The following is a 72089-nucleotide window of genomic DNA, read 5'->3' on the forward strand; positions in this document are numbered from 1 at the left end:
CCTAGATAACCATTATACATCCCAAACTGAATATGGCTAAAATGGAACTCATTGCTTTTTTTCAAACTTCTCTTTCTATCCATGGCACCAATCTCTTTCTGTGAACTTTGGTTCACAGCCTTAGAGTTATCCTTTAATAATCTCTTCTTTCTATTTACACAACTACCAACTCAATTCAGGCTCTCATCACCTCTCACCAAAATTACCACAGAGATATTCTATTTAATATCCCCACTGAGGTCTCTTCCTACTTCAATTCGTCTTCGATATGGCTGTCAAAGTGATTTTTCTTAACCATAGATCTGGCCACATAATATCTTTGTTCAACTCCAATGATTCCCAATTGTCCCTAAAATGAAATATCAATTCCTCTACTTCAATGTTAAAGGTCTTCACAAGTTGCCCCCCCCCAAATCTATCTTTTCAGGTTCATTAGACAACACCTCCCCTCACATACTCTTAAATCCAGTTAAACTGACCTTCCTTTGTTCTTCATAGACAATTCTTCATCTATGATAGCTATGACTTTGCAAAAGTTGACCCTGTTCCTGACATGTATTCCCTCCTCACCTCTACCCCATATAATTATTTCTTCCTTCAAGATACAGTTCACATAGCACCTTCAATATGAAGCCTTTACTGATCCACTTTATTACAAATATCTTCCATCTCAAATTACCTAATAATTAAACATTTTAATTTATTTTATTCCCTTTATTATACATATTATATAATAATTAAATGTTAGATTATATATTAGATAACAATTAGATAATATTCTATTCTTCATTATATACTTTATATATATTGAACATAAATATATATATATGTTTAAGTATATCCTTGTTGTATCCTTTATTAGAAAGTTAAGCTCTTTAAGAGTAAGAATTGCTTCTTTCACTGAATTTTATTCCTAGAACACAGCACAATACCCAGAACATATAGGTGTTTTGAAATACTTGATTGGCTCTTGATTCTTTATTCTCTCTCATCCCAATATTCTCTCAATTGCCAAGTTCTACCAACATTACCTCTATAATATCAATTGCAATTGTCCCTTTATCTCTCCATTCATACAACCACCACACCATCTCATGTTTTCATGACCTTTTGCCTATGTTATTGTAATGCACTCCTAATAGTCTCCCTAAATCCAGTTTCCCTCTTATACAGTCCTTACTCTACATACCACCAAACTGATATTCCTAAAGCCCAGCCCCAATCATATCCCTCTCTTCCCCCCGCCCCAATCCGAGGCTGGGGTTAAGTGACTTGCCCAGGGTCACACAGCTAGGAAGTGCTAAGTGTCTGAGACCAGATTTGAACTCTTGTCCTCCTGAATTCAGGGCTGGTGATCTATCCACTGCACCGCCTAGCTGCCCCTCATATCCCTCTCTTGGTCAAGAAGCTTCAATGAATTTCCTGTTGCTTTCAATATAAAACAAGCTCATCTGCCTGGCATTTAAAATCTCTCACAATTTTTATAGATTGATCACATTTCTTCTCTTTGTCTGCTCTGTGTTCCCACAATATTGGCCTTATTACTTCCAAATATGATATTCCATTTCATCACCAATCCATCTCCAATCTCTATGTTTTTGTATAGGTTATAACTATGAAAATTTCCTTCTGTGGTTGTCATGGAATCTTCACCATCCCCTAACCTTCCCAATTGTTAGGTCCACCTATCACTACTCTCCTCACCCTAATATGTATTCTGTTTATAGCATATATAGATACTTACATATATATATATATTCATGTGCATTGTATATTCCTCCAGTAGAAGGTGAGCTCCTTTAGAATAGGGAATGTTGCATTTTTGCCTTCATATATCTAGTGAACAACATAGTTATAGTTAACAAAATGGTATTTACACACATATATTGTATCTAGGTTATATTGTAACACATATAAAATGTATGGGATTGCCTGTCATCAAGGGGAGGGAGTAGAGGGAGGGAGGGGATAATTTTGAAAAATGAATACAAGGGATAATGTTATAAAAAAATTACTCATGTATATACACTGTCAAAAAATTATAAATAAAATTTTAAAAAAACATAGTTATAGTTATTGTTCAGTCTTTTTCAGTTATAATTGACTTTTTATGATCTCATTTGGGATTTCCTGGATAAAGATCCTGGAGTGGTTTGCCATTTCCTTCTCCAACTCATTTTAAAGATGAGAAAAGATGCAAACAGGGTGAAATTACTTGCACAGGGTCAAATATCTAGTAAGAGTCTGGGGCCAGATTTGTTTAAACTTAAGAAGATGAGTCTTTCTGACTTCAGGCCCAGCACTTTAACCCTTGTCCCACTTGGATGTTGAGGCATATGGTAGCATCTCGGCAAATGTTTGTTAAATTGAATTGAATAAAGCACAAATATTAAAATTCTCACAGGAAATGTATGGCATAAAAGAGAAATATCTTATTGTTAGTATTATCGTCCCAGTGGTCCTTGAGTTAATTTTCTAAAGAGACCACCTTTGGCTTAAGACAAAATATGTTTTCAATAATATCTGTCCAATGTTAAAAAGCCCCTGAACCTTTGATTGTCAAGGTCTATTGGTGAAAGATTATTTTATTGGACTTTTCAGAATTCATCAATGTAAACTTGATGACTTCCCATATTGATCCCAGATACTACAAAGGAAAAAATATGACTGAGTCAATAACCAATTTCCAAGAAACCAATGGTAAATGGACCAGTTCCAAAGCAACCAGGGAGGATTCTGAAACTAGTCATCTCTCAATTAATCAAAGTAAATAGGACCCTAAAATTCCACAACAGTCATACTCTGCTATAAGCAATTGGCTCACTTCCATCACAGAGATATTGTGTGCCAGGATATAATGTAGTGTTACCAATCCAATGTTCTTGATACTAGAAGCCAAGCCAGTATTCTTTCACCTTCGGCAATATTTTAAAGAGTTTGGAGAGCCTCCATTTTGGAGACATAGATTAGTATCTGAGATTTTCCTGCATAAAAAATCTGTAGGAAAGAGCTTCTGGTTTCCTCCTATGTTAAACATCATTTCTCCATCCTATTATGGTGTTCATTTCTAGGACTGCTGAGTTTATAGCCTATCCACCAAATGAAGAAAACTTATGAATACCATTTTATTTTGTTAGTATTGCTATTTTCTTGTTTGGGGGGTATTTTTTTTAAGTTTGGATTTGTTTTTCTATTGGTAATTTGGACTGAACCTGTGACTGTGTACATTGATTTAGGGAACTGAAAGGCACAGAAATTCTCTCTGCAAATCAGCAATTTTCTTCAATTTCTTCAATTTACAATCTTTGATAGTTGAATAGGGCACAGAGAGTTTAACAATTTACCCACAGTCACACAGACTGTCAGAAGCAGAAATCATTATAGATTAGAGAAATGCAAATTGAGACAACTCTGAGGTACCACCTCATACCTATCAGATTGGCTAAGATACAGGAGAAGATATGGTAAATGTTGGAGGAGATGTGGGAAAGCTGGAACACCAGTACATTGATAGTAGAGTTATGAAGTGATCCAACCATTCTGAAGAGCAATTTGAAAGTATGTCCAAAGGGCTATAAAACCCTTTGATCCATTTCGTTTGATCTATCAGTCTCATTCCTGGATCTGTAACCCAAAAAGATCATTAAAATGGAAAATAACACTTATGCACAAAAATGTTTGTGGCAGCTCTTTTTGTAGTGGCAAGGAACTGGAAATTGAGTGGATGCCCATCAGTTGGGAATGGATGAATAAATTATGGTATAGGAAGGAAATGGAATATTATTGTTCTACAAGAAATGCTGCAGGCTGATTTTAGAAAAACCTGCCCTACATGAATTGATGCTGAGTGAAGAAAGTAAAAACCAAGAGATCATTGTACACAGTGACAAGATTATTGTTGACAATCAACTGTGATGGACTTGGCTCTTCTCAATAATACAGTGATTCAAGGCAATTCCAATTTGGGATGGTAAATGCTAATCACATCTACAGAGAGAGCTATAGAGACTAAATGTGGATCAAAGCACAGTATTTTCACCTTTTTGTTTATTTGCTTGTTTTCTTTTTCTTAGGTTTTTCCCTTTGATCTGATTTTTTCTTGCCCAATATGACAACTATGGAAATATGTTTAAAAGGATAGCACATATTCAACCTATATCAGATTCTTTGTTGTCTTAGAGAGAGAGAAATAAGGGGTGAAGAGAAAAAATTAGAACACAAAGTTTTACAAAAAATAAATATTGAAAACTGTCTTTGCATGTATTCGTAAAAATAAAATATCATTTCAAAAATTGTCTGACACAGAACACTAACCCAGGACAAGCCAAAGTCTATTATGACTTTCAATCCATTAGTGATTCCATAATATTGAATATTTACTAAGGCATATAGTTCATAAATTTTATAAACACTGGTTAACTTTAAGTGGAATTTCATAAGATGTTATCATTGTATTCACTTTAAAAAAAACAATTTGAAGGTACTGTAATTAATGCCAATGACATATTTAAGTTTGGGGCAACCTGGTCTAACAGCCAATTGGTCAGCCATGCCATTAGGAAAGCAGATTCAAATTCTATATGTGAGAGCTGCTGACTATATGAATGTGAATAAGTCATTTAAACACTCACATTATAAAATCCTCAGATGATAAACCCCAGATGTCTTATTGAGTTGAATTGCTAGAATGAGTTCCCTACATTAATGAGCTATAGTGATGTGAGCTGCACATAATAATTTGATAAGATTTTATTTTGTGACAGTACCAGTTGTACTTGTGTGTTTTTATTGACACTATGCTGACCTGCACCAGATAAAATCAGATTTACTCCTCTGTCAACTGAGTATTGAGTTTTAGACCAAACACAAGGGTTTTATTGTTCTCCCTTGTTGTCTTTTTATTTCTAAGATTTTTAATGTATTACTCCAAGGAAACACGCCAAAGTTGTAGCTTTTAAAGAGTACTCTTCAATAACTGGTAGAGATATTACACCACTTGTTAGTGAGGGGAAGTCAAGCTTTTCAAAGATTATATAAGCCTAAAATTAAATGGGATCTGTAATACTGTCATTATAAAATAGAAGGGTGAAAAAAAAGGAAAACTTTCAGAGGGTCCTGGAATCTGGGAAGGATATTGCTGTTGTTCATTCCTATAAATACTTTTGTACATATAGATCATTTTTCTCCTTTTTTAAAATTTCTTTTGAGCATGAGCCTAGTAATACTTTAGTTAGCTTAAGGGCTAAGCACATTTTTGGTAACTTTATGGGGATGATTCCAGAATTGCTTTCCAAAATGGGTAGACCAGCCCTAATTCCACCAGAAGTGCATTAATCTACTTATTTTTCCATACCCATTGAACATTTGTCATTTTCTTCTTTTATCATCTTTGCCAGTCCAAGAAGTATCAGCTAGAACTTCAAAGTTGCCTTTATTTGCCTCTTTGTTAATGATTTAGAATATTCCATTATATAATTTATTGTTGATAGCTTAGATTTCTTTTGAAAGCTACCTATCCATATCTCTTGACCATTTACCAATTGAAAATGACTATTAATTTAAATTAATTCCTTATAAATCTGAAATGAAACTTTATCAGAAATTTGTTGCAAAGACTTCTTCCAGTTATCTGCTTTCCTTCTAATTTTAATACATTATTTTTTAAATTTAATTTTATACAAGCAAAAATCTCTGTGCTCCAATTTTCTAAATTCTGAAGCTTTGCCTCCTATGTCACTGAAAAAAATTGAGGTCACTCACCAAGAGTAGCTCCTTCTTCCTTCCTCCTGATTTATCCAGTTGCCTTCCATTCTATTTCCTCTTTCACCCTTGTCTCACATGAAGCCAGGCTCTCTAAATGTACAAATGATCCCACTCCATCACATCTTCTTCAGCATTTTTAATTGCTCCCTATCTCCTTGCTGCTTCTCTATTGACCACAAATATGACTATATATATATATATATATATATATATATATATATGCACACACATATGTTTACATAAAAACATATACACATATTTTATTACATGTATTAAATTTTTAATATTTTATATCTTTAAACACTTTTTCCAATAGGTTATTTATTATACATTATAATTCTTCATTTACTCTATAGTTCAACCCCACTCTATGGAGCTTTTTGTTATTCCTCACAAACAAAATTCCATGTCCCATTGCCATGCTTTTTCCCATGCTTAAAATTCATTCCCTCCATATCTCTATCTTTTGAAATCCCTAGTTTCTTCAAGACTCAGTTCAAAGTCACTTTTTACACAGTGCTCTCATTGATACCTCCCAGTTTCTGCAGTCCCACTCTAAAATTATTTCCTGATATCCCTCAATATCTCTCACATCCCTAAATTGATTTGTATATACTTTGTATATGTTCCATATCTATTTTGATATGCATATGTTATATCCTTAATGCAATATATGCTCTTTGAAGGCAGGGATTCTCATTATTAAATAGGATAACACATTATTGTTAAGGTCCTTGATTTTGTCTTCCAGAAAGAAGTGGAAAGAGAGGTTGAAGAAGAAAGGAATAGTTAATTCTTCATCATTCCCTTGTTGAGAGAAGTTTATAGAATTTCTTACAGATCCCATAAGTTTTGCTAACTTGGCCACAGAAAATCAATGCACCAATGACCAAAAATCCAGAGAAGAAAACATATTGTAGAGAATGAAACAGATGTGAAGCACTCTGATTTTATAATAGGATCCTTAAAGAGGAAGAGTTTGGAGAGACAAATTTAGAAGGAAAATGCAGTGAAACCCTGAGCTGTAACTTATAATTTTCTGAGTAGATATCTTGCCAAGAGTCAAGATCATTAATATATATTCAACCACTCCTTATTAGCATTTTGTAAATGGCCCAGAATAGATTCTTCCTTAGCCATTCCTTCATTTGGTGTCTCTTTCTTGTCCTTCCTTTCTCTATTGCTCATGATACTCTATGAATACAAACCATAGAAGAGAAAAGCTATAATGTTGAATTGAGAAGTATAAACAAGAGGTATGAAGTTCAGTGCAAACAGAAAGCAAAATAAACCAAACTGAATATCACAATCTCCATAGAGTGGGATTGAACCATAGAGTAAATGAAGAATAATAATGTATAATAAATAACCTATTAGAAAAAGTGTTTACAGATATAAAATATTAGAAAATATAATACATGTAATAATAATGGCATTCTGGGGCTTCTATGCAACCTTAATTTGTCAGCTTTTGAAGTGTAATCCAAAAACTAAACAATGTATAGTCATTTTCTCCATCTAAGGCATGGAGAGACCAAGAAAGTTAAGATGTAGCATATCAGAGTAGATCAGGTGCTGTAGTTGGAGTCAGGACAAACTAAGTTCAGATCTCACCTCAGAATGAGATTTATTTATATATGACCCTGGGTAAAGCAAGTAAACTTCATAAGCCTCAGTTTCCTCATCTGTAAAATAAGAAGGTTGAGCTCAATGGCCTTTAATTCCCTTTCTAGATCTAAATCTATGATCTTATGAATTCAGGGTGTTCCAAATACCCATCCATTGCAAAAACACCAGGTTCCTTCTAAAAGAAGTATGTGTGCCATTTGTTTAAACTAATTGCTTTGTGTCAGGGCTAAAGAGTCTTGTATATAATAAAGAAATTTGGTCAATACTTTCTCACATTTCAAAGTGTTTAATTTTTTAAAATAGGAAAGCCAAGTAAGCTACTTAAAAATTAAAAACACAGAACACAGAAATAAAGGACTAAAACATGTTTTTTAAAAATCTCAAGTAGGATAAAAAGCCATTGTTAAAGGACTTTATGGAGGCATAAAATTCACCTTATGGTATAATTTGTAAAGCTGCTTTATAGTGTGTGGTATTTGTTTGGTCATTACATTTAGTTCAGTAATAGCTTATTGAATACACAGTATGTGAGGGTGAAAAAATAATAAAACAAGTAGGGAAAGTTGTCAAGCATAGAATTGAAAGTGTATGCAGTTCCTCACTCTGAGGTTTTACAAACCCAGCTAATCATACAGTATTTTAAAGGGAGCTGTCCAGGTACAACTTTTTCATCCTATAGATGAGACCTAAAAAAACCTAAATAACCAGTTTCAATGTAAATGAATTGTAATTTTCTTATTATCTGGGAATTTCTGACTAAATATTACTGAAATTACTATTTCAAAGTATTTACTATCTCAATTTGGTACATTCCACAGTGACAAACTTTTCAATGTACCAAAAGTTACATCTTTCAACATTGTTTTTGAGTTATTTACTAATACTATTTCATCTGCCTTCTTGAAAAGGAGACAGAGCTGTGGAACACTGGAAATAGTCCTGGATTTGGAGTCAAAGAAGTTAGGGTAAAATCCTACCCATGATTTTCTTTGTAATATTGTACTGGTCACTTAACCATATTAAGCTTCAATTTTCCTCATTTGTAAAAATGGATAGGTGAAAGTAGATAGCCTTCAATTTCTCAATCTATGATCTTATGATATAAGAGAAATGATTCTTAAACAGTGTGGTCAGTTCTTTGAGGAAAAGTAAGACAATATTTAAAGTTGGATTACTGTAGTGGGTAGTCCCAGTTCTTCCTGGATTCAAATCCCAGATTTCACACTTATTAGCTAAACAACCTAGGGAAGGTTGCATAAGTCCTTTGAATATCAGTTTCTTCATCTGTTAAAAAAATTAATAATAATATTCATAGGATTAAAGTAACAATTTAAAATAATAACAATATTCATAAATTAAAGTAAGTATTTTATAAACCTTAAAGTACTATATAAATATAAACTTTTATTATTACCTTTCCAAGATTTATTTATTACCTAAATAAATAACATTTGTTATATTTATTTAATAATTATCAAAGTATTTATTTATTATTTATTAAATTAAATTATTTATTATTTGATTTATTGATATTTATTAATTATTATTTCTAATAATTCATAAATTATGTGTTTATTTGGATTATTAATTAATGTTAATTATTCTTCTGGTGATACCATATAGCCATGAAGCATAGAATAACCCACAGATTCTGAAGGATTTAATTTGGCAATCACCCAAAGAGCAAGGGAGAAATTCATAGTGAACACAAACTGCTATAATACTTTGCCAGGAAAGAATTATGAAGAAACAAAATATTAAGAGTATTATTTTTAAAAAAATGCATCATCTGAGAAGTTGGTGGGTCTGTCATACAACAAGAGGACAAAATGACCAGTGATCAGCCTAGATATTCCACTGAAATCTATGATAAGTCAAGAAAGCTAGAGAAAGATCCTTTACATGTAGGATGCATGACAGGTTGAGGATTTATTGGAAGATGAGGATGAGAGAGTCAAACAGGTTAAGAATGAAAAAGGTACGCCACAGCAGGGCATACCCACCTTAAGGAAGCTACAGAAATAGCTGAAGTATATCAGTGCTGTTATTACTTGTTACTGATCTATGGAATAACATGTAGATTTTGGGATAAGAACAGCCATAGTCCTAAAAATTGTGCACAAAGCCCCAGTGTCAAAGGATTTTGTAAGGAAGTTATCAAACCTTCTTTTAAGTTTACATATTCTCCTCATCAGTAGTGTCAAAAAAAAAAAAAAAAAAAACCAGGCCACCGGTTTATAAAGATCCCTGTAGGATGCATATTGATTGAGAAAACTACACATTAACAATGTGAGTTCTAGTCTATTTTTATTTATTTTCTTAAATATTTCCAATTCCATTTTAATCTTATTTGACCCCATTGAGGAATGTGGTTGGCTGCATGCTACACATGCAGTTTATGTTTAACACTTCTGCTCTAGAACAAATGTTCATAATCTAGGCTCCACAGAAGAATCCATGGATAGATTTCATGGGATTAATGAATTTTATTTTTTGATATTTTGATAACTATTTCAATATAATTGATTTCATTTATGATCTTGTATATTATATGAATTTAAAAACATTATCCTGAAAAGGGGTCCATAAATTTCACCAGAATTCTAGAGGGGTCCATAAAACCAAAAGGATTAAGAACCTTTGCTCTAAAGAGACTGTTCTATAAAGCCTTACCATGCTGTTAATCTTAGGAGGTATACTTTTTAAGTAGCACTTATATAAAGCATTTAGATTAATAAAAACAGTTTATATACATATAATCTTATTTAATCTCCAAAACAATCCTGTGAGGTAGATGGTTTTATAAACCTCATTTTTCAGATAAGGTAACAGAGGCAAATAAAGAGTGACTTACCCAGAGCCAGACAGCTAGTAAGTTCCTGAGACAGAATTTTAAACTCAATTCTTCCTGATTCCAAGTCCAATATTCTGTTCACTGTGCTGGATGTGAGGAAAATGTAACCACCTTGTAAGACCAGCATCTTTGGACAAAATGTTCAACAACTAAACTCCTTCAAATGAAATACAGCATTACTATCTTATATCAAAGCCTATTGCATAAAGAAGAATAATTACCATAATTTTACATTGTGCATTGTTTATGCTTCTAATAATAATAAAATTCTAAGATGATTTTTATAGCAATCAATGTCTCACAATGGGATTTCCAAGTTTGTTACCTCAATGATATTAAACCTTGCTACTCTTAACCTAAACTTAAACATTAAAAGGAAACCTCACAGTTTTAAAAACTTAAGTTTAAGGGGGAAAAAAATATAATTCCCATGAAGAAAATATAATCATAATGACTCTTCCAGGTGACATATATACAGGATATGGCTTACAGAATGCTTTATATATATATTATTGTTTTCAATACATATATTATTCTTTTTCATTATGAAAATAATTATGAAAATAACTATTCTTCAAAAGTCTGCTTTTGAGATCGAAGGGACATGAGGGATAATCTCATCCAAGCCCCAGATTTTACTGACAAGATAAATGAAGCCAAGTGTGGTTATGTCACATCAGTAGAAAGAAACAAAGCTTAAGTTTTAAGCCAGGTCATCAGACTCCTGACCTAGTAATCTTTTCATTCCACCAGACTGCCTCATAGAGATAAGGCTTACCAACAAGATCTTAAAAGAAGCATAAAGCAGATCAGCCAACAAGTCTTTTTTGAACACTCTGAAATTTGCCTAACCCTATGGCAGATACAAATAAATAAGACACATGCTTTTTAACCAAAAAGAACTTGATTCTCCAAATGGGAAAAAATACCTATACCAAATCATTCATAAGCAATGCAACATTACCTATATCAGAATATCGAACTGACATATTTTAAAATTTCATTGAAACTCTACTTCTATCAGTGTAAATAATTCTTCCACCATTGTAAATCACCAGTCCCATTCCTTCTCATCTTGTCTAATCTTTGTATCTTTTTGTAACTCTCCCATATAAGAAAGCATAATAGCTAATACTAATTTTTGTCTTAAGATTTACCAAGTGTTTTGCATACAATATATCAATTGATTTTCACTATCACCTGTACCACAGGTAATAATATTATTACCTTATTTTTGTTGTCAATATTATTGAAAACAGTTATTACTGTTATTATAAATGAGAAAACTGAATTCATAGTGTTTAAGTGACATATTACAAAAGTGGAAAATGAGACATAAACTGGTTAGGTGATGTTAATAGAACAGCAATTAAATAATGGAAAAATAGAAATCAGGTCTTAAATTCAGGAAGATCTGCCTTCGAATTCTACTTCAGACACTTACTTGGAAGAAAGGAAGAAAATAAGTGTTAACTACCTACTCTATGCTAGGGACCAGGCTAAACATTTTACAATTATTCTCTCAGTTGATCCTTACAATAAAACTAAAAGTGAGTTCCTATAATTATCTCATTTTATAGTGGAGAAGAACAAGGCAAATAGAGATTAAATGGCTTGGGTAAGGGTCCCACAGATGATATATGTTTGATGTTAAATTTGAATTTCAGCCTTCCTTACTTTATATCTAATACTCTATTCCATTTTATCACTCAGCTGTTTCTGAGTGATTCTGTGTGAATCTCGTCACTTAACCTCTCTATTTCAATTATTTCACCTATAAAATGAGGATAATTCTAGAACCTACCTCAGAGAATTGTTGCGGGGATTAAATTGTGAAATAATATTTGTGAAGGACTTTGCAAAATTAGGTGACAGTGTACAGAATGCAATGGCTTACAAAATGCTTTACACACACACATATGTATATGTATGTATATTTGTATATATGTACATTATATGTAAATGTTAGCTATTACTGTCATATCTTTTCTTAATCTTCTTTTAATACAGTGTTTTAAGGTATAACAATCTACTTGTCACCAGGGCTTGAAACTATATTCTCATCTTTGGCTTTTTCCTCTCCTTCTCCTTTAAAGAAGAATAGCCTACATTCTTTCAAGTAGCTCATAGATTTAATGAAATATTAGTTTTTGTAAAGCCATCAAAATAGAACTTTTAAAAATAGAACTAGATGAAATCATAATGAAAATACATATTAAAGAGGAAAGTTATCAAATATTAAATTTTTTTAAGCTGATGAAAGTGAATTTGGTCTTTGAAACATATTATTAAAGCAGTTATCATTAAAATAGTAGGTACTAGACAAAAAGTAAGAATGATAGAAATTTCAGAAATTAAACCAAAAGTATAAAAAGATTAGTTTTTCGTAAACAGATAATAAAAAGTTTTTCTACATTACATAATAAATTTGGGGAGTAAAAGCTGACTAGTTATACAATAAAAACTAAACTTAAATCCTTAATTAACCATTAAATCTTAAACCATAAAAATAATTAAAATCTTAACCATTATAGCCATAAAAATCTTAACCATTAAATTCTAATTATTTTTTTTTGTCATTCCCTTTTGTTTTGTGTTTTGTTTTTTTTTGTTTTTGTTTTGTGTATGTATGTGTGAGGCAATTGGGATTAAGTGACTTGCCCAGGATCACCCAGCTAGAGTTAAATATCTGAAGTTAAACTTGAACTCAGATCCTCTTATCTCCAGGACCAATTGTGCCATCTAGCTGCCCCTAATTATTTTATTTAAAAATAATAACAAGTAATAATCTATTTACCTAAACTTTGAAGAGTAAATATATTTTTAATTCTAAAATTTTATTGAATTTTTGTTTTCATATCACCTAGATTTTCCACATACCCTACTCTCTTCCCTCTCCCAGAGAACAATCCTTAGTGTAAAAAAAAAAAAAAAAATTAAGAGAAAAAGTAAAAGAAGATCAAAAATGAAGACACATTTTAAACAAATAAAGTTATGGTGGACATGTTCAATACAAAAAAAATCATAGGAAATAAAAATTAAATATTTTAGAGTTGGCTGGAGCACTGACAATGTCAAGTGACTTAGCCAGACAACTCTTTAAGACCATTGGTTTGACATCAATTACTAATATTTGAAGATAGAGAGAATTCTCCAATAAAAAAATAAATACAGTAAAAACTTAAAAGTAATTATAATTATATATAAAATTAAAAGCTCTCCACAAGAGTAACATTATAATAAATATAAAAAGGAAAATATTTGAAACAAATATACAGCTGGAAAACCTGGATCCAATTCCATACCACACATTTATTAATTGAGTAACACTGGAAAGATCACTTAATTTCTTTTGGCTTCAGTTTTCTCATCTGTAAATTGAGGGCATTTGCCTCTAAGATCCCTTCCAATGCTTTCCAAAATGGTTGTACCAGTTCATAGGTACATTGTATTACTGTGCAAGTCTTTTTCATAACTTCTTCAATGTTATTCTCATATTTTGTAATATTTCTCAATTTCCTAAAAAACTTCATGATTGCTTTAATTTGTATTTCTCTTATTAGTGATTTGAAAGCATTGTCATATGATTTTTGATATCTTGCAATTCTTCTTAGAAGAAATATTTGTTCTATCCTCTGACTAATTATCTATTGGGATATGGCTCTTGCCCATTGTAATCTACTAAAGGAGTATAATTTCAAATTAAGTCAGGTAATGGATTTCTGAATTCAATGGTCCTCTCCTACTCCCAGAACTGCCTGGAATGTTATGAGACTTTCATTGGATCCAACCTTTTAAAAGTAGTTTCATAAGCGCATTGATTGGTGAATGAGCAGATTTTTCTGTAGAAATAGATTGTTCATGGTGTAGTTTTCCAAAATAAATACTTTTCTGCCATCCAATTGCCCTATAGAATGAGCTATTTTGGAGGAACAAAAGCTTATCAACAAATCAAAGCAAATCTTCAGGAATCTAGACTTTATAAAGATACAATGTCCAAATACTTTTAGGTTTTTTGAATTTCCACTTGAAAAGACTAACAGAAAAGATCAATATCTTGTGTCTACTATAGAAATGCTGTATAATGTCTTCAGTTTCTAACCCTTCAGAAAGTAAATCAATCTGCATGCACATATACTCATACCTGTCTATGTCAAATGGGACCTGAGGGAAAAAAAAAGAGAAATAGGGAGCTCTGTGATAATGAATCACCCTGTAACTTCATTTTGAAATTTCAGTAGAATAACTGGCAATAGAGTTTTTCTCCTAACTTTTCATTTTCTTCAGGAGACTCCCCAAATACTCAAAAAAAAATTGTTTGTGTTCTTCCAACCCACATATGTTCTTCATTCCCCTCTAGGTCCTACTCCCAATCTTCACAGACTTCAAATTCTGATGCTGTCTAACCCAGGAATTTTTCTCATCACCTAGGTCCTCTTTGTCCTGGTAATTTTATTCACTCACTGGGGACTTCTCATATTAGAATATCTCTCCACAAGGTACCATTACTCCATTGCCAAGTTCTCCATTTTGTGGATAGGCTTATGCCATCCACCTTTATCTCCTTCTCAGGCTTGAGTCCGACATTTCAGACTTCAAAACCATGCCTCTTTGCAACTACTTTCATTTTACTCCCCTTCCCTACTCTTTTTAAATTTTTAATTCATGGAATAAAACAAGAATTTCCATAACAAAGTACAATTAGAAAGATGATTGCATATGAAATTGTAAGTCTACAACTTGCTACTCCTTTTAAATACACAATAAAATTATCTTTTTTTTTTCATCTCTCTACCCTAGAAGTGGCTATGTTTAGACACAAATGGGTATATATGTATAAAATTATTCTATATGTACTTTTACTTATCAGTTCTTTCTCTCGATGCAGATAGTATCTTTCTTCATATATCCTTTATAGTTAATTTGGATTTTTTAATAGTCAAAATAACTTATTTGCCCAAAGTTATGCTTAAAACAATATCACTTTTACTGTATACAACGTTCTCTTGGTTCTCGCATTTTCTCTTTATTATTCCATGTAAGTCTTTCTAAATTTTTTCTAACATCATTGAGCTCATAATTTCTTATACACAGTAGTATTTCATCACCATCATATTATACAATTTGTTCAGCCATTCCCCAATTGGTGTGCATGCTTGTAATTTACAATTCTTTGCTATAACAAAGAGAGCTGCTATAAACATATTAGAACCTGTAAGTTCTTTTCTCTATCCAAATATCAGAAATAGACTGAATTACTGCTATGGCTAGGTCAACAGGTTTTAGTTTGTTTAATAACTCTAGGTATAATTTCAGATTGCTCTCCAAAATGGTTGAATCGATTCACAATTAATGGTGATCTCACTTTTTTGCCTTCATTTCTCTTTCCCCACTTTTTCAGCTCCTTTATGCCTCCTCCTATTAGAATGGCAATGACTAGGGGTGCCTTCCATTTGCTTGTAAATTCCACACTTACCATAGTGTCTGGCATATAACAAATAAGTGTTTTCTTCCTTCCACCTTCAGATCATTCTCCTCCTGGGATTGCAGGTTCTCAGAAGAGATCTTGCAAATTATCTTAGGTCTCCATGTCACTTCCCAGAAAGCCCCTTTCCCTCCCCTGTTTTCTATCTGCTTTATGTGCTGTTTTCACTTAGTAGAATATAATCCCCCTGAGGGCAGGGTCTGTTTTGCTTTTTTGCAAATATATCTTTGGCATAGCACAGTACCTAACCCACAATGATTATGTAATTTATCTATCTATTCCAATAACCTTGAATGACACAGGTTCTAAAACTAAGATGGAAATAGGGAAAAGAACAATATAAGAAGAGCAACTATTTTAACCTTCAAATATATGCAAATTCCACTCCCAAATAATGAAATGTAAAACAAAATCTTACCATTCTCAGATGTTATATAAAAAGTCACTTTAAATTTTCTCCATTCCTGGAAAGTGAGTTCTTCTAAATGATTTTTAATCATATAAAGTGCAGGCTGGGATATAGGTCTAATAACTTTAGTTACCAATAAAGTTAGTCTCATGAGTGTTTAAATATCTTGTATATGTGGCAATATTTGAAGGGTGATAGGCAGTTTCCCTAACCAAAAATACCTGCCACTCTCCTCATGATGTGTCTGAAATGCCATCATTAATGAGTTATTCCTTTGGCTCTAGAGAGCTTGTTTATTCAAATGTTCAACAGCCATTTCAGGTATATGTAATTTAAGCTAGTTTGTGCTTTTTTTCTTCAAGCAAATTTCAGTTACAACAGATTATATTTCTCTTTGCAGTTACTGAATTTCTTTATTTCCCTCTTTTTAACTCCAGGCACATTCTTGGGTTAGCAACCCTGAAGTGACTGATCAGGTTAAGCTACAGAGGTCCCTTTGAAAATTAGATATAAGAGAATACAGGAAGATTAGCAATCACCGGGTCAAAAGATGCCTGGAAAGGTCACCTAATCCATCCCACACACAGACATAGGCCTTCAGGCAAGTACCATACAAGTCATTCCAGCAGATAAGAATCTATCCTATTTTTAAAGAGCTTCAGAAGAGAGATTATTCCACCTTTGCTGGGGCCTAAACCAATGTTTAACAACTCTCACAACCATCAGAACATTTCCTGTCTGTCTAGACTAAATTACTTGAACTCACACTAAAATCTATCTCCTCTTTTAGTTTTCAGACTGATAAAAACAGGTGGTTATTAGTAATGTAATTGGAGACTGCTATTAAATTAGCCTTCAATATTAGCTTCACCAAATCATATTGGCTGATGACTTACTTATCTATGTGGCTCTTAACTAAACACTATCAGGTTTTTCTTTAGTTAGGGAATCCAGACTGGTCTAGAAACCTTTAAAAAGGACCTAAGTTGCACCATCTATAAAATGAGAACTAGCTGATCTCTAAGGTTTTTTCCTAGCTCTCAAGTTCAATAATTTCATGATCCTCTAAAGTTCTTGCCAAAGATCAGTTAAATTTTTATAATAATCCACCTCTTAGGTTGTATATTCTATAGACCTACTGATACATCTCAGTATCATATTCTTTCTCTCTTTTTTTTTTTTTTTTTAACACATTACTATATTACTGATTTCTATTTGACTTGTTAGGTACCCTTACTCACACTTTTTTTTCTACCCTATTTGCACACTCTCAACTTTTATAAGATGAATAGTCAATCAATAATCATTTATTAAGGGGCTAATGTGTTCAATATTGAAAATACAAAGAAAAGCAAAAGACTGGCCTTGCCTCAAGAAGTTCACAATGTATAGGAGAGGCAACATACAAATAACTACAAATAAGCTACATACAAGATGAGTAAGAAGTAATCAACAGAGCTTCAGACCTAGAATTCAAGAAATTAAGAAAGGCTTCCTGTAGAAAGTGAGATTTTAGGCTGTAATTGAAGGTAACCAAAAAAGGGGATATGTATGGCAGACAGTTAGTTGGTAAATATTCTCAGTCAAAAGATGCAATCTCTTGTTTGGGGAGCAGTAAGGACACCAGTGTTATAGAGACCAGATATAATGTATGAAAAAACTGGCTCAGGGCACTAGATTATGAAGGGTTTTGAATGCCAAACAGAAGATTTTATATTTTATCTTTGAGGTAATAATGAACCCATGGAGTTTATCAAGTAGATGGGTGATATGGTAAGATCTACACTTTAGTAAAGTCATTTTGGCAGCTGAATAGAAGATGGATTGTAGTGGAGAGAAACAGTAGGCAAAAAACAGCAGATTATTGCAAAGTTATCCAGGCCTGAGGAGATAGATGAAGGCCAGAATCATTGTGGTGGCAATGTCACAAGAGAAAAAGAGACATATTTGAAAGATAGTACAAGCTGATGGGATGGAAGTGATGGAGTGATAGATAGTGAGCAGTTAAGATAATATAATATATTTAGAGACAGATGTTAGAGACATAGATATAGACATAGGTAATATAGCAGTATATATGTATATACACACATACTGTATGTATACATATACGCTTTTTTTAGGTGAACAGCCTTCTGTAATGAATTAAAAGCTGATCTTAGAACAGGGTTTGATTTCTAGAATGACACATATTATGTGATCTGGGCAAATCATAGTAGTTTATCTATATGATTCCCCATGATTATAAGGTACAGAGGAAGAACAACCTCTGTTGATAAAGGAAGTTCCCTATGCCAGTAAAATAATAAGTCCAGGGGCAACTAGGTGGTACAGTGGATAGAGCACCAGCCCTGAAGTCAGGATGACCTGAGTTTAAATCTGATCTCGGACACTTAACACTTCCTAGCTGTGTGACCCTGGGCAAGTCACTTAGTCCCAATTGCCTCAGCAAAAAATAAATAAATAAATAACAAGTCCAGTCCCTATTATTTATATTTCAGGAAAGGTCTGCCCTAAGCAGAATGGTGAGGCTGACAAAATTGGATAATTCACTTTTCTTTCTGCACCTTTTTTCTCATACTATAATGGCCCCTGCTTCCTCCTATTACTTATTCCTATTACCCTTAGCCCTCTGCTCTCTGTTGTTTAATCCCCAGGATTAAGGAAGGTTGAGGACAATCTTTTGCACCTTATTGTGAATTCAATGTTTAGGCTTCTCCTTATACATTTGGATTTTATCAAGGCTTCTTTGGCCCTTGAAATCATACTTCAGGAGATGTCTCATAAGACTCCCTTCAGTTTCAGGAATGACCCTTGGAATGTTCAGTGGATATAATTAATAATGTCCACCCTTTAATTAATATTACTTTAAACTACATAATAAAAAAAAATTCTGAGCTCCTCATAGCACAATTTCTAGGCTGATTACTTTTGTCTTCCTATTTTTTATTAATATAGTGCAGAAGTGAAAAATTAAAAGTCTAACATGGATTTCTTTCCTATTTCCTATTCTGATATATTATAAACTTTAAAATTCCACTGATTTGGAAGAGAAAGCTGAAGGGATATTTCTTTTTTTCTTCTTTTGTGTGGACCCCTGACCTCTACTGAATATACATTTATCTCCTTTTCTAAGGAGGCATATGTGTTTCTAACAAGTGAAATGTGCTACAATAGAAAATCAATCTCTCTAAGTAGGGGTCTTACTTAGTGTTTGAAGAATAAAAGAACAATAAACAAAGCTATACTCAAACAGTATGGTATTTACAACATCTTCAAAGAAAATAACCAAGAAAAGAATTTTATGGTTAGCAAGATAAACTTGTCATTCTTAATACTGAGAAAACCCATTTGGAGAGGCCACCTAAGCTGAGTGAAAAATACAACTTCCACTTACAGCTTCATTACAGCAATCCAGTATTGTTATTAGATTTCAGCTGAAAGCATAAGGATGTCAAACACTGAAAAAACACATTAAGGAAAATAGTGGTCATGCCTATCCTGCACACTTAAGAAAAACATAGACTCCCTCTTTCCTGCTCCTATTCTGTAATCTGATGTTGGACAGATGGCCTGAATTTGCTCTTCTCCATTTGGAATATCATACCTGGAAACTGCCTATTTGACAGGCATCATAGGAATTTCACAAAATCCACTCTGAATTGTGGAAGCTATCTAATTCTATTCCAAAGGCCAGCTGGGTCCCAGTGGTAGAGTCAGTCTCTCAAAAAGGCAGAATGGAGGAATCTGGGGAGTATACGGAAAGTTCATTTGAACTATTATGGTGAAAAGATAATGATAAATGACAGAAAGAAGGCAAAACTATTCAATTCATATTTTATTTCCATTTTTTTCTAAAAGAAAGATCTCCATACTAGAATTTATGGAGCAAAAATGATTAATAAGAAACTGAAATACAAAGTGAATTACAAAATGGTAAAAGAGTACTTTGCTGCTTTCAAAGAGTTCAAATTGTTCAACACAAATACACTCATCCAAAAACTGAAAGAAATCCCAGATATGTTTGTAGAACTGTTGTAATCAATATTTGAAAAGTTGTGGAAGACAATGTCGTGGGATCATAGATCTAGAACTGGAAGGAATCTCAGAGACCTCATTACTCTGCAGGTTGCACTATTTACTTTTGCTACCATGACCCAGAAAAACCTTCATTCAGAAAGCTCACTTCAACCTGGGAATTCACACATTGGAAGTATGGTTAGCCCCAATGTCGTCTCTCTCTGATTGAATTGCTTCTGACAATATCTCCAAAAAAAAAAAAAAAAAGGTAGCCAGGATCTGCTATGGATTCTTCATTCCTATGCTTGTGTTTTTATTTTCCCACCTCTTGCCCCTAAGCCTGGCATATCATAAATATTTAATAAATGCTTATTTTTGGTAACTGATTTACTAGTTCAACATTCTCACTTTAGAGATGAGAGATGAGAAAACTGAAGCCTTCAGAAATTAATGTGATTTGCACAAAAATATACAGATAATAAGTGTTAGACATGGAAGAAATTTGTCAAAGAGTTGGAGATAGTCAATTACCTCAATGGGAAAAGGGGAGGATTGAAACAATGAATTAATGATTTTAATTTGGTTTTTAGAAAAATATATAATATATTCTTAATAAAATGATAGTGTAAGCACTTCAGAAAGCAGTCTAAGATAAAATCATTAAAATAAGTCATTCCAGACTGACCCAATTTCACTTTATTTTTTGACAATGTTGCTAGCCTGATACATCTAGGGATGCTATAGGCATAACAGACCTGAATTTCAACAAGATATATGACAAAGTATCATATAATATTTGCATGGAAACCATATAGATTAATATAGATTGGATGAGCTAACATAGTTAGGTAGATACATAATTGAACAACCAGATCAAAAAAGTTAAGTTAATGTCAACCCAGAGGACTGAGACTCTATTAAGGGAATATCCTAAGATTTGGTCCCTACTTTTTTTTTAGACTGGAAGATATTCTTACATGAATAAAATAGAGGAAGAAAAGATCAATGAACTGGACATGCAACTATAAAAAAATCTAGAAAAAAAGAACAAATTAATACACACCCCCAAAATTAAACCTCAAATTAGAAATTCTGAAAAATCAAAGGAGAGATTAATAAAATTGAAAGCAAGGAAATGATTGAATTAATAAACAAAACAGAGTTGGTTTTTATGAAAAAATAGATAAACCTTTGGCTAATTTGATTAGAAAAAAGAAATAAAAAACCAAATTAGTAATATTCAAAAGGAAAAGGACAAACCAATGAAGAAGAAATTAAAGTAATGATTAGGAACAATTTTGCCCAATTGTATACAAATAAATCTTAGTGAAATGGATGAGTATTTACAAAAAAATATAGATTGCCCAAATTAACAGAAGAAATAAAATACTTAAATAGTTCCATTTTAGAAAAAGACACTGAACAAGCTGTCAGTGAATTCCCTAAAAAAATCTTCAGGGCCAGATGAATTTACAGGTGAATTCTACCAAACATTTAAAGAATAATTAATTACAATACCATATAGTTTTATTTGGAGGGAAAATAGGTGAAGAAAGAATTCTACCAAATTCCTTTTATGACACATGTATGGTGCTGATACCTAAACCAGAAAGGGTCAAACAGAGAGAGAAAATTATAGACAATATTTCCCTAATGAATATTGATTCAAAAATCTTAAATAGAACATTAGCAAAGAGATTACAGCAATTTACCACCAGCATAATATACTCTGACTAAGTGGGATTTATACCAGGAATGCAGGGCTGGTTCAATTCATGGAAAACTATCAGCATAATTGACCATATCAATAACAAAACTAACAGAAATCATATGATTATCTCAATAGATTCAAAAAATTATTTGACAAAATAAACACCCATTCCTAATAAAAGCACTAGAGAACATAGATTAAATGGAGTTTTCCTTAAAATGATAAGCAGCATCTATCTAAAATCATCAGCAAGCATTATGTGTAATGGGGATAAATTAGAAGCATTCCCAATATGGCCAGGAGTGAAACAAAATTTCTCATTATCACCACTATAATTCAACATTATACTAGACTTCCACAATTAGAAAAGAGAAAAATTAAATAAATTAGAGTAGGTAATGAGGAAACAAAGCTATCAGATGATATGATGGTAAATGTAGAGGATATCAGAGAATCAACAAAAAATTACTAGAAACAATTAACTTCAGCAAAGTTGAAGGATATAAAATAAACCCACATATATCATCAGCATTTCTTTATGTTATTAATAAACCCCAGCAGCAGGAGATAGAAAGGGAAATCCCGTTTAAAATAACTGTAAACAATATAAAACAGTTGGAAGTCTATCTGACAAGATAAAGCCAGGAGCTATATAAACACAACTACAAAACACTTTTCACACAAATAAAGTTATATCTAAACAACTGGAAAAATATCAGTTGCTCATAGATAGGCCAGGCTAATACAATAAAAATAACAATTCAGTGTTGTACCAAACTGGAAAAAAATTACTTTAGAAAGCTAGAAAAATAATAACAAAATTTATCTGGAAGAACAAAAAGTCAAGAATATTAAAGCAATTAATGGGGAAAAAAATGCAAAGGGAGGCGACCTACCCAGTCCAGACCTAAATTGTACTTAAAGAGATAGACATCAAAACCATTTGGTACTAAGAAATACAATACAGTAAAGAATCAGTGAAATAGGTTAGGTTAACAAAACACATAGTCAATGACTACAGTATTCTAGATTTTGATTAACCTAAGACTCTAACTCTTAGGATAAGAACTCACAATTTGACAAAAATTGCTGGGAAAATTGGAAAATAATATGGCAGAAACTAAACACTGGCTAATATCTAATACCCTATACCAAGATAAGTTCAAAGTTTGTTCATAATTTAAACATAAAAGGTGATACTATAAGCAAATTAGTAGATCAACGGATAATCTACCTGCCAGATCTGTGGAGAAGGAAGGATTATATTATGACCAAAGAAGAAGTAGAGAACATTAAGAAATGCAAAATGCATCGTTTCTATTTATTCCACCCATGTCAGATCATTTCCAGACTATTATATTCCATTATGGATGCCATACTTTATTGAGGACACTGAAAAGCTATAGGATGTTGAGAAGAGAGTAATCAGAATAGTGAAGGAACTTTAAAACAAGGCCAGACGAGGATCAGTTGAAGAAAATGAGGATGTTTAACTTTGAAAAGTATGGGGAGGGGCATAGAAGAACAAGTCAACTATTTTCAAATATTGGAAAGGCTGTCACATAGAAAAGGTATTTTATTTTCTGCTCAGCACCAGGGGGCAGAACCAGATGCAATAAGCAGAATTTGCAGAGAAACAGATTTTTGTCTCAAAAGGAAAATTCCCTGAAAATTACAGCTATCCAAAAGTAGAACTGGGAACCTTGGGAGATACCAAATTCCCTATTATTGATGCTCTTCAAGTAGAGGCTGAAAGCTCCTTTCTGGGATGTTGTAGAAGAAACTGCATGAACTATTATCTGAAGACTCTTACCATATGAAGTCCTATGAAAAAAATTCCTTAGTTTGGCTTTCTGCTGAGGCAAAAATTCTATTAGAATTTATTTCTTTTAGTTGCGAATTTTTAGATAATAATAAGCCATTTTTCAACAAACACCCAAACAATCCCCCTCCCTTTTTGAGCATATTTCCTGAAAACAATTAAGCAAATTTGTCTAGAATAAATTTATTGGTGTTACATATCACTTTCCATTTTAGTTATTTACTAATTGATTTAAGGAGAAGAAGAAGGAAAAGGAGAAAGAGAGGAAGGAAAAGGAGAAAAAGGAGAAGGAAAAAGAGGAGAAGAGAAAGTGAAGAAGGAGAGGAGGAAAGTAGAAGAAAAAGGAAAAGGAAGAGAGAAGGGGGAGAGGGGTTAAGAGGAAAAGCAATGTGACCTCACCAGAGAATCAGCCTCAAAGTCAGAAAGAGTAGAATAAAAGCCCTACTTCTGACACATGCTAGCTTTGAACTTGGACAAGTCATTTAATCTATCAGTACTCTAGCCCAAAGATGTTAATAACTTACCTCATGGGTCCCATGCCCCTGAACCTGATTAAAAGGTAATTGAGAAATATTTACCAAAGTAAATTAAAATACAATAAAACATAGATAATATTACATTTTAAAATTAAATCAATATGTCATGCTGCTGGAATCCTTATGTGTGGATCAGTGGCCAATTTCTGTTTGAGTTTGACTTCACCATTCTAGCTAACAATCTCTCAGCAACAATCAAAGACTCGGTTAACAGAAAGTTCCACACTGCATTCATAAAAAGTCTGCTTAACAATGAAATCAAAAGTTAAATCCCTATCCCTTATAAAAAGAAAGATTTGTGTTTTAACCTTAATAATTTGGTACCAGTATTGTCTGTTACATTTAAGCCAACATTTGCTGCCTTTTTGTGTAAAATAAGCTGGAGAAGAAAGTGGCAAACCACTGCAGTATCTTTGCCAACTTTACAATTGGGGTCACAGAGTCAGACAACTGAAAATAGCAAGTGTTGTCTTTCTTTACATTGCTGTAATCATTGTTTTACACTGGGTTTTGGCTCTGGTATCTTCACTTTGTACTATGTTGCCTTCTCATGTTTCTGAATTCTTCATATTCTTTATTTCTTATAAGGCATGTGATGCTATTTAATTACACACATATTCTGAAATGTGTTCAGATAGTCCCAATTATTGAATATACATTTTATTTCAAGGCTTTTGTTATTATAAATGATGTTGATGTAAATATTTTTGTTTATGTAGGTCTTTTCTTGCTGTCAGTATCAAGATAAAAATCCAATAGTGGAATCACTAAATCAAAAGATATACACAAAGCTACTTATTTTTTTCTTATATATTTTTGAAGGACCCACTCCTTTACTGGTGAAAATGGACTTAGACACAGTTCAACCAGCAAATTGCCATCCCTGCCTTTTCTGGTAAAAGATAGAACTTTTCCATCTTTGAAAGTTTGATTGGTCAAGTGATACTTTAAAGTTGATTCAATTTATTTTTTCTGATTATAGAATAACTTGAACAATTTGTCCGATGGTGTCTGTAGTTTATATTTCTTTTGTAAAATATTAATATCTTATTAGAGAAACTTTGGGAAGACAGGAACAATTAATATGCTTTTGGTGGAGTTTGAAATATTTCAATTATTTCAAAAAGAAAAATTTGAAATGATACCCACTAAAAGTCACTGATCTACAAATACTCCTTGATCCAATGATATCACCATGAGATTAAAGAAATCCCAACGATCAAATGAATAAAAAAGACTAATAGGCACAAAGTTATTTATAGTAGTGACAGCACAGAATTAGAAACAGAATAGGTGTTCATCAGTTGGGAAATAGTTGAACACATTATGGTAATATGAGTGTAAAAAAATAGGATTATGCCACAAGAAATGAAAAACTGATTTAGAGAATCCTGAAATTTATATGAATTGATACCCAGTGAAGTTAGCAGAACCAAGATCATTTTACAATAATTTATAATAATTATAATATTGTAAAGGAAAACAACTATAAGAATTCTGATTAATGTGATAATTAATCATAAATGCAGAATATTGATAATATTTCCCATCTCTCAGTAGAAAGAAGATAGGCTAAAGGAAGATTAATATTTTTCAGATATGACCAATGTATGAATTTATTTTGTACAACTATATTATATTATATGGAAGGTCTTGGGGGGAAGGGGGAAGGATGTAAGGGGATGAAGATGTAAGAGTTATAGGTGAGAGGAGCTAGTAATAGTTATATTCCAAAAAGTAAATAAGATGAAAAGAAAGTTTAAAAGGGATATAAAAAACAAAGCAATGTTAGAACTAGCATGTTAAATTTTAAATATACCCCCCCAAAAATAGCAAGCTATATATAGAGGAGATTCACAGTTACATATGCAATTCTCTCTTTTTTAAGGCATTGTTGATATCTGATAAGTTTGAAATAATAAGGAAAATTTTGAAAAAAAATCACATCCATTAATTAATTGTCTATGGGGAATATCTCTCAATTTTATGTTTGTGTTTGTTCTTGTAGATTTTAATGTATTCCTTCAATTTAAGAGATTATTCCCAGATTTGAGAAGAACAACATCATAAGACTTTGTCATTATACTTTAGCCTGAATAGTTTTCTAGAAGTGAAAAATAACAATGAAAGTTCTGATAGAAAGAAAGGGGATAGGATATGACAGAACTGGAGGCAGCATAAGGCACAGGGCCAGCCTGTGCAGATGCTGCAGGACACTGACTTCATTCCAGGTTTTCCTCAATATATAATTTAAGTAATTAGATATATCCAGGAGTCTAGTCCATAATCAAACCAATCAAGAGAGATCAAACTTCTAGGATCATCAGAACCTCTAGAACCACATGATTCCCAATATCCTGGATTGTAAATATCTTAGAATGATGCCATAATTCCCTAAAGCTTCTCTAAAAGAGGAGGAGGAGTCTAAGCCCAGAATCAGATCTAGGGCAGACCAAATTCTTTATCCTCAAAATTAAATTTGGATAGGTGTCATTTCCTACCCCAATTAGTAGTTCCAGACATTTAAGCTTTGGGCATCAGATGTAAAAATAGCCATCTCACCAAGAGTTTTGTCCCCAGATCACTTGTCTAATGTAGGCAAGTCTTCCAGCTCCCTTAGCCTTAATATCTTATGATCCAAATACACTTCATAATTTTTCTTCAGTCCTCCATTCTAGCTATACATTTCAAAAACATTCCTTTTTAGCATTTCCTTTTTGGGATTCACAGCTATATTGCAAGTAACTTCCCTAAAGATTCTACAATCCCATGAAAGTTATCAACTGTGTTAAACTCAAATAGAAACAGATCCCTGTAGATCCCATGAAGCAGTCAAGGATCTTGAGGACTTTCTGTATCACAGGGAAGTTCCTCATTATCCTTTTCCTTTCCTACTAATGATCTTGTAGTCTATCCTGTATTAATCTTTTCTGTATTAGACAGCTGGTGGTACAATAGCTAAAAGAGTGAGGCTTGAGTCGCGAAGACCTGAGTTTAAATCCATCCTCATTTACTTACTAGCAAGTATTCTTGGGGCAGATCACTTAGTGTCTGCCTCAAGTTTCTCAATTCTAAAATGGAAATAGTAATAGTACTTACCTTATAGGATTAATGTAAGAATTAAAGGAGATAATTTGGGAGTTTTTAAGTGCCTAGAACAGGAGCTGGAATATAATACATATCTTAGAGAAATGCTTATTCCCTTTCCATATCTCTATCACAAGATACCTTGCCCTTGTCCCAAATACCACAATTCCTCATTATAGGAATGTCTAAAGCCAAACCCAAAACCAACAAGAATGAAGAAATCTACCATTTTTAACTGTGACATGTCAAACTATACAAAGAATTCAAATCGTATAACATTTAATTGTTTTCTAATCCCCAATTTACTCCTAGATAAAATGAGGGGATTGGATTAGATGGTTTCCAAAGTCCTTCCCACTTTGTGATTCTGAAATATTTTCTATTCTTCATCATCTTACAGGTGTTCAACCACAGCTAAATAGGTGAAATCCCTTTCATGCTTTTTTCAAATGAAAGACAAAAGATTAGTAAGTTCACATTTAGTAGCAACTAAACGTTATTTCCTGTTCCACCCACTTGGCCAAAACACAATTTCTTTTAAAAGCTTTAGTTTTATTTCTTGACCAAGTTCCGTATTCTCTTTAGAGCCTCAGTCTTGGAAAAGAGAAGATTACATGTTGAACCTTTGTACAAATTTTGGCCATGTTAAGAATATTAAAAGTGTTCTTTTTAAATAGTTTTCAGGTACCTTTATTCATTTTTCAACTACTCTCCAAGTAAATCTTCCTTATTAACCTTCATTGCCATTTCATTTGGCAATGAGGACATTCCGGGAGAATTTATAACTCATTTGAGAATATGCAAGCTGTTCTGGGTCACAGGGATTCTGAAGTGAACTGTAGTACTTAAAATATTTCAGGTTACATAATAAAACATGTAAAAACTACCATTTCTCTGTACATGAAAAACTATACCTCTGGTTTTAAAAATAAGTACTTTCAATCTTCAATTTCAGAGGTAAATAAATTTCAGCATCCTCTTTGAAAAGTCACACAGTTTATAATGTTTCACTGACCATTCAATAATCTACCTCAGCTAATATGACTTGAGTAGATCTATCCTGTGCAATATTATAATCACAATTTGCAAATTAAATAATATATCACAATATATCACAAAAGAGCTTACAAACTAAAAATTACATATAATAAAGGGATCATGAGATAATACAATTTTCTTTTTTTTTTTTTTTTTTCACAGATGGCAAAGAGGAAAGGGCCTTGGATTTGGAGTCAGAGGACCTTGGTTAAAAGCCTAGCTTTGTCATTTGTTACTTATATGTCCTTCGACTGAGCATTTGATCTCTATTTGCCTACTTCCCCTCTATAAAATAAAAGGTGAGGTTATATGGCCTATAAATTCTGATCCTGCTCTAAATCTATAGCCCAATTAAGGCCAAATAGTGTAAGTGACCTTGAATATACAAGGTTACACAGGTAATAAACAGTGGATCTTCACACTTCCAATTCTGTCCTGGCTAAACTAAAACTATTAAATAAAAACTATTTTAAAACTATTTTCAGTCAACATCTTTATGCAATTGACTAATGCAATGAATCAGAATCCAGTATTATATATCCTTTTTTTTTTTTTTTTTTTTTTTTTTTGCTGAGGCAATTGGGGTTAAGTGACTTGCCCAGGGTCACACAGCTAGTAAGTGTTAAGTGTCTGAGATCAGATTTGAATTCAGGTCCTCCTAACTTCAGGGCAGTATGATATATCTTAATTAAAAATGATGAATCTTTTTTCTAAAGGAAGAAATATACAAGATTTGAGCATATTACTAATAATCTGGTGACAGCACAAGGGGGGTACCAGACTCACCCTCAGAAACTCCCCACATTCATTCACTAAAGAGAAATAGAATCTTGATTTTACACCATAACGTGAAGGGGAGAAAAGAAGGTAAACCAGTAAAGTGACCTGCCTATGGTCATAAGCAGGTCAACAGCAAGTCTAAGAGTAATTTCAGGATTTCCAAACACAGAACTCAATCTATTGCTCCCAACTGACTTTCCATAATAATCACAAAGGAAAATCCCTACATTAAGAAGCCAGCTCCACCCTTCTGCCTCTACTGCTGATTCGCTTTAACATCATTTATCTTTCTCTATTACCACCTATGACCTTTGTTCTAGTGAAGTATTGTAACTATTGATTCTCATTCATATTTATTTGACCACTTAATGATATCTGCTATCTTATAGTTTCAATTTATATTATTTTCCAACAAAATAATATATCATTTTTAAAATAAAAATGTAGTCCTCCTACTTCTATCCCCAAATCAGCTCCCTAAGCAGCAAAAACCAAATACTCTTGGTATGATAATGTTAATATTGATTAGTGTTCTGCAAAAGTTTTTGTAATAGAACTTTTCAAAGGCCCATTTCCTCTCACTTATATGGCAAATATAATTAATTTGATGATAAAAACAAAAGTTTTCACACATAGAAATAAAAAAGAAATTTGCTTCATCATCTTAAATTTTTAAGTCTTCATTTATTTTCCCAAAAAATTATTTAAGATTTTTCTACCAAATTGCCAAATGAAGTTTGAAGATTATTACTTCATCCTGGTAAAAGTTACACACAAAAACACACAGTAAGGAATAGAGCAACTTCTTCCTCAATGTACTGTTCAAAGAAGCCCCCAGAAAGCATAAAAAAACAAAAATAATACAAATAATAAAAGAAAAAAACAAGCTTGAGTTACATTTTCAAAATAAGGTTTGCATTAACTGCAAATCCCTTTTCCCACCAGAGTGCAGTGTCAATTTTCCCATCTGTTCCCCTGGTCTGAGTCTTGCCCTAGACATGATGAGATCCTGAATGGTGTTATAGACCAAGAGAAACTAAAATATTGATCCCTGAGGCAAGCAGGTAAAAAGTTCTGATAGAAATCAGTTTAGCTCCATGGTTCCATCCTTTAGGAAGGTGGTCCAGTATGAAATCCAAGTTCTGTCAAACTCCTGAAACCCACCCTCTGTAAGAAATTGAAGTTGTGTCCCTAAGATTAAATTTTCCTTATAAAATCTACTTGTGGGCCATCCCATGGCTACTTCCCTCCTTTAGATCAGTCTGCAGCAGCACTCTATTACCTCCTCGGTGCCTTTTTCCTTACCTCTCCTCCCCCATGCCATATGGTATCTCTCCTAACTCCACTCTGCTTCCCAACCCCACTTCTCCTCCTTATAACTAACTCTTTTAAAATGCTAGGTCCCTTTCAAGGTTTAGCTTGCCAGCTAAGGATACATCCCAGCCTCCTGGGATATTCCCTTTTTACTGAATAATTGTGAATTCCACTGAAGACCTTGTCTTTCATATGCTCTCCCACTCTATTTCACATTTACTGTTCCTGGTATTTATTGTATCCCTTCATTTTATCTACCCCATCTTCCTCTAAATAAATCTACCTTTTGCCAAAGAGAATGCCATTGAGAATTCTTCCCATGGCAAAATCCCAACTTTTGGTGCTTGCCCCACATCACAGATCACATCATCCATACCCCAACTAAGAGCTTCCCTCTTCTTGCCACCCACAATGCCTGGTTCTGCTTGACCCAGATAAGAACCCTACAGAAGCCTACCTAGCTTTAAGCATATGCTTACCTCTAAGGCATCAATGAACTGCCTGTGTTTCACCTCTCAGCCCACCCCTGCATTGTTTGAGTGCCCCCTACTTGACAAAGCTAATCTGGTGCCTTTTTTCTCTGTCCAATTCCAATTTGTGGAGCATTTTTTCCGGTGGAGGCCATACTTCCCAGCCATGTAATTTTTCTTCATAAAAGTATGAACCATTGCCCAGGGCTATGAGGAGGGTCCCAAACTTAAATTTGATACCCCTTAGACTTTTCCCCAAGACAGATAAGAGAGATTACTTCTCCTTCTACTGACACTTGGATATTCCCAACCTCCCCAAGTCTATATTAAGACATACAGAAAGATACACACATAGAGTTATATTGTTTTGCCGGAAGCAGATGTTTTTTGTTGAGTTTTCACTTAGTCCAGCACACAGCACCTTGTACAAACCTCTGCACATGCTGATCAACTAATACTGAATGATTTTCCCTAATAGTGAATTTGCTGTTCTAAGGTAGTTCACACCATCCCTAGAGAACTCAATCTGTTGCCTAAAATTAAGTATGAAAAAGAAATACCAAAGGTCTTATTATTTTTTATAACTAAGCACCTAAAAGGTGACTGCCAGAGACCGAATAGTCAGAGCTGCCTTTCCTGCACCAGCCTGCTTGTCAGAATCCATCTGTAGTCATGGCTAAGTTAGAACTTTTCTCAAGTTCAATCATTTCCACTTCCCAGATTAGGCAGCTGTGGGACCAGGTGTGCCCAAGCTATACATTATATACATTAGAAAATGAGATAGTATAGGCAAAAGTACTTTAGCAGGGCCAGGAAGCTACATAAATATTGTTTTTATTAGGGCCTACCCTAGAGGGTAGGATAGAGGCTGGACCTGCAATTTCATTAGTATAAAGAACTCCCAGCTGAGAAAACTGAAAAACTGATCAATCAGCAAATATTTATTAAGTAACTGCCAAGAACTATGCTTAGAATACAAATATAAATATTGAAATAGTCCTTACCCAAAATGAACTCACATTCCAAGGGGGAGATAAGCATCTATAAAAATATATACAGCAAAATGTTAATGCAAACAAATATGTAAAATGCAACTAAATATATGATATTTAACTGAGAAATTAAATGACTTTCTCAGGGTAACATAATCAGTACAAGTTCAAGACAGAACTTGAAGCCAAATCTTACTAATTCCAAGGCCAGATCTTTATCTACTATTTTCTTTAGCATTATCATTGTCATCATCATAATTAATAATAACAAATAATATTTATATAGTACTTTAATGTGTGTAAAACACTTTACAAATATTATGTTATTTGATCCTCAAAGGAGCCTAGCAGGTGGCTGCTATTCATATAGAATTTTTATAGAAAGGGAAATTGAATCAGGAAGAGGTAATACAGCTTACCCAGTTTCACAAAGCTACTAAATGAAGCTAAATTTGAGCTCCTGGCTTTCTAATTACAGATTCAGTACTATATAATGTTATCTGGGCCAATATGTTTTTAAAATAATGTCATTAATACCTCATAACCAAAGAGACAGTGATCCCATTTTGTGCTTGAGCATCAGTGATTACTCCCTTGATAACCACCCACCAAATTGTCAGCCTTTCACAGAACCAATTAATAATATTAGGGAGCCTGATAAATTCTTGGAGTAGAATACCTTTGTCTCCCTTTAGAAAGTTATCATATTTGACTCCTCCATAATCACCTAAATTTGGGAACCTTGGGGCCCTGACCTCTGACACCCAATCTTTCTAAATCTCTGACCACAGAATCAAAGAACTTCATTTGAAAAGTATATATGTTAGAAGAATGTTGTCCAAACCACATGTGAAAGGACTCCCCACTATAATATCCCTGACAAATGATAACTAACGTCTGCAGGAAGAACTCCACTCCAACTTCCTAAATAAGTCTCGTTTGCATTTTTTGGTTGCTCCAATTGTTGGGACATTTTTCTCTGTAACATAGAACTCCCTACAACTTCCACCAGTTAGTGGAAACCCAAGCAAATTAAGCCCAAATCTTTTTTGCCATTATATTTTCTCTGCTGGCTAAACTTGATGTCTGACTTGTTCCCCATCATTTGTAGATTCTCCCTGGATTCCTAATATTTGGTTTGTTGTCGATCTCTGACTCCTATATTTTCCCTTTTCTGGGTTACACAACATTTTTTTCTCTGACTTGTCCAAATAATCCAGTAACTACACGTTCAGTGACCTAAGAAACTTTGTAATCATGGCATAATGGATAGAAACTAGGACTTAGAATTAGGAAGACATGGTTTGAATTCTATTTCAGATATCTTCTAACTTTAAGACCCAGGACAAAGCATTTAATAAATGAATATGTGAACAAGATGAAAAAGATTTATTAATACTTAACTGTAAAATGCCAGAAATAACAAATATCAAAGCAAAGAGAGTCTCTACCAACAAAGAACTTATATGATAGTAGAAGAAACAACATCCGACATACATAGAGGAAAGAACAGGCAGGGAAAGCCATTTTAATCCAGAAGCCCTTTGGGCATAATTCCAAATTGCTCTCCAGAATGGCTGGATCTGTTCACAACTGCACTGACAATGTATCAGTGTCCCAGTTTTCCCACAGCCCCTCCAACCTTCATCATTATCTTTTCCTGTCATTTTAGCCAATCTGACAGGTATGTAGTTATTCACTTTCAGACACCAATGACATCATGATGTTGAGGTCAGGTTTAGGTTACACAGTGTGTTCAACTGTCAGAAGATTCTGCCTCAAATTGGGCACATGTGATCCAGTACAACATTTAGGGTGAAGGTGGCTCTGATTCCATCTCCTAATTTCTCTTGGGCTTCTACTATTCTTCTTTGCTTATATATTACAATGACTTAATGCAGGCATACCATGATGGACGTTTCTGTACCAGCATATCCTATGTCTCACCCTCAGTACTAAAATTCTTCAGAAAAACCTTGAAAGTGCCTTGTCATACTTCTAATCACCAGTGAGCGTTTATCTTGTGTGAGTCCTCTATAAAATAATGTGCATTTGACATTAGAACAAATATACATATAATCTGTGGATAGAAGATTAGTATGAACTAAAAACACAATGGGAGAACTAAAAACACTTGTGGCCAAAGGACCTCACAACTCCACAATTACAGAAGCCCAATGGCCTTTCTTTTTCCAAAGATTTTTCCCAAAGTTCCCCATGGTTATGGTATCAGTATTGAAGGAGTTTCTCAGTAGAGCATGAGCTCTGCTGAACAGATGGCAGCTCAGTCAGGTTTGCTCTTCATAGGTCACAGTATGTTATAGCCAGATGGGCCAATCTACTCCTGGGCTGGGTCAAACGGGTCATTCAACTTCTGCTCTGGCTTCTCCATGGCCTCAGATGCTGCTAGACTTGTATAGGCAGTTTTTCCTGCATCTGGACAGTAGCTGTCATATGGGATCAGACAGGTTGCTCAACTACTGAAACTTTCTTAGGGTGCAACTTCCTGAGCTTACTTTTTGATGAACAGCTATACTCTTTTTTCAGGGGCAACTTGATGGTGAAATGGATAAAGTGATAGACCTGAAGTCAGGAAGATAAATCTAGGTAAATCACTTAATTTTGTTTGCCTCAGTTTCCTCATCTGTAAAATGAGCTGGAGGAAAAAAAATGGAAAAACTATATTTGCCAAGAAAACCCCAAATGAGGTCACAAAGAGTTGGACATGACTAAACAACAACAATATACTCTTTTCTACTTCAACCATTGACTCTCCTATGTGGCAGTGTAATTTCTGTTCTTAAAGTGTTATGCTATATTGCTCATAGTTAAACATTACTGGAGCCTTTTTTGTACTTCCTCTAAGGATTGTCACTGCTAGGCAGGAAGTGGGAAAGGTCCTATTCAATCCTGTTTAGATTATCCTTCTAGATTTAAGTCAGCAAAGGATATCCACCTTAATTTAGGATGATTGATCCAGATTGAATCAGCCTCACTTCCCATACTCTCTTGTGCATCTTTTACAAGGGCGTGACTAAGAACAAAGGTATGAATAAGTCTTAAAGGAAAGCTTATTACCCCACTGGCCTCTTCATAAGTAGACCCTTTAAGGTTTAAGGAATGTTTATTTTGCATTTGAAGTTTTTATCCTTTACATTTCCATGTCTTTGACTTTTAGCACCTTGAAACCTCCAGCTTTTGCTGAAGTTTTATGGGGTACCCCATCTTATACAAGGATCAAGTGAGACAATGTAAAGAATCCTGCAAAACTGGCTCATTGGTGGCACAGTGTAAAGTGCTGAACCTGGAGTCAGGCACATCTTCCTGAGCTCAAATATGGCCTCAGATACTTATTATCTCTGTGACCCTGGACAAGTCACTTAATTCCATTTACCTCAGTTTTCTCATCTGTAAAACGAGCTACAGAAGGGAACAACAAATCATTCTATTATCTTTGCCAAGAAAACCCCAAATGAGGCCACAAAGAGTTGGACACAAGTGAAACAAATAAACAACTAAATAATAACAACATAAATGCTAGTTATTACTATTATTAATCTTCAGCTTGTTAGCTGGCTCTCTCAACCCTATGTTCCTTCTGATTATTAAAGCCTTATAACTACAGGAAATAGGAGAGGAAGGGCAGCCAACCTTACAGCTTCTCCATAATTTGTTTTTATTTCTTAGCTATCATTTCTTTTCATAGGCCATTAATTTTTCTAGATGTCTTTGTTACCATGAATTTTGTAAACATCTTTAATGATATTTTATAGCCATCATGAATAATAATAATCAAAAGATCATCTTGGTTATATCTGACAAATATTTTATTTTTATTATTGGACATATAAGTTACAATATTATAGTTTAACCCCCTATAGAAATAAGCATTTGTTTTACATGTTACAACCAATTCAACATAATATCTACCTAGTATTACTTGATAGTTACTAAAAATGATCCCTGCTCATATTCCTCCACTGCTGATAAAGACATAAAATTCTACCATTAGAAAATTATTTTTAGATTAACAAATGTATTCCTTTTAGAAATTATCTTTTTAATATTTAAGTATTACTTGAAGAAATGACACCTTCACTATTATAAACATATAATGATCTTAGTATGAATTAATTGTTCACTCCATTCTCCATCAGAAGTTCTGTTTGACTTCAACTACAGGGAACCATATATCCTTACTGAACCTCCCAGTATAAGTTGATCACCTGTAATGTCACTACCATGAAGAATGACTCTGGGTTTGATACTCCACACTTTATCTACTCACCCTCAGTTTTTTCTCCCCTCTGTTTGAAGGGCTGGCAAGAAGCACTAAACTCTTCTCAAAGTCTTCCTTGGTAGAGGGCTAACTTACTGGTAACTCCATTCTCCACAAGCAGCTCTGCTTGGCTTTGGCTCCATGAAACAGGTACTATAGAGTAAAATTTCTCTTGAGGACAGGATCTGTCTCTTTTTTCTTATATGCATTCCCAGCTCTTAGCATAATGACTAGTAAATTTATCAGAGCTTTACACAATTTAAATTTTTAAAAATCCTACTATGTGTGAAGCAGTCAGGATGTAGAGACAAAAATGAAATCAGCTTCATAAGGAGTTTGCAGTCTACTTTCCTCCTGCTTGATATCTCAGCACTATCTCAGAAAAAGCCGACAAAGGAAAAGGAACTCTGATGAAATATGGCAGAGAAGAGAAGTATAATTTTAGAATATCATTTGGAGAGAATGTAGTACTAGAAAAGTCTAAGAAGCCCAGAGATGCTTATGAAGAGAAGATTAGGAAAGAAAAACAAATACTCAGTTTCACAATTTTGCCTAAGGATAGTCCTAGTTTCTCTGCATCCCTAATGAGATTTTTGTGAACATTTTTTAATCCATTCTGTGATTTAATTGAAATAGGGAACTTCTAAGGAGGAAATTCTCTCTTCCAATGCATAACTGAACCTTATAATCTTTGAGAATTTCCCAGAGCACTAACTTGTGACTTACCCAAAGTCACATAACCTTTACTTGCCAGAGACTCTTTTAACCCAGTTTTTCTTAGTCCGGTTCTCTATCCACCATACCACACTACTTCTGTGTTCAGTTTATCTATTGGAAAAGGAAAAGAAGAGATAGGTAGACCCAACTGAGGTTATACATAAGATAAATGCAAAGAGAACCTGAAATCCTCTGTAGTTTTCCTTCATGAGACATACTTTTTTCATTCCTTTACATACTCAAGAAACCTTAATGAAATCCTTTGTTCATAAAAAATATATATAAAAAAGAAAAAATCTTCAGTTAATACATACCTATTTGGTCCACTTTATTAAAACACTTTCTTCTTGATTGTTCTTTCTTCACTTTTGTATATTTCCTGCCAAAATTTCTCTACTTTCCTTGAAAATAGAATCTAGTATTGGGATGGTCACAACAAAGGTATCAGAATCCTTTTGCTGATGATAGAGAACAATTAATGCTAGAGGTCCCTGAAGGGGAAAAAAAAAAAAAAAAAGCGCTTTCCATAGTATATTCTTTTCATTTCAAACAAGGATTCTATGCATATGTCCCAGCTTAGTGATTTTCTAGCTTTAATCCCTCTGCTGAAAAACTGAAGTTCTCTGTTGGCTTTAAAAAGTAATTTCATCAACACACACAAGCCAATGCAATTCCTTTAATTTAGGATCTTTGATGCTTTGCACAAGGCTCCCCAGGGGAAAGAAAATACATTTGGCATCCCAAAAAGTGACTCTCAATCCACAGGCAATCAAGACCAAATTCTTTTAAACCTGCGTGCACTTGAAGCTACATCCATCAAAGGGTATTAGCTCAACAATGAGGTCTTTAAGACAGAACTATCATCTTCCTAATTCTCTTTTCGCATTGTACTGTCTGGACTCTTTCCTGCTTACTGCACTGTCTCTTCATTTGATTCTTTTATTACCTTCAGCATTCCCACTCCTCTCCTCCACTCCCCTGTGGAAGTGTTCCCTCTCTAGGTAGCAAAATTGTACAAATTTGTTCCTCACACATTTGTAAGGTAGCAGTTTGTTGGCTATGATTTCAGAAGCAGTTATCGCCCCCAGTTTTGGGCCCCATTACTTATATTACATATAAGTACATAACCCCATACCATACCATACACAAACCCCAACTGTTGCTGCATAAAAGTGAGAGATTTTAAGAAAAATAAAGAATCTTTAGGGACCTCCAGTCCCTACATGTGCTTTTAAAACCGAATCAGTGGTGACTGAGAGTATTGGGTTAAAATCCCCAGTCTTTTTCTAAGAAGAATATGTCAGCCTAGTCTTATAAAATAACCTACAAGAGTTTGGCTTTTGCTGCTTTCTTTTAACCTGGAGTAATCCATCTCCTGGAAGAAATATGTAAATATATTTACAGCTAGACCAAGGAGGTTAAACAAGGAAATGTGGTAGAATTAGAAAGAATGTTAGAATTGGAATTAGAAAACCTAGGACTGGATTATTGCTCTACTATTTTATTTCCCTTTTAACCTTGGGCATAGTAGAGTACCATAGTAGATAAAGGACTGGAACACTATATTAAGAGTTATAGAAATTCCAATAGAATCCTCCCTCAGTCATTTGACTACCTGTTTGACTTAGAGGAAAGCATTTGACCTTTCTGGGTCTCATTTCCTCTTCTATAAAATGAGAGGCTTGGACCAGATGGCCTCTAAGCTCCTTTCCAGCCCTAAATCTCTGATCCTATGATCACATTCTCAGCGATAGCTTCTTCTACAAAATAAAGAAACTAGATGAGATCTAAAAGCCCTTCCAGTTCTGGGACTATTTCCCTTTTGCCCTTGTATCCCTTCCCAGAAGCGCAGTCCCTGACATGATGTTATGAAAGTTACTAGCATTTACATTTGTAAGAGGTAATCTTAATAAGGAAAATCTCTCTACCAATGCAGAAAGAAACTGTTTTGCAACTTAACATCTTAGACATTTGCCTGTGGCACAGAGACTGACACAAGTTCACACAGCCAGTGATTGTGTCAAAGGAAGTATTTGAACTAGTTCTTCCTGATTCCAAAAGTGGCCCTCTTTTAGGGATTCTGTGGGATAAGGAAAAGAAGAGAATGCTTGAATTAAATTAGAAGGAAAAAATTGTGAAGGTGATTTGGAGTGTAATACTAGAGAAATTGAAGCAAGATAGAGATTAGAGAGTTATAATAATTTAATTTATTGGAGAGTTTAATTAATTGACTGGATCAGACTTTTGTCTCCAAGTATCCAGTATCCAATATGGGATTCAAGGATTCTTTATAAGGTTTTGATGATTAACAAAAACAATGATAAAATGGGGGTGGGGGGCACCAGACATACTGATAATTTGGGATGAGGAGAAGCACTGGACATTGTGATGATGTCTAAAATAGAAGATCTTTATCCTTATCAAATATCCTAATGATTAAGAGGAAAGGATGGTGTTGCAGCCTGGGGATTGGGGCAGAATAATTGAGGTGGGACAATTAAAGGAGACTGTGACATAACAGGAGGAGAATGACCTTGTGGAATAAACCATAGGTTGAATATAAATTTTGAGAAGAGAAATTCAGGAATTAGAGGAATATGAGAAGGAAAACAATCTCCAGTTCCAGATTCTATTTTCAGGTGCTGGAAAAGAAGTTTCAGTGAAAAGGAGTTGGATTAAGTTAACTCAAGGGAGACAAAAGAGTAAGACCTTTAAAAAGATCCCAAGTAGAAGGAAAAGAGAGTTGGCAAGACAAGATGAGTAGGAAAACGTAAGTAAACATTTGGTAAATTAAACAAATTGGAGGGAAAATGTTTAATATGAAAAGGGAATGGAAATAGGATATGGCTTTAAAGTAGTTCTTGAAGCAAAAGGAAGAAATTTGGTTGTGGCTGAATGAATAGTAGTTTCCAATAAGTGTGGGGAAAGAATTCTTATAAAGGGAGGAAAGAAAACTCACAGGTGGTTCAAAAAACAAGGCTAAGAATCTAAATCAGTATGACAAGCATATGGAATTTTAAAGTGCTTGCATGAATTAGCTATAGAATGCTTTTATTTCTGTCTTAGTTAAGTAATTGCTATCTATATTACAAGTGTAGTCTGGCCTACCTTCTAGAAGAGCAGGCCTTGAGGAATTCAATGTTTCTCTGAAATCCAGATTAAAAGAAATAAAGAAGTGTTACTAAGAGGAATAGAAGCAACATTTTAATAGTAATGGAGTAGAGGAGAGAATCTGAAAAGGGGTAGAAAGAAAATACAAAGAGGCTGAGGGGAAATGACACTTTTCCGGAATTTTGAGAATGAAAGGAGGTCAGAGAGAGAAAAAGAAAAGGAAAAAGATTGTATATTTAGAACTAAAAAGAGATTTGAATTTCTTTATGAAAAAAAAAAAGAAAATCTTGGATCTTTTAAGAAGAAGGCAGCTTCTTGTCCTGGTAGACAAAATGAATTTTGGGATTAAAGGCAAAAACTAGAAGGTTGGAGATTGTCAAGTAAAAGTTTGGGGGGAAAAAGAGTAGTAATTTTGATCACCCTTGCTCAGAAGTACTGAAGCAGCTATTCATTAACTTGATTAACCACTCTAGAAAAGCCTATTGTTAAACTTAACCTGATAACCCTTATAGAAAAGTAAACTATACCTTTCTAGTGAAGTGCCCAAAATCAAAAGGGAAGTAAAAATAGTATAGCAACAACCCAATACCAGGTTTTCTGATTCTAATCCGAGAACCTTCATCAAGCACAGGATTTCACAAAAAGGAAACAAGAAGACTACAGAGATTTGGAAAGGGATTCTGCCAGTGAAATCAGCATAAACAAGGGTAAAGAAGCCAGTAATTTTCTGATCTAAAGCCTCTCACAGAAGCGAATTTCCAAAACAAGAATTGATAACATTTAGAAATGTGAATAAGTAGAAGACATTGAACACAACAAAGAAATTATCTGGGCCAAAAAATAAGCCCAGAAGACATTAACTTCACAAAAAAGTACAAAGTATCAGGGAAAAAGAGTTCTTGGCCACACTTGGCCACAAGTGGAAGGAAAAAAATTGAAATAAGAGCACTGGAGAAAAGAATTGGAGGGAGAACAAGTAAATTAGAACAAAAAGCAAAGCTTGTTATCCAAATAGCAGATTCTCTGGAGGGAAAAACAGAATAAACAGAATTCAATGACTCCAAAAAACAAGAAAAAATAGAATTAAATGTCTATCCTCAAATGTAAAAACTTTAGGCAAGAAAAAAGAGCAATTAATTTTGTTGTTCAATCATGTCCAATTCTTCATGACCCTATTATAGGATTTTCTTGGCAAACATACTGGAGTGGTTTGCCATTTCCTTCTCCAGAGAATTAATTAGTGGTCTTAATACAAAGAGAGAAATTTGACCTCAGGTATACATCATTGATACTTGATAGAATAAAACCCATGCCTAGAATATAGCTCTGGATGAGCATTCCTGATCCAAAAGAAACAGAAGGGATAAAAAGCATGGTAGGTTGGGTAGAATTGTTTATTAAGAAAGCATACACATGTGAGTAAATACAGGAACAAGAAAGAAAAAGCACAGTGGGAAATACTTGGATAAAGACCAATGGAATGAGGAAAAACAAACACAGTCATAAGAACAAATTATATATTACTTGGATGGGGAAAAAAAAGGGAGGAGGAGGAAGGGATGAGTTTGGGGAACAGATCATAGGCCTGAAAGGGACATGATATAGTAGTGATGGGAGGTTTCAATTATCCATATACTTTTTCTCTGCTTAAAAAAGAAAAGGTAAATATTTTTTGACTTGATTTAATGATAATTTTATTCTTTAAAACATGGGGACAGTAACAAGCTCAATCTCTACTGGATTTGGATTCTCACCAACAGAGAAGAACTATTGCTAGAGTAAAAATGATAGAAACATTTTAGAGAAATGCTGAATCTTAAAATTTGTAACATAGAAAAGATATGAATTTTAGAATTCAGAAAATAGATTTCAAAGGGTTAAAAGAAAATATACCTAGGATCTTATGTACTAAAATTTTATAGGGGAAGCCAGTCCAGAAAGATTGGAAAACTCTCAGGAATGAAACTCAAAAAACACAGAGACACAGTTTCAATGAAGAGAAAAAAATGTTATCTTAAAAGGCCAATGTAGATATAAAGGATATTCATCAACCAACTTAATTTGTTAAGCCAAATATACAGGAGGAAAAAAAAAAAAGCAGCAAATACAGGCATCAGGATAGATATGAGCATGCCATAATCCTTTAAAAAATAATTTCAGAATGCTAAAACTGAGAATGGGTCAACACAAGGAGTGTCAAAATAAAAAAGGAGGGAGGAGAAACTAAGTTAGGTTGGGGCAGGAAGAGGCGGGTGGACATATGGATCAAAGAAAGGATAGATAGGACTACCATTTAGGTTAAATAAAATAAGAAAAATGGACGAGAGAAGAAAGAATTCTTCAGTTCTAATTTCAACTATATTAGAGACAGGTAGAAGGATGTTGCTTTTGCCAAAAGAAAGACCTTTGTTTCAGAAACAACAGCACAAATATGGCTAGTAGGGAGTTGATACCAACGGTAAGGAGATATTAAGAAAGTATGTAGTTAGCTGCCTTTTATTATTAATTGGAATCACTTGCCCATGATGAACTACTTCCTTGGGTTTTGAAATAACTGGTTTTGAGCCACTGTCATTCATATTTTAAAGTATTACATGACTGAAAAAGGGTGCCTATCATCTTAATTTTAAAATAGTTAACTACAGGCTTGTGAGTTTCATTTCAATGCCTGGGAAAATTCTAGAAAATCTCATACAAGAGATGAATAATGAAAAGTCAAGAAAAAAGAAATTATAATTATAAAAAGCTAGTATGACTTTGTCAAGAATAAGTCCTGCTCAAATAGCTTAGTTTACTTCTTTAACAGGATTACTAAATTATAAAAATCAAAGGAATACTATAGAATTTGCCTAGATTAATACTTCATGAAGTAACTAATATTAATTTTACAGAGATGATGGAAAGATTTGAACTAGATGCTAATACAATAAGATGGCTTTAAAATTATTACAGTGTTAAATTGGCAGGCCTCCAGTAACATGCCACAAGGATCATACCCTAAGTCATTTAATGTTTGTATCAATGACTTAGAGTTAGGGAGGGCAGGTTCATCAAATTTGCAGATGAAGATTAGTAGGAATCACCTATGTATTGAATGACAGTCAAGATCTAAAAAGATCTTGACAGGTAAGAATACTGAATTAAATTTAATAAGATAGAATTTAACTAAGATTAAAAATAAAGTCTTATGTGGGTTCAAACAATAACTTCACAAGTACAGAATTCAAGAGATATGATTAAACAGCAATTTTAAAAAAGATTTGGGGAGTTTAGTGCTCAAACTCAGTGTGAGTCAAAAAGAAAATCATGAAATATTGGTCTACATTGAAAGACAATGCAGGAGGTGATTATTGTTTTCATTTGCAGTCATGTCCAACTAGTTGTTTGAAATTTCCTTGGTAAAATTCAATCCATTGTGCTATCTAGCTGCCTACATTATACATACATTTAATAAACATACATTTGTTAAATTGCATTGACTCTAATTAAATTGAATAGAAATAGATGGTAAAAAATGTGCTTCTATGACTTTCCAAAACCCCTTTCAGCTATAAACCCTAAGATATCTGTTCACCAAGCCCCTCAATGCACTCATACAGCCTTACTTTAAATCTGGGCAGAGGATAAGGACCTTTTTACCTCTTTCTGAGCATATTAGCTTCCTCCCAATCTGCACTGCAGTAGAACAATATTTTATCCTTTGCATTGGTCTTTCCTTAAAGAGTGGGCTGGAAGTTATTTTTCTTTGGTTTAAACCTGAGATTCTCAGGCCCAGAAGAGTCTGGGTGGCTCTTGGAATTCATATTAGATATAGAGATCCCTCCTATGCCTCTGCTTTGATAAAAAACAAACCAAACCAAAATATTGTAGAATATCAATGTCAGTCAATCTTATTTGAAGAGAAAAGCATCATCTTCATTATCTTTCAGAGTCAGGCAAGTGCATAAAACTAATATCAGAAGTATTTGGCCTGTATTATCTCTGAACACAAAGTCAGTTCTATTTCCTGTTTGCTTGGTTGGAGGTCAAATGTGAGTAGATGCAGAGGCTACATGTTAACTTTATCTGTTTTCAGAGAAATTTAAGCACACAATGTACTACTACAAATGCCCTGACCAACAAATAAAGAAACCCTAATTTATTTTGACTAAACCTACAAAAATTCATTGTGATGAGTAGTTGAGACCAAAACTTGCTTCTTTTTATGAACTTATTCTGTTTTTCTCTGGAGATTATGCTGAGTTAATACAAAGCCAGTAAAATTCACTCATTTTGAATTTTTTTAATTGTAGGCCCAATTTAACATGCCCAACATTAAACATATACCATGACCTTAACTTCCAAACTGTGACCAAACAAAAATAGTTTCAAAGAGGACTTGCTGTCAAAATATGCAATTTGAATCCAGTTTCACTCCCTAACTATATGACTAATCTTAGGAAACTCACTTTGATATCCCTGAGCTTCCATTTCTTCTTCTGTAGTGGACAGTGTGGAACTATATAATATCTAAGATTCCCGCTAGATGTAATGGTCTATATTTCTGTGACACTGGAGGTCAAGCAAATTGAGATTTATTCCTTTATAACTTTTCTTTTTTAAAAAAAAGTTTAACTTATTTTATTTTTAATTTATGGAACCAACAGGTATTTCTTTAACATAGCATAATAAAAAAGATGATTGCACATGAAACAGCAAATCTACTATGCATAACTTATAATTTATTCCTTTCAAATACACAACAAAATTATCACATAAATTTCTTTTTTTTTTCTCATTTCAGCCTGGAAATTTGAAGGAGGGATGAATGCCTTTAAGACAATAGCATGAAAGGAGATAGAACGCTAAAGAAGAAAGTCAAAGATAACTCCAAGGTTTTGGAGCTAAGTGAATGGAAGAAGAGAGACATTTGCAGAAATATTAAAAGGACAAAAGGAAGCTAGTTTGGAGGTAAATAGAACTGAAGGAGCAGAACCAACTTTATTCTCATAAACAAGGTCAAAGTCCCTTTCACTCTTTGACCTGGGCAGGGAGGATTAGAGATATTATCCAGAACTATTTCCCTAAAGAATTATGGGGTGGATTTTAAAGGTTAAAAGGGAACTGCTTCCGAATAGTGTTAAACAAGGGTTCTTTACCAGTTCTCCTCACTAATAAAATCACAGGTCTAGTTTGTTTTCTCTCTCCTGACTAGAGATTACTTCTAGTTTAGTTCCAGCAATGGTGTTCAATGAGAAATTAGAGAATCTGTATTCAAATTCTGGCTCTGCTTCTTTCTATCTGGATGACTGAGCAAATCATTTCACTTCTCTCTACTTATATTTCCTAGTCCCTAAAGTGGAGGAGTTGAACAAGATGATATTTTTAAAGGTGCCTTTCAACTATAAACCTCTGATATTCACATAATGATACTTAAGAAGAAAAAAATTTCAGCATACACATTTCACAGATAAACTTGACTCATAAAAATGTAACATTCCCAAGAAGAGTTATTACTGTATCTGTAAAAGGCAGCTGGTAATACAGTAGATAAAACTCTGGGCCTGAAGTCAGAAGATCTGAGTTTAAATTCAGCCTTAGACACTATGTGACCCTGAGCAAGGCATTTAACTTTGTATTATTTTCCTCAGTTGTAAAATGGGGATAATAAATGCATCTTCCTCACAGGGTTGTTTTAAGGATCAATTTGTAAAAGATGCTTGCATAGTGCCTGGCACAGACTAGGCACTCTATAAATGTTTATTTCCCTTCTTCTTCTCAGTAAATGAAACCTGGGGCCTTTTATGTCCAAAAACCCTTTAAAACTCTACCAGCCATCAAACCATGAGGCCTCTGAAAGCTAAGAAACAATGAGAGCTTACAAACTGACAAGGCTTTTAAAATAATGGCACTATTTCCCTTTAGGCCATCAGTGCTTGTTGCTGTTATTGGATGATGACTTTGAATTTAGCTCATCTAGAAAGATAATAATCTTTGCAATTAGAAAAGGATTAACTACAGCCCCAAAAGGTGGTAAATTGAGTTTTTTGGCATTTATATCAAATTTAGAAAGTGATATTTGCTGATGAAAGGCAAATTCATAGTGAAGTCATTCTCTTGAAGTAAACCAGGGAGAACAAAAGTATCACTTGTAAATTTGCAGAATAATACTAATACTACACAGATATTTGCTTTATAAATGCATATATAATTTATATATATTTATAGGTTGAAAATTATTTGTATATTATACATATACAAACACATATGAAAACTGGACTTAAAATTTCATTGCCTTAGAGAATTCTCAGTGAGGAAATACTCTCCATGCAGAGCAGCAACTATACTTCAGTCAAGCGAGAGAAATCATGACTTCCTCTTAAAACAAACAAAAAACTAGACCCATGGTCCTCTTAGAAATTTGCCTTAAATTGATCCTTAAAACAACCCTGTGAAGAAGATGCATTTATTATCCCCATTTTACAACTGAGGAAAATAATACAAAGTTAAATGCCTTGCTCAGGGTCACATAGTGTCTGAGGCTGAGGTACATTAAGAGGCTAAGTGATTTGCCCACAACACAGCCAGTAAATGCTGGAATCAGGATTTGAATCCAGGTCTTAATTACTCTGGAAAAAGCTCTCTAGCTATTCTGCCACAATGTCTAATGCATATTTGATATTCACAACAGTCTTGAGATAGGTAAAGTATTATTATCCCTACTTAACAAATGAAACCCCTAAAGTTCAGAGATGTTATGGGACTTGTCCAACACCACACAGTTATTAAATGGCAGAACCAGAATTCCTCTAGTCTTCTGATTCCTGAAACAAGTTCTCTTTCTAGTCTCATAAAAGATCATAACTACTTTTCACAGGAAGCAAGGAGTGGAGCACTATATATCCTAGTAGTGTGAATGAAATCTCCCTTCTCTCAAGCCCAAATAGTTAGTCATGAAATTTTACAAAGAATAAAAACAAGGTAACTGGATCTGAGATATTTTTGTTGTGTCTGCTCTTCGTGACTTAATCTAGGATTTTCTTGGCAAAGACTGGAGTGGTTTATATTTTGTCTTCAGCTCATTTTACACATGAGAAAATAGAGGCAAAGAAGGTTAGATCACTTGCTCAGGATCAGCCAGCTGCTTAAGTGTCTGAGGCCAGATTTGAACTCAGGAAAATGAGGCATCCTGACTCCAGGCATTCTAATCATTACATCACCTATCTAAGATATAGCACAATTTTCTCTAGATTCTTCTCCAGATAAGATTTGGTTTCTATTAATAACATCTAAACTTCATTTTGGTGACAGAATAGTCAATTTTTGAAGCATTTTTACATCAAACTAAACTGTTTTTTATCCCAAAAAATTCAAAGGACAATAGAAGAATTTGATGTGGTTCTGTAAATAGTCTATAGTGTGATCAACAATGACTTGCCCACAAGAAGTAAAATAACTCATTGAGAACATCTATGACCAAAAAAGAAAGCAAAAGAAGGAAATAACAGATGGCTGGTCCAAGTGCTACCTTGGCATCTCTAAAACAGTTAAGAATAAGGGAAAGGCCTTCAGGGTGTTATGCCAATGTTCTTTGAAGGACTCATAAGAAAAAGATGAATAATACAAAATGAGAAAACATGGAGAGATCATGATTTGCATCAGTGAAGGTAAAGTCCACAGCAGTAATATCTCAAATTCATTCAGGTTTCCAAGTATAGTCAATTTTCATTATTTGTCATAGTTATGTTCTATAAAGTCACCACAAATTAGTTAATTCTGAACTATGAATCACTCCAATCAGTGGAAATAGAGTTAGGTTCTGGTGAGTCTCTAGTTACATTTACTTCAGCACTTTTTGGAGTGGTCTTACAAAAAAAAAGCAGCAAATTTCCTCTTCCTTTTTTTCTGAATATAGTTGATTCATTAATGTTGAATTCATGGCCAACAGTGCTACAACTCATGACTGAATGTAGTTTATCTAACACATATATTTACTTTTTGGCCTTGAGAGAAAGGAGGTTTACTTCATAAGACAAATCACAGAAATCTTGTGCTCAGGAACACTAGACAGCATTTCAGCACTACACTGGGAGGCCATTTCAAATAGCAAAACCATCAACAAAAATAAAAAAATAAGTGGCCCTAAATAGACCATTAAAAGAATACCTATTTACAGTATGACAGCTAAAACAAGAAGGCAGACTGCATCTTATTAAACCATAACAGGAGTGTTGGTGACTCAAACTTTTCAATATTTTGTACATGTCCACAAATGACTAAGAAAGTGAGATCATAAAGGAATCTTAACAAGTTGTCAAAATTACAAATTAATAACAATTTGTAAATTAATTCTTATGCTTATTATTGTGCTTGTGCTTATTCCTAATAAGCATAAATTTTATTAAGAATGGCATTTTACCAAAGTTTAGATGGTTTAAAAATTCTAGACCCTCATGCCAAGCTAATGGTTATATACGGATCCTTTCTCTGTCTGCTTATCCAAAATAAAAATAAATAAATACCATAAGAACTGAGATCCTTGCATTGGACTGATATTTTTCCTTCAGGATTCTAGAATGATAAATTTGGAAGTAACCTCAGGGGTTAACTAATTCTAGGTCATTTGCAGACAAGGAAAGTGGCCCAAAGATTTTAAGTGATTTGTCCAAAGTCACCCAGAAATGGTGAGCCAAAATTCAGACCAAAATGCTGTGCCTCCCAGAGGCACACTAGGTTTGGAATCAAAGAACTCAAGTTCTGTTCCTTACTAGCAGTGAACATTTTCCCTGCTTAGACCTTAGTCTGAAATGAGGGAGTGGGACTAAATTGCCTTCAAGTCCCTTCAATCTCTAAAAGTCTACTATTATATTCCTAGAAATTAGGTTATGTAGAGAGGAAAAAAGACATAACTAGCAGGAGATGAATCAGGTTTGCTTCAAGGCATAAACATATGTGGAATAAGGAGAGAAGACATTTCTTCCCCAAAGTAATCACAGTCTGTATGCTTCATTTCATGGCATTCCCACTGCCAAACAAAGCTTCCTGGAAAACATTTCCTCAGGGTCCCATTTTTGTGTTCCCCGTTTTATAGGGCCTGAGGTCCCTTCCCAATGCCCCCAAAGAAGGTAAGAATTATACTTCTTCTCTGGCATTATTGCGCCCATAGTGAGACTGTACTCTTCACTGCTGCCAACTACACATATACACACATCATCATCATCATCATCATCATCATCATCATCCAAACTTGCCCCAGCTGGAAATATTTCTAGTTACAGCTCTGGCAAGGAGATATGTTTCCTGGGAAGAAAAGACAGAAAGATGTTCAAGGTATGTAAGTATATATATATACTATTTGTTAATGCTACATGTTAAGACATTAACAAATTAAAGGATTCTATTTATATGTGAATGTTTGTGCAGATATATCATAAGGTTTAGAAAGAACTGTAAAAGAAATCAGTGTTTTCCCTGTCTGGCCACTACATATTCATTACAGAATTTTTAGGTCCCATCTCTGGGTTTTCACTCAGCTTCTTTCACTTTTTCAAGTTCTCTCCCCAAAGCTAGAATGCTAGAAAGATCTTTTATGAATTACCAAAAGAAAAAAAATCTTCCTCATGGCAAAAACTTGAAAACTTATTTTTCATTTGAAAACAAACAAAACCACTTTAACCTATCATTTCTCCTCCCACCCCCCAGTAGAGGTTTAACTTTATAACAAAACAGCTTTCAAGATCCCCAGTGAAGAATCCAAAAGAAGAGAGGAGAGTAAGCCAATTTGCTCATCTTATCTAACCCCCCCTGCCCATTCAGATTTGCTCCTACTGTGCATTGTTTAGGGCTTTGCCCAGTACAGTTTTCAATATTTCAAGTAATAAGGCTTACACCACTTAGAATGAAAAGACTATTTTACAGAATAATACATCTCTCTGCTGGACTTCTTTTCTGAACATGCAGGCATTTCCTAATAAGAAGACATGCATGGGAGTTTTAAGCATTCAACCCTGGCTTGATTTCTCTTTTTAAATCCATGGACTTGGAGAGGGGTATGGGAGTAGTGCAGGGAGGTGGGGGGAGGGAAGCACTATGCTAAGAGTCCAGGGGATTTTCATAAAATCTCATATTGCTAACACAAATATATTTGACTATCTTGATTAGTTTTCTGACTTAGAATTTATGTAGTTTATTATAAAGTTTAAAAATTGTGAAGTTTAAACACAAGACATAGAGAATATTGATACTCTGTCAGTTACTATATAGTACAGGATGAATATTACTTGCTCCCCAGAGGGCAAGAGAATGAGATAATAGATAGAAGTTTAAGAGGTAGATATCAGTTCGATATAAAGAAATAATTCCTTATTAAGTATTATTGGCATCTTCATTGGCTCGGATTTATATGGCATTATAATGTTTGCAAAATGCTTTATCTAAATTTATCTCAATTAGTCCTCAAAATAACCCTAAATAGATGCTATTATTATCTCAATTTTATAGAAAGCAGTCTGTTGTAGAGGATAGAGAATTGACCTTGAGAATCAGAAAAACCTAGATTCAAATCCTGTCTCTGATTGATAATAATTGTGGGATCCTAGCAAGTCATTTGACTTCTCAGGGTTCCCAGGCAGCTAAGATCATAAATTGTTGAACAGGTATCAAAAGAAAAAAATATGAAAAAGAACTGAGGGTCAGAGAGGTTAATAATTAGAGCTGTCTTAAAAAAAAAAAACTGGCTACTTTAGGATATGATGAGTTTCCCACCACTGGCTATCTTCACATTTCAGGGTATGTGATAATGGGTATGCTGACTCAGGTATCAAGGTGAACTGGATGACCTGTGAAGTTCCTTCGAACTCAGATATAGTACAATTCGCACATAAGAACAAGCATTTATATAGCACTCTAAGGTTTGAAAAGTGCTTTACAAATAATCTCATTTTGTCCTCACAATGATTCTGTAAGGTAGATTTTTCTTGCTATTTTTCAACCCATTTTAGAAATGAGGAAATTGAAGCAAACAGAATTTAAGTGACTTGCTTAGGGTCACATAGTTGATAGATGTCTGAGGTTGGGTTTAAAATAAAGTCTTCCTAATTCTAGGCTCAGAGATCTCTATCCATTATTTTTTGTTTTGGTTTGATTTGGTTTTTTTTTTCCCATTTGATAGTGATGTAGTTGATGTAACAAATGATGTGACTAGTACTGAACGATGTGCACCAAATGTTGAGATTGATATAGGCATTCAGTCATGTGAAGAATTCACAATGACCATTCTCTTTGGCAAAAGATAGGCTTATTTAGGAGAGCTTACAGACAAAATGAAGTGAAACAATAGGCAACAGGAATGGTAAATATGAAATAGAGTTGGGAGAGCATATTAGTTAGCAAGAAAAGGAGTTTTAACTATTAATGATGGAAAGAACGAGCTCCTAAGAGAAAAGGAACACACCATGAGACTGGAGTATGTCTTTAACTGGCAGCAGCCTAAAAGAATTACCTATAAGGAGAAAGATAGCATGAGACATAGTGGGGGATGAAAGGACAGATACCATGTGACATGGCCAAGGAGGGAAAGGAAAGACACCACAAGGCAGAGTGCCCTGATGGGCTTTAACCCCAAGAAGAATTCAGCAAAGATGGCATGAGCCATGGAGAAATTTTAAAGGGAATGTAACCTCAGGTCAATAACTTGGATTTCTGAGAGGGCATAGAAAATCAAGGCTGCCCACAACTTCCACAGAGGGCAGGCCTTAGGCTTTTGAAATAATTTGAATTTCTGACTAGAAGATCTCTACAGAGGATGGAATGAAAGACTAAACTAAATCTCTATCAGAGTCCTTTTCTGCCTGCCCCAGGAAGTATTTCCATCAATGCTCCAATCCCTTTCTGCCAATTAGTCCCAGCTACTGAGAACTTCATCAACAGTATTTCATTTTTTCCAATTACATGTAAAGATAGTTTTCAAGACTCATTTTTTCAGGTTTTGAGTTCCAAATTTTTCTCCCTCCTTTCCCTTCCCCTGCTCAAGATAGCAAGCAATCCATATTGTTCATGTTGTAAAAGAAAAATCAGAACAAAAGGGAAAAATCACAAGAGAGATCTCTAACCATTATTACCACCTGTTACAGATGCCATAATGACTCACCCAGAGTTACACAGCTTGATAGTGTAAAGGCAACATTTAAATTCAAGGCTTCCTGACTCTATGTTTTCCCTAAATATCTCTTCCCTACTTTCCTGTTTCCTGAAGATAGGAATTCCATAGTAATTCATTCCTTCAGGATAAGGGATTGTTCCTTATAAAAATGCAGCTCTAAGATTCTATGATTCTAATTAATAACCTCCTTCTAGAATGAGTCCCAGAAGCATTAGCCCTACAAGTCAGGAAATGTTGTTTGCCCAGCTTCAGGGATGCACTTTGAAATAATTTTCCTACTAATAATGAATTGATCAGCAAATTTGAGGAGAAAAATTTTTAGCTATATGATTTTTTTGAAACCACATTGCCACAACTTAGCCTCATTGAATCCATTCGATTGGTAAATTTTTTTAAAGTGAATTTCACTCAAACCTAGCAATTCACTAGTTATCTATCTTGAAACTTCTGCCTCAATCTGTTGTATTCTCTTATTCAAAACACATAAATAAAAATAATATTTCCTAGGCTAAGGAGTTTTTCTTCATCTGTGAGCCTCTACATCTTACCAGCAAAATTCCTAGGCTTATTTTTTTAACTGCCTTTGTCTAAATTTGAAATCCACAGTTCCAGTTAACTCTCTAACTTGTAGGGTTACAAAAGTCCTTATAAATATCATTTCATCCTGGATTTGTGAACCTATTTCTCCAAAATTTACAATGGAGAATCTGTATCCTCCTCCCTCACCCCCACCAAAAAAAAAAAAAAAAAATAGAAACTGTTTAGAAGCTCAGACACTGACAAAGTAGCTTTACTCCCAAGATCCTCTTTAATTAGCCCATGGTCCTTCCTTTATGATCTACATAACAAAAAAAAATGCCAATTCTTTTTATGCTGGTACATAAAAGGGCATGCATACATACTTCGCTTTCAAAAGCAATTTTTTTGAGGCTAAGTAATTCTATTTCCCCAAGGCTGAAAGTAAAGAGGTCACTCATAGTCTAAACCCACTATGGATAGGCACAGAAGTTTTAATCTTCCCCATTTTACACCCAACCAATCTCTCCCTCATCCTGCAACTTGCTCCCTAACTCTCAAACACCTTGAGGACTCACCATATTGGTGACAGACTTGGTGCAAACACTCAATCAGCCTTAGTCCTATTATAGCTCAGAATTCTAAAACTCAATTCACCAGTCTCAGTGTCTTCCAGTAGAAAGATTACAGATTTATACCACCACACTCAGCAAAATTGTCAAAAATATTATAACAATCAAGCCTAATTACCATTCTTATCTAAAGTGGTAGAATCATTCTAAAAGAGCCTCTTTATTCCTAACTAGAATATATTTCATTATGATATATGGATACTTAATAACTGATACACTTAAAATGAAAATTGTGGCATTAGAATAATATCCCATATAGTTTTCAAGGCAACAAATGTTTAAATGATCTTTGGCTTCTTTGCATTTTTTCTTAATGACTTTGCTATCTATGAAAAAGCATATGCAAAATTAAAATGTTTTCACAAACAAGATCAATATAGTCAGGATTAGAAAAGAAAAGGTTAACTGGGAATATTTTTTCAGCAAGTTTCTATGATAAAAAGTCTCATTTCCGAGATATATATATAAGGAACTGAATCAAATTTTAAATATCAACATTATTCTCTAGCTGATCAATGGTTAAAGGATATGAGCAAACAGTTTTCAAGGATATAAATCTAAACTATCTATATTGTTATTGTTCAGTCATATCTGACTATTCAGTCCCCATATAGTTTTCTTGGCAAGGATATCAGAATGGTTTGCCACTTCCTTCTCTATTCAGATTTGCCAAAAGAGGCCAATAAAGATTAAATTAAGATTAAGATCAACAAAAGTTAAGTGATTTGCCAAGCCAGGAACACAGAGCTTTTTGTGTCTAAGGACAAACTAGAACTCAAGCCTACCTAACATTAATTCCACTGAGCCATCTAGCTGCTTATAGCTTTGGGGAGGAGGAGGGGAGAGAAAAAGAAAAAAAGGAAGGAAGGAAGGAAGGAAGGAAGGAAGGAAGGAAGGAAGGAAGGAAGGAAGGAAGGAAGGAAGGAAGGAAGGAAGGAAGGAAGGAAGGAAGGAAGGAAGGAAGGAAGGAAGGAAGGAAGGAAGGAAGGAAGGAAGGAAGGAAGGAAGGAAGGAAGGAAAAGTTCCAAATTACTAACAATTAGAGAAATGCAAATGAAAACACCTCTGGGGTCCTAAGTCACACTCATAAAATGGATGAAGTTGACAAAAAGAGAAAGTGATAGATGCTAGAGAAATTATAAGAAAATAGGTATGCTATTGTACTGTTGGCAGAGCTGTGAATTGGTTCACCTATTTTGACAAGTAATGTGTAACTTTATCTAAACAGTACTAAACTGTACAGACTCTTTAACCCAGCAAGATCAGTAGTAGACCTGAACCCCAAAAGAGATCAAATAAAGAGGAAAATGACATACATGTGTCAAATTTCATACTTTTTATTTTTTCTAGCAGCTTTTTTTTTTAAATAACAGTAAAGAACTGAGAAATTAGGCAAGAGTCCATTAATTGGAAAATGGCATAACAAATTATGATACATTAATGCACTGGAATACTATTTTACCATAAAAAATGAAAGAGACAGTTTCAGAGAAACCTAGAAAATCTCACATGGATAGATTCAGAGTACAAAGAGCAGAAACAAAATGATTTGTATATTAGCAACAGTATTGTAAACACAAAGAACTTTGAGGATGAAGAAGCATCAATCAAACAAGAATCAATCATGATTCTAGAAGATTAAAGATGAAGTATGTTCCTGACAGAGAGGCAATAGATTCAAGTTACACAATAAGACATATTTTTTGAAATGATCAATGTGGAAATTTGCTTTATATCAAGATGCATATTTGTTACAAGAACTTTCTTTTTCTTTCCCCCACCCCCCCACCCCAGTAGAAGGAAGAAGTGAAAGAAAAAAATCACATACAAAGAACAACTGGTACAAACCTCCTCATAATACTCTCCCCCTACAAGTACATACAAAATCCAGGTGAAAGTGGTCTCCAGCTTAGAGAGTACATATAGCAAAGAATCATGGGTCCTTTTCTCCTGACAGGGAATATTCATAAAATTGCTCTTAGGCATGTAAATATAAGCCTTTAAGCATCTTAAAGTTGCCTTTCTTCATAGTTGCTAGTCTATCCTTGGCTCCCAATGCAGACACTGTGCCAGCTATTCTGCTAGTCTAAGACAATAATGAAAAATTATAAATGCTCTGGTCTTCCAAAATTCACAAGGTCTTTCTATGGGTTAAAGGGTGATATGAGGAAACTAAGATCAAGATGTTGTCCTTTCCTTCAAGTGATTCATCCCCAGAGATTGTTTGGAACACTCTCTCCTAGCTCACTGCATGTTTGGTTTCAACTAGCTTTTTCACTTTATACAAGCCCCAAATGACATAAACAAGATGTCCATAAACCAATCTGAAAATATTTCATGTGATACCTAGGGAAGTGTCCAAACCTTTGTAAACAACAGTAAACAACTAAGATGAATTCTCATCTGATAAATGTCTAAGGTCATACTTACTTTAGGTGGGATGGAATGATTTGATTAATTTCTTTAAATGACCCTTACTTTTATAATACCCTTAGAAAATCTATCCATTTTGGTTAAACCAATAGGAAACAACATTGTCTGGTCTTTTTAGCATCACTGGTCAGCTAGAAATCCCTCGCTGAGTTCTATTGGACTTCTCTGTGGCATTTCTTTGTCTGATGATGAAACAGGAAGCCTTTTCCAAACTATTTTTTTTTTTCTTAATCCGTTTTCATCACTGGGAAGTTTTGATATGTTTCTGGTTTTCTTCCATTTAACTAGATGTTCTGTTTCTGTCTTTTTTTTAACCAATAGCTTGTGGAGCGGTAAAAGGGGAAAAGGTTGGAAGGAAGGCTTCATGATAAATAAAAATTATATTCACATGTTTCCATAGTTACCATCTCAGATGCATCTTCTCTCTGATATAGACTCTCGTGTTTTTTTTTAAAGGCATATTAACTCTTTCCAATTATAACTGTTTAAAAATTATTGGTCTATACTTTATGAGTAATTTAAAGGATTTTTGAGAGGAATTTTAATATACTTGTTTTCATCTTAGTATCTTTTCTACCTATTGTATAAGATGCAACTTTCACTGTGGTTTTTAAGATGCTGCAATCACATATTTTGATAAGCTCAGGTTCACATCACCACTATCTTTGCAAATCAGTAACATTTTATATTTTCCAAGAATACTTTAAAAACCACTTACATTGCTCAAACATCACATGTTATTTCATCATTTTGAATTTCAACATTTTGACCCATATTGCAATTATGAATCATATAAAATAACGACATATAATTATAAGCAGAATGACATGTTATTTAATAGTACATTAAAACCTCCATTTATTTTAAACACAAGTATAAATTGTGACATTTTCATCCAGATTTTAAATCTCTATACAAAATACATATTGGATTTAGAGGGATGCTATCTATGAACATAATTAGAATTCTAGTATTGTTTATGTTACTTGAATGTCTAGTTTAAGCATTACAGCATCTTACATACTCATTTAGCTACAATGCAGCAGAATTCACGTTGTGTTAATAGGATATTGATTTACATGTTTGGAGACAAAGAATTTGTGTTGTTATATTTTAGATACATGCATGATGTTGCAGCAAGATACCCAAGTCAATATTTTTTGTCAAATACACCCAATGACCACCATGTTCAATGATGATTTAATTATAAAAATATAGAATTTCTTATGAGATACAATTCATCTTGCATTTACTTCGAGTATCAGTTATTCTACTGACCTTGAAAGACTTTAATATTAAACTAGAGAGAAAATTTAGTTATGAAGCTCATTCAGGTCCATTATTTTTCTCATTATTTCTAGTAAGGGGGTACTTAAACATACTTGGTGCAACTTTCAAATGGAAAGAAATATTTTATTTGTATAAGAGTCTTGGCTCCTCTCTACCTGGCACATATCTTTGAAAGGAAAAAGGTATTATATCAAATTTGGCACAATATTTTCTCCCCTGAGGCTGGGGTTAAGTGACTTGCCCAGGGTCACACAGCTAGGAAGTGTTAAGTGTCTGAAAGCAGATTTGAACTTGGGTCCTCCTGAGTTCAGGGCTAGTGCTCTATCCACTGCACCATCTAGCTGCCCCCTGGCACAATATATTTTAAAGCAATTCATTCCCGATGCTCATCTCAAGATCATCCCTGGGAACGGAATTCTAGTGACTTATTCAACAAGATTCAAATGAAGAATGTATGGAATATAGAGGGTTACCAGTGTATATAGAACTAAAGAATTGGGATTCAGCTGATGCTATTCTGATGCTTTATTATAATTTGGAAGTGATCCAAAAGTTTTAAAGACTTTATCACTAGAACAAAAGATCTGACATGCCTTATCAAAGAGAAAAGACTTTGTATATGGAACCAGTAGTGAAATGCAAATCTTATAGGTCTTATGTTCCAAACCAAGAGCCTACCTAACTACATTTGAAGAGGCTCATTGTTATTCACAAGATAATAAATTTGGGGCCACAGTATTTTCACTCTTTTTAATGCTTTATTGATGGCTTTAAAAACTTTTCTGGGAGAATGGTTGTACCCTTGACAAAAAAAAAAAAAAAATATATATATATATATATATATATGTGTGTGTGTATATATATATTATATTAGAATGAAGATATAGGTTTTAAAAAAAAATAAAGATAATTAGCTTCATTTTGTTCATGCTTAGTTTGAAAAGCCTGTGGAATATCCAGGTAGTGATGTCTGTCAAGCAGTTGGTAATGTGTACTTGGAGTTCAGAAGAAGACCAGATATGTAGATCTTTGAGTCATCTCCATAGAGAAAACAGTTGTTCCTATAGGATATGGTAAGATCATTGAGTGTATAAAGAGAAAAGGAACTAGGTCATACCTCTAGGGTACATTCATATTAGGAGGAAAGATATATATGTTGTACCAGCAAAAGAACCTGAGGAGGATCAATCAGAAAAGTAGAAAGATATGATCAAGCAAACTCCAAAAACAAAAACAAAGGAAGAAAGCGTATCCAGCAAGAGAATGGTCATCAGTGTCAATGCTGTAGAGAGGTCAAGAAGGATGAGGGTTAAGAAAAGGATTCATCAATCCAGAGCTCACTGGCCACCTTGAAGAGAAATGTTTCCAACAAGTGGTAGGATTGGAAGCCAGATTGAAATGGGTTAGGAAGTGAGTTAAAGATTAGAAAATTGAGGCTGTGTATTAGATGGTTGTTTCTAAAAGTTTTGGCTTTGAAAAAAATAAAGATGTAGAACAATAGCTTAGATGATAAACCCCCTGGTTTATGGGAAGATATGAGAGTATCATTTGAGAAGGCTATGTCAATACGGGAAACCTCACCCAGCCCGGACACGGAAAGGATTGACAGATTGATAGCTTTTTCTCGATTCTGTGCCTAATTGGACCACAAATGCCCTGAGAATTAATATATTATTTCTTTATTTTACATCTGAACTCCTACAATAACTTTCTAGTTGGTCCTCCTGCCTCCTGCCTCCATCCCTCATTCAGTTTATCTTATTAAAGCACAGATCTAACTATATCAACCCAGTGCAGTAGGCAACTACGTGATACAGTGCTTAGAATGCTGTACTTGAAATAAAGAAGACTCATCTTTCTGAGTTCAAATATAGCCTCAGATGCCTATTACTTATGTGACTCTGGGCAAGTCACTTTACCTTGTTTGCCTCAGTTTCCTCCTCTGTAAAAAATGAGCTGGAAAAGGAATGTCAAAAAACTTCAGTGTCTCTGACAAGAAAACCTTAACTGAGGTCACAAAAAGTCAACTAACACACTCAATAAACTCCAGTGACTACTTTTTGAAATCAAATACAAAACCCTCTGTTTGGCTTTTAAAGTCCATCATGACTTAGTTTTTTCTATGTCTTAAACTTTCCTCCCCTTTACAGTCAATCTAACTTTCTTAATGATTCTAACTTTCTTAGTTCTTCACACTAAGCATTTTATCTCTCAACTCTATCCTTTTTCACTAGCTATCCTTAAACCTAGAATTCTCTCCAGCCCTCTCTTCACTTTCTGGCTTCCTTCAAATCTCAGCTAAAATTCCAACTGCAACAAATCTTTCCAATTGCCCTTTGCGAAAGGGAGTAGCTTTCTTATATGATTATCTATATTTTTCCAATATCTTATTTGTTCTTAGTGGTTTGTCAAATGAAATAAAATATCTATTAAATCTTTACTATGTGCTGGGTTTTGTGATAAGTGCTGAGAGTACAAACACAAGCCAAAAAAAAAAAAAAATCCTAAAAAACAAACAAAAATAAAGCAACCAAAACATTTCCTGCCCTCAAAGAGTTTGTATTATTGTATCATTGTGTGTATAAAGAGAAAAGGAACTAGGTCATACCTTTAGGGTACATTCATACATAGGAGGAAAGGTATATATGTTGTACCAGCAAAAGAACCTGAGGAGGATCAATCAGAAAAGTAGAGAGATATGATAAAGCAAATACAACAAATAAAGAGAGATTGAAAGAAATAATATTAAACTACCTATGTCCTTTGACCCAGAAATACCATTACTTGGTCTGTTTCTGAAGATAGGGCAAAAGAAAAAGAACTTACTGTTCTAAAATGTTTATAGCAGTTTTTTGTTTGTTTTTTGTGGTGGCAAAGAACTGGAAATTGCAGGAATTCCCATCAATTATGGAATGGCTGAACAAGTTGTGATATATTATTGTGATGAAATATTACTATGTAGAAGAAATGGTAAACTCAATGATTTTAGAAAAACAGACTTGCATGAAATAATGAAAAGCAAAACCAGCAGAACCAAGACATCATATACAATAACAACAGTGTTGTTTTTAAAAAGACTTTGAGCAAATAAATTATTTAGACTATTATAAATACCTAAATCAATTATAAAGGACATATGAAGAAAGATACTATCTGTATCCAGAGAATGAACTGATCATAGATGTACAGAATAATTTTGCTTATATACATATACATATATATTTAGATATATACCTACTTGTGTCTAATAGTAACCACCTCTAAGGCAGATGATGGTGGAGGGAAGAAAAAAGAAATTTACATGATAATTTTGTTGTATGTTTGAAAAGAATAGCAAACTGTATATAGTAGATTTGCAACGTCATGTGTAATCATCTTTTCTTGTACTGTGTTATGGAAATGCTTTTTTATTTCACAAATTAAAAATAAAATTAAATATCTATATAAATTTTTTTAATTCATAAAAAAGAGGAAAGGAGGAAAAGAGAATCTGAAGTCTGGAAGAGACAAAAGAATGAATGTGTCTATTGTTGGTGGAACTGTCATCAGATCCAACCATTCTGGAGGGCAATTTGGAATTATGCTCAAAAAGTTATCAAACTGTGCATACCCTTTGAACTATCAGTGTTCCTACTGGGTTTAAGTCCCAAAGAGATCTTAAAGGAGGGAAAGGGACCAACATGTGCAAAAATGTTTGTGGCAATTCTTTTTGTAGTGGCAAGATACTGAAAACTGTTGGAGAATGGCTGAATAAGTTATAGTATATGAATGTTATGGAATATTATTGTTCTGTAAGAAATGACCAACAGGATAATTTCAGAAAGGCCTGAAGAGACTTACATGAACTGATGCTGAGTGAAATGAGTAGGACCAGGAGATCATTATACACAGTAACAATAAGATTATATGATGACCAATCCTGATGGATGTAGCTTTCTTCAACAATGAGATGATTCAGATCAGTTCCAATGATCTTGTGATAGAGAGTCATCTACACCCAGATAGAAGACTGTGTTAACTGAGTGTAGTTCACAACATAGCATTTTCACTCTTTTTGTTATTTGCCTATATTTTATTTTGCTTCTCTCTCTCTTTTTTAAACTGGTTTGATTTAATTTTTCTTGTGAGGCATGATAGTTATATAAATATGTATGTGTACATTAGATTTAACATATATTTCTACCATGTTTAACATTGGACTACTTGCCATCTAGGGGAGGATGTGGAATAAGTGGGGGGGTGGAATTGAAACACAAGGTTTTGCAAGGGCTAATATTGAAAAATTGTCCATGCATATGTTTTGAAAAAAAAATAATAAAAAATAAAAGAATGAATGTGTCTGATTTGAGAGTTTCACTTCCTTAAAATTGAAGTTTCTAGAGGAGGTGACCAATCAGAGAAAGGAACCATAAAGAAGGAAGAATGTTCCAAAGTGATAAACTATCTGGAGAATAGCAGTAGAAACATCTCCAAGGTGAGAAGGGTGCTGAGAAACTATGAAGAAGGAAGGCCAGAGATGATGAGTATTAGTTTATTATATCTAATAGCACCAGATTCTGGACAATACTTCTCCCTAGATGTCTTCCTCTCCTGTCCAGTCATGCCATACTGTACAGTAATCAAACCAATACTTCTATGGCTTCTGAAAAAAGTTGTTTTAAATTCCCTATTATTCCTTTACTATCTCAGTGACTTCCCAGATCAAAACAATCATCCCTAGCAAACACTCTTCCATATGTATTGTCTCTTCCTATTAAAATAAAAGCTACTACAGAACAAGGGCTATCTTTTGCATTTGTATGCCCAGCACTTGGTATAATATCTGGCACAGAGAAAATGTTTAATGATTTTTTTCATCCATTTTTTCTTGTATTGAATTGTGTTTATAAAAATAATAACATTAATTATCAGCTAGTGTAAATACAAATTGCAAGGTCCTCTTTTTCTAACTTCCACATTAATCAAGACTTCACTAGAAATTTTTTCTCCAACCTATAATTTCACTAGTGTAGAGAACTACTGGTGATGAAATTCTGTCTTCCAAAGAAGATCAGCAACTCTTCTGAAACATAATTTTTTTTAGAGAACTACTTTCAGGTGGGGGGAAGAACACTAAGAATATCTCCTGAGAGTCATATAGCAAGCATATGCTTGAATGGAACTTAGAACCTAGGGCTCTCTCACTCTGAGAATTAATGTTTATCTCTTATAATACACTGCTTCTCAAAATAATCCTTTTTGAAAGTTCATTTGGGGATGTTACAACTAAGGAGAATTTGGAATGAATTAAGAGGTAAGCAACAAAATGATTAAAACCATTGAATTACAGAAGAAACTTTAAAGAACATTTGGTCCAATTTTCTATCAATATGCAATCCCTTCAACAGTTTCCCTGACAAAAAGATCATCTGTAACTAGTGATATAGTGAACATATCTAGCGATAGTCAATATGTCTAGTGATAGAAAACTCATTACTTTCCAATGTTATCTATTCCCTGGTTGGAGAGCTGCCATTGTTAGAAAACTCTTACACAGAAAAAAAACTTGCTTCCTTGTACCTCTATACATTAGTCTTCCTCTTTTTCCTCAATGTATCTGTTCCATGATTTCTATAAGAGCCAGTACATATGGATGCCCATCAATTGGAGAATGGCTGAATAAATTATGATATATGAATGTTATGGAATATTATTGTTCTGTAAGAAACGACCATCAGGATGATTTCAGAAAGGCCTGGAGAGACTTACAGGAACTAATGCTGAATGAAATGAGCAGGACCAGGAGATCATTATATACTTTAACAAAAATACTACATGATGATCAATTCTGACAGACATGGCTCTCTTCAACAATGAGATGATTCAAACCAGTTCCAGTTGTTCAGTGATAAAAAGAACCATCTACACCCAGAGAGAGAACTGTGGGAACTGAGTGTAGACTACAACATAACATTTTCACTCTTTTTGTTGAATTTTGCTTGCATTTTGTTATCTTTCTCGGTTTTCTTTTTCTTCTTGATCCAATTTTTCTTGTGCAGCAAGATAACTGTATAAATATATGTATACATATATTGGATTTAACATATATTTTAATATATTTAATACTTATTGGACTACCTGCCATCTAGGAAAGGGAGTAAGGGAAAGGAAGGGAAAATTTGGAACAGAAAGTTTTGCAAGGGTCACTGTTGAAAAATTACCCATCCATATATTTTATAAATAAAAAGCTTTAATAATTTTTTAAAAGGAGCCTTTTCTTTTAAGTCTCACATGATTCAGGCCAAAACACAAGATTTTTAAAGCATCAATTCTCCAGCCAGTGTAATTATCTGTGGGAATACCTTATACACACACATAGATAGATAGATAAATAGATAGATAGATAGATATACATATATGGATATCTATATCTATATATACATATATATTCTTTTCCTCCTCTCCCCCCAAAAATGTCTCTGCACAATTTAATAAGGAAAACCACATGCAAATAACTATAGATGAAGAAGATATAAGCAGGATAAAGAAGATATAGAAGGTAATCTTACAGAGAAAACACTAAGATTAAGGAAGCCTGGGAAAGGCTTCTTCATTATCAGTGCTGCCTTTTCCAGATGTTCACTAGGTCCATTCTAGAATTTTCTCAGAAATTCAAGTCAATCCAATCCAGTAAACATTTATTAACTGCCTGTGATTTTCACTGATTTTCACTGATTTCTGGGAATGCAAGTAATGGGGGGGGGGGGAATGCCTCAATGTGCTTAAAGGGGAAGAAAAAACAAAACAAAACAAAAAGAGGTAGGAAAGAGGCGAAAGGCAAATGAAATATCAGGGTATTCAGAAGAGATATTGTTGCCTTGTTCTTGAAACCAGGAAAGGCAGCAGATGCAAATTGTAGTAATCTGAAAGTCCACATTCTGCCATCTAGAAAGGAAGACATTGAGAAGAATTTAATATTCTGCCCACCAGTCCCACTCCAAACAGTGGGGAAAGGAAGCTTGGGGAAGTGGTCTGTCAAGGCTTGAGCAATCAGTATGGTGTTGGATGATGACTTTAAAAGTGATGAGCTCATCCTTATAGGGATATATATTGACACATGGAGTCATGTGGACATGGAGTTGAAACCAAGAAGGGCAACAGATGCAAGATGGAGTCAAGCTCACTAGCCTATTGTTTACAGACCATTTTCTTTTCTTTTTTTGGAAAACTCGAAGATCATTTGCTTTTTTTCCATTCCTGAAGTGCCTGCCCAGTTTCCCGTGTAAAATAGGATTTGCTTATTATGGGTATTTGTAGCCTCAGTGTCTTACTGTTTGTTGAATTATATATAATGATTTCTCTAAGTTCCAGCCTACTATAATTTTTTAAATTTTCTGTGTCTTGCCTTATTGATATTTTCAGCCATCAAAATATAGAAGAATCAACATAAGGAAATTCTGTTCCAGATCTAATTTTAGCTAACAAGTGGAAACTGGTTGTTGGGATAGAAATGATAGGAAACTTGGCAGAAAGTAACAACCGTATCTCAGTGTTCATGACTAAGGAGGAGAAAAAGTCAGAAACAGTCTGACATTCATGGTAGATTTGAGGAGACTATATTTCAAAGGATTCAAAGGAAGGATAGATTGGATTCCATCAACCAAACTTCTATACGGAAATGGGAAGCACTCCAAAACAAAATTCTGAAAAAGAACAAGTCCAGTGAGATTGAAAAGGGTTCACTGTTTAATTCAAGTCAATTCATCAATCTTATAACATGCCTGCAATGTTCCAATATAAGTCCTTGGAGTACAAGGACCTATACAAATACAAAAATGAAATAAGCTTTGTCCTCAAAGTGAATGCATTCTATGTGCAGATGTGCTCTACTGTAGAATATCATTTATGAAAGGTTTGCCTTCTCAAGTGAAAGGTGGTATATGGATTGATAGTTTAAAATATTCTCTCAGCTTTTTAAAAAAACATAGAATAAGATCAGCTGGTTTTTTTCCATTATCAGCATTCTGATAATGTATTCTTGATAATAAAAAAAACCCTTTGTATTTTTAAAGAACTTCCAGATACTCTAAAGGAGCTCCCCATCCACTAAAAATGTTGGCATTAGATGCTCTCAAATTACTTTTTTTCCAGCTGCTCAGTAGATAAGAGAGAAGTTTTATTTCTTTGTCTGCTAATGAGCCCTTAAACTTTCTTCTTGTGGCATCTATTCTTTTTTATGTGCTAAAGAGAAAGATCCTGTTGATAACACCTTGTTCTTTTACCCTCTTTAATTCCAAAAGGTACTAAAGAAAAACATGGTAGACATATACTTTATGTTCTCACTAGTCTCCCATAGTTCCCTCAGTTAAGATCAAAGTTTACTTTAGTAATGTCAAGCATCCCTTTTTTCTCATTTCTGTCATGTACTTGTTAGAACATAATGGAAAGAAATCAATGGATCTTACATATAGTAAGATATGAGTATAGATAGACAGATATGATCATTTAGACATTTCCTTGGTGAAGTGATAAGAAATAAGGGGTCTTGAGCTCTTACTTGGCTACATTTTCATAGTGATGTTCTAAGAAGAGAAATTGATTTTATGAGAATAATAAAGCAACCATAACAGAAATAAATACATTTTGGTTTTTAAAAAATAGCCCTATTGCCAACAATATAGCATAATGGTTATTATAGCTTTGTTTAAAAAAAATTTTTTTATGGATTTTGTTATCTGAGCCATTCCATTTTTTAAATCTTTGAACATTTTCTTTCAAATGTTCAAGGTATTATATAAAAATAAAAAGATAACAAAGCATTCTATTTTATGTTTTTTCAAAATTTAAGATCTTATAGAAGTACCACTTACTATTCCTTAGGTTTTAGAACATTGCTATTAGTACATAATAAAGTATCTGTTATAAAAGGTAATTCTACAATATAATAAAAAGTTCATTCCTTCACTTCAGCCACTATGCCCAAGATCCTTTATTGCAGTAGTCAGTCAATCAAAGCAACTTGGCACAACAAGCTTATTTTTAAATGCAGTGTTTATAAACAGCACACCAACAACACCTAGTATTTACATGACAGCATCCTCCAAGGAACTCCAGCTGCTTGAAAAACTTTAATCAATCCATCTTCACCTCTGTGCAAAATAGTTAGCTTGGAGATTAAACAGGCACTGCTTAGCTGATCTCACTGAGGCACAACAGGATTTAGGGACTTTCTGAAAGTCCTTAAGAATCACCCTGGAGACCTGTTATTTAATATTGATGTAATGATTGGCATTGTGCCTGGCGCATAGTAGGTTCTTGTCAACTTAACTTTTGAGTCTGACACCCAAATCAGAGATTCAATGAATTTTCTAGGAATAACCCAAGCAGAATTTCCCTCACTTTCCCCAGTATTTTTTTTCTTTTCCCCTTTTTATTTTCTTTTTTGAAATCAGCTGATCTTCAATCCAAGAAGAATTGAACCTACCTCTGATGTTTTCTGACTGTGTGACTGGGCAAGTCACCTAACCTCTCAGTGGCGTAAACAACTTTTTAAGTATAAATTGCAAAGAAGTCACTGACCCACATTGTTAGAGGGAGTTACTTGATTCTTCAATTTTCTATACCCAGGAAATCTCAAATATAGTTCCTATCATATAACAACTCTAGATCTTAATCGGTAGACTCTATTCAGTGAAATTTCATTCACCAAAAGTAATTTTTAGTACTTGTTAACATTTAGGATCTAATTTTTATATCCTTTCATCATAGTAGAGGTACTCTGGAAAAGGAGTTTCTTTTTTTTATTAGCCTACAGCAAAACAAACCATGAATTCCCAGTTTGGAGAACTTTTGGCGAAAATGAAAACTATTAAAGACACAAAATCCAGCAACAGTGTGAAAACAAAATTTAGGCCTGAGAGGAGCCTCAAAAACTACCTTACTTTAATGAGAGTGAAACTGAGGTCCAAAGAGGTTATATGTAAACTGAGAGAGGGAATTTAAATTTTTTTCTCCACCAAAGGGAATACACAAAGGCCAGTTCTCAAGGCCCAAATCTTCCTCTTCCCAAAGAAAAGAAAACCAGAGGAAGATGAGACCTATGTTATTAAAGATAAGGTTTGTGTTAAGCCAATAAGTAAAAATGTACATGAGGACTATCAAGTATGCTGACTCAGGTTCTGTTCAAAACTTGGTATAAATTTCCAACTGGGTTTACGCTCAAAGATTGTTGATATGTCCAGCCACTCTCTTAACTTAGCTAATAAAGCTAGTTCTCATACAGCCCTTCTCAGTTACCTGGATAATGTGCTCAAGCACAAATTCACTTGCATATGTGACATATAGACGCATGTGTTGGTATGTGTAGGCAAAGATGTACAGATAAAAGAAATAAAATCCAGTGCTTTAGACTATAAATGCACTATATTCACTTCAGAATATAGCTAAGTTATCACCCCAAAGGTCTACTCAACATAAAAAGGAATAGGATTCCTATAGTAAGAATTCTTGCTCAGGATATTAATTTCCCTTAAAATATAAATGGGCCAATCTCAGCCAATACAAATTAAGGTCTCAAATATGAAACCTTTGAAGAATGGGGAAACACAATAAATTATTGATTAATAATATATTATGTGTATATAGGGCATAATGATTTTCAAAGGCTGCTATTACAATAGTTCTGTGGAACAGGTTACCCCTCAATCAATAAGCATTTATTAAGTGCTTGCTATATTCCAGGAAATATGCTAGAGATGTAGAGATTCAAAGACAAAAATTATATATAGTTCCTGTCCTTAAAGAACTTACATTCTATAGGAAGAAATAACACACATACACATGCACACAAAATAAATGCAGGGATGGGGGTGAGGGGAGGAGGCACTGGATGAATAACAAAAGCCTCAACTAGAAGGAGGTGTTTGAACTGAACTATGAAAGAAAATAAAAATTATAAAAATGGTGTATAGACAGGAATATATTAGTAAATGCTTAACAATCAGCTTTCCAAAGGAATAAAAGTTGTACTATGACACACTTTTAGATTTAATCTGCATTATTTTTAATTAATTATTTTATTTTTCCCCAATTACAGTTAAAATTTTTTTTAACTTTTTTGCATTATTTTCTCCAATGCTTTTTAAAGTATGGACAATCAACATTTAGAGTATTTGCCTATTTCCAAATAGGAATGTAAATGCTTATGCTGAAATTTTAATCGTCTCTCATTTTGTGAGAGCTGGTTCTAGCAAATCACTAGAGATAGGTCATGTGTTAGGAACAGCAAAAACACTAGTTGGGTAGACTAGGGATTGGCTAGACTACAATAGGGAAAAGTGGAGTCACTAACCCAAAGTTGGTAACAGACCTGGTATCTGGTTTCAAGTATTTCTATCCAAGACAGTATTTTTTCCATTATCCATCCTACTTCCTACTTTGTTTAAAAATTAGTGAAGCTGACTTTCTTGTGTGGTGTGGTTGGCTCTTTTTCATTCATAATTATAGTCTTCTCTTTGGAAGTAAACTATTCCCACTTTTATTTCTTAGATTTTTATTTTTTTTAATGTTGACTAATAGGTCCTCTGAATACATTGTCTTCATTGCCATTCTCAGTGACATAGCATGCTGATTACTTCCTTCACAAAAATTCACTCTATTGAAGTCCCCTGTTTTCTTAGTTTTGCATATTTTTAATAATAATATGGCCTAGTTATTTAATCCCCTTGCTGGATTTTTTAAAATAAACCGTCTGTCTCACATCTCATATCCCTATTAAATTTAAGACTGTTTTCTTCCTGAAGATCCTTCATGTTTAATGGAAGAAGGAAGCTACATGGCATACTAGAGCAATAAGACCAAGTCCTGGTTTCTGAGGTGATGAATTAGTTTATATTATTTGTATGGCTAGGTAGGCTTGTTTTATTTTTTTATGTTTTTCCTTACTCAAAAAAATATTTAATGATTTTCATTGCCTCAAAGAAGTTCTTATCCTAGGGATTCATGAACTTCATTATATGTATATGTATATATATACATATACATATATATTTAAGTAACTGTTTTTCAACATAATTGGTTTCCTTGTAATCCTTTGAATTTTATTTTATGCATTTAAAGAAAGTGATCTGAGAAAGGGTTGATCAGAGTGCCAAAAGGGTCCATGAGACAAAAAACGCTAATGAATCTCTACTCTCAGATACATTAACAATCTCTTCAATTAGGCATCAAATGATTTTACAATTTTATTTCCTGTTTTATACAATAAACTCTAGTTTCAAACTGACCTGATAGTTAATCTTGTACATGACATTCTGTCTTCTGCCCCCATGCCTTTGCACAAGTAATATCCAAAGTCTGAAGTGCATGAGAGGAAACCCTCACTTGTGATTTTTAGAATCCCTTGCTTTGTGCAATACCCAGCTCTGGTGCTACCCCTTTTTAATTTTTTTCCTCTGATTCCTAGCCCTGACTTCCAGTTAGCACTCTAAACCTCTTAGCAATTACTTTTATAGTAAGTGTTTGCTGCATGATCATCTAAACTAGAGTCATTGACACAGAAGAGACAGGGATTTGCTTTTTAGAGACAGGAGGGTTAGGGCAAATATGAATATCCCATGTTGACCTAACACGTTGCTCAGGGTATCCTTTTTCCTTTGACCTACCTGGTTAGAATACTCTCTATCATTCTTTCCTGTAATTTCCAAGGAAGGACTCCCTGACTTCATGAAGCAAGGAAAGAACTAAGGATCACTTTACCTTCCCCATAGGTCCTCTGACCCTAAGTAATGGGCTTGGAGTTTTGTTTGTTTTCAATTTTAGGTTCTGGAATGGCACCAGTCTAGAGAGCTCAAGATACAGGAACAATGGATTCCAGGCCAGATACAGATATTGCAGCCAGTGTAGTAGGAGAAGCATTTAGGGAAAAAAAATGATATTCAGCAAGCTAAGGGGAAGGGAAGGCTCTTTGGATGTTTAACTTGTTGGAATTACTAAGCTAAACTGTGAAACTGATCCTCCTCTCCTCCTTAGAGACTAAAATGGTACAAGGGGAATTTCGCTCCAAGATACTGAGAAGAATAGTTTGAATGTTCATTGTTGCCGTATCCATGAAGTAAATATTCCTTTGTAAAAGCTAATCTGTTAAGTGATTAAGTGTAACTAGAGAGCAGGGACCCCCAAAATTAGGTAAAAAACACCCATGAGGGCTCTAGTCAATGACAGAGATGAGAGACTTCCCAGTTCCCTCAGAATACCAATGAAACTTGGAAAGGGGTAAATTGGAATAGATCTGGCCCTTATACTGTGAGACCAGAGCAAACATTGTACAATTTTATAAATCATTTTTATTAGCTTTGTACATGTTGAATCCCCCCAGTAGAATGTAAGTTCCTTGAGTACAGGATTGTTCTTTGCATATAATGGATGATCAGTAAAAATTTAGTGAAGTTAATTTAATTTCTTTTTATGAAACTCTAAGTTTTAAGTTTAAGTTTAGAAAGTAACAGCCTAAAGAATTACTTTAGCTATTATTCAGTGAAGAGCCAGGGGAATCCATGGCCCCATTCTCCTAGGACTGTTATATCTCATGTTATACAACTCTGGTATGTTTAAGCTTTAAACTGCACCCACTTCTAATTAGAACTGGCTACTAAAATTTTCCATCCAACCTGCTGATTTAGCATATTTGTAATTCCATCTTCTTAATTCTGAGCAGCTGAGAGATTTTTAGATAACCCTCTTTTGCTACTTATATCCCATTGTCCTAACAATGACGTTTCAACTGTTACAATATGCCCTTTGTCCACAAACCAGGACTCCCAGAATATATATCACACTGTTTGTAAGGGCCACTACATGGCACTAACATATTTTTTATATTTTTAAATAAAGTTTTATTTTATCTTTAAAATGCAAAAAAGCATACTTAGCTCATGACACCATACAAAAGCAGATGTCTGATTGGAGGAGACATACTAGCAAACCCCTGTTCTAGAGAGCCTTCTACCATTTAAATGTTTATGGAGTTTTTACTGGAGAGTCCTCCTGACATGATTAGTAGCAAGAAGAAAGGGGCAACAGAAACAAACAAAACAGGATTTTATTATAATCCTAAACCTTTCCTTCCCTCTTTGGAAAGGCCAAATTTCAAGTCTTTAAACAGGCAATCCTTCTGGCATGGGCAATACAAAGTAGAAAGGGGAAAAACAAAGCAAAACAAAAATATAGAGAATAAAATCTAGAAATCCTAAATTTTTCCTTCTTCATTTAAAAAGATCAAGTCTCATGTTTCACAGTCTCACCCATGTGGTGAATGACTTTTCCAGGATGTATAGAACCCTTTGATGGAGCAAGAACCTTGAAACCCAGATAACTCTATTCTGGGGAAAGAATAAGGAAGGACGATTGCCTGTTATCTAGGGGAGGGAATAGAGGGAGGGAGGGGATAATTTGGAAAAATGAACACAAGGGATAATGTTATAAAAAAAATTACTCATGCATATATACTGTCAAAAAAATTAAAAAAAAAAAAAAAGAATAAGGAAGGACAAGCAGAGAATGTTAGCTAGAACTATGTCCCAGAGCATTACATTCTTTTTTCCCCATTTTTTCTCAATTTTTATTAAAGATTTTAATTTTTAAAACATATACATGGGTAATGTTTCATTTCTTTTCTTTTCTTTTCTTTTTTTTTTTTTTTTTTTTTGCATTACATTCTTTATCAAAATATTCTTCTTAGAAATTGGATCCAAAAAACTATCAGTCAAGATCTCAGGATAACAATGATTTGTCACAGATATGGCTTCTGGGAGGTGGGATATCTGACCGAGGCAGTCATATTTATAATGATGCAACTATTAATTAACAGGGGCAAACTTCCTGTCTTCTGATGGGAGAGTACCATTTTCAAATAGTTAGGCTGAGAGACACTTTGGTTAGTTGGATACTCTGTCACTAAGATCACAGGTTAGCAAGAACTGCTTTATTCTACATTAGGGGAATCATATTATCCTGTGCCCAGAACAACATGAGATCATCACCCAAATGTCTAAATTGACACTATTTCTGCTATTCTTGTAACAGCA

The 72089-nt window shown here is 33.9% G+C and overlaps 1 long non-coding RNA gene across 1 annotated transcript; it reads right to left on the minus strand.

The window, feature by feature from the left end:
• Positions 1 to 1764: 1764 nt before the first annotated feature.
• Positions 1765 to 55374, minus strand: LOC141541203 (uncharacterized). The gene is made up of 5 exons (XR_012481682.1): positions 55153 to 55374; positions 37221 to 37397; positions 10247 to 10332; positions 5761 to 5948; positions 1765 to 1836 (listed from the first exon to the last, which is right to left on the minus strand). It is a non-coding gene; the product is annotated as an uncharacterized LOC141541203 (long non-coding RNA).
• Between the last annotated feature and the right edge of the window lie 16715 nt (positions 55375 to 72089).

Source organism: Sminthopsis crassicaudata, chromosome 4 (genome assembly GCF_048593235.1).
Source record: "Sminthopsis crassicaudata isolate SCR6 chromosome 4, ASM4859323v1, whole genome shotgun sequence".
NCBI classification, from domain to species: Eukaryota; Metazoa; Chordata; class Mammalia; order Dasyuromorphia; family Dasyuridae; genus Sminthopsis; species Sminthopsis crassicaudata.